General features: G+C 57.1%; 1 protein-coding gene across 2 annotated transcripts; it reads right to left on the bottom strand.

Moving 5' to 3' along the window:
- Positions 1-2533: 2533 nt before the first annotated feature.
- On the bottom strand, positions 2534-42815 carry VIPR1 (vasoactive intestinal peptide receptor 1). Of its 2 annotated transcripts, XM_055136256.1 has the most exons (14): positions 42696-42815; positions 31144-31252; positions 24619-24726; positions 18082-18182; positions 16975-17078; positions 16622-16751; positions 13350-13503; positions 12805-12865; positions 12571-12637; positions 12162-12253; positions 11545-11630; positions 9345-9580; positions 9070-9111; positions 2534-7649 (listed from the first exon to the last, which is right to left on the bottom strand). In XM_055136256.1, exons 1-14 carry the CDS (start codon positions 42771-42773, stop codon positions 7461-7463), a joined length of 1557 nt encoding a protein of 518 aa, XP_054992231.1. In that variant the 5' UTR covers positions 42774-42815; the 3' UTR covers positions 2534-7460. The 2 variants fall into 2 exon arrangements, with proteins under 2 accessions (XP_054992231.1, XP_054992232.1); XM_055136257.1 differs by lacking the exon at positions 11545-11630 and having other exon boundaries at positions 9345-9474.
- Between the last annotated feature and the right edge of the window lie 18133 nt (positions 42816-60948).

Genomic DNA, 60948 nt, shown 5'->3' with positions numbered 1-60948 from the left:
GTAGGAAGCTTGCCTTGCACGAGGCTGACCCAGGTTTAATCCTCGGCACCCCATATGGTCCCCTGGGGCACCACCAGGAGGGATCCCTGAGCTCAAAGCTAGAGGTAAGCCCTGAGCACCACTGGGTGTGCGGGGAAAAAAAAAAGAAGGCTGTTTTTCAGGGGGTGCTGAGTGTTTTATTTTATTTTTTTCTGAAAAGGAGGCAGTTGGTCAAAGAAGCTTGAGCACTGCTGCCCTCACCTCTCCCCTGCTCTCGGCCAGTACCTCCCCCCGAGTTAGCTGCTCCACGGGAGGTGGCCACTGCGGGCAGGACTCTGCCTGGCTCTGCCCGTGTCCTGACTGGACTTCACGGTCTCTGCCAGAGCCCCAAGTGCCCCGTCTCAGGAATTCATGCTGGGGGTAGTGCCTGGAGTTTGACAGTGATAGGATCAGCATGATCCCTCCCCCCTCCACGCCCCAGGGTGCTGGGCGCTGTATCCCCAGCAGGACAGGTGGGGCCTGGAGACCCTCTGGGGGAGGGAGGCTGCAGGGATGGGGAGAGGGAAGCACCCCTTCAGCTGGTGGGGTGGGGAGTAAGGGGGAGGAGAGGGGAGGAATCTCATCCTGTGAAGGAAACCTGGAGCGGAGGATGGCTTTGAGAGCCCAGACCAGGGCGGGCATGGTCCCGCCTCTCAGGCAGCCCGTGCCCCCAACATCTGGGTGAACACCCCCACAGTGAGTCTGGGCGGGGGGCGGGGGCTGGCCAGGAGGCCATGCATTGTCCAAGGGCCTGGGGAAGGGGGCTGTGTGGAAGCTAGGGGCCTGAGGCAAGGTGACCCACCTCAGAGGCAGAGGTGCAGGCCCCTCACACCAGGGCTGGTCTTTGAGAAAGTCTGAGAGGCCCCACCCAGACAACAGACTATCCCAGCTCCTGGCTTCGAGGCTCTGACCTGTGAGTGTCCCCAGAGACCTCAGCAGGGAAGGGGGCAGGAGCCTTTGGGTACCACTTTCCCCCCTGTCGCCAGGAGGCACGTGTGCTGGAGCCCCCGTGTGGGCCCTCCCTTGCCAACTCACCCATGTGGGCATCTGGAAGAGCCTCACTGGGTGGCAGGCACCGCAGTTTCCTCTGAAGCCCTTGTGTGGGTTTCCTGCAGGACCCCACTGACACTCACACTTGCCAAACCGCGAGGATGAGGGAGAGAAAGAACGTGGGCAGACGAAGGAAGCAGCAGTGATGGGGCCAGCAGTCAGCGCTCGCCTCTGCCTCGGGAGAAGAGTCCTCAGGCTGGTTTCTCCAGACCCTCGGAAGGTTCGGGGGCGGGGGGGAGGGGAGGGTGTGTGTGTATGAGTCTTTTCGGCCACAGCAGGGACACCTTGTCTTTGGTCTGTCCCCACTTGCTGTTTCGTGTCTCTGTTCCTGATTCCAATTTCCCGTTCGCAAATCCTTATCTCGGTCTGGGCCTGCAGGCCACTCAGGAGGCTTGCGGGCGAGCAGTGACTCATGGGCAGCTGGCATCCTGACCCGACCACTTCTCTGCAGGTCAGAGGGCTACTTGGTTCTGGTTCCCTTCCTGGAACCCCCTTCCTGATCTGGCTCTGCGGTAGGAAGACGGGGGCAGCAAATCCCAGTGCAGAGGAAGGTGGAGGCTGTTGTCCCAGCAGTGTGGTGGCCCGGGAGACAGGAGTCTACAATTGCTGGGCTTGGTGTTCCGTCCACTCTCCGGTTGCCGGCTTCACGGAGGCAGCCCGGGAACACTGGCAATAATCTGCCAGGGGGCCGCTGGCACTCCATGGCCATGAAAGGGGAGAGGAGAGCCCCAACTTCTACGCCTCCCCATCTTTCCACAGCTCATCCCACTCTGAACCCCAGAGTACCTTCCCTTTCCTGAACCGTGAGAGCTTCGGCTCCGTCACCACCACGGTGGGTCTCCTGCCCTACCAGGCTGCGGTGCAGGGAAGCGGGAGGGCCTCTGTCTACACAGAGACACAGCCCGAAGTAGACGGGGAATCCCATTCTGGTGGGATTTGCCTGCTCAGCAGCTGCCCCTTCCTCGTAGGGGGTGGGGCCTTCCAGGAAGGCTGGTGTGGAGGGAGCCGAGCCGCCCTGCTGCTGAAGGGGGCTGTGTGGGAAGGAAATACTGGCTGTGAGTGCAGGGTGGTCTGTGAGATCATATGCTTGGGGGCGGTGGTCGCTATCTTGCAATCACAAGGAGAGACGTCTCCGCTGACAAGATCCGACATCCCGAGGATGGCAGAGTGGACAGACTTAAAAGACGGAGGTATTTCAAGGTTGACATGGTTGAGCCCCTGAATGAAGCCTGGAGCTATCTACTTTTAGTTGGCCTGGGGAATCCCTTCCCTCAGAGCCACCCAGAAACGGGCCCAGGCAGAGCTCGTCAAATGTTTCTTGTGTATTGACCTACTGGGACTCAGCACTGCTGGCACCCCTGGCCAGCTTGGTCCTCCCCACACCCCTAGGCTGGGTCTCCGGGGAGGCAAGCGAGCTGCTTGTCTCATACACAAAACTGGAGGGGATTGCAAAGAGACCCGGCCGTCAGGAGATATGAATTTTAATGCAAGATTAAGTCAAAACAAATGCAGAAAAATACGTAATGAACACAACATCAAAACATTTATATAGATGAAAGCGTCAGCGTTGGGAGTCTCCATTCCTGGGTGTCACGTGCGCCTCAGTCTGAGATGGGTCTTGGGTTCTCTTTCCTCTGGACAAATCTATGTTTTTTTTTCTCTCTCCTGCCTCTAAATAAAACTATTTTTTTTATTTAGAGAATAACGCATTTCTTGTTTTGCGTCATAAAATTAGAGAAAGAGCAGACATTGTAGCTGTGCGTGCTCTTTTGTGTCCCCACGGGCCACTTCCAGTGACTCTCGCCTTTGCCGATACGTCCCAGGTAGCAGGACTCGGGGGTTTTGAGAAGTCAGGGCCAGCATGCCGATGACCTGCTGCACATTCTAGGCAAGTCCTTTCTCTTCTCTGGACTCTGATCGGCCCATCTGTCCTGGGCTGGAGCCGGGGCATTGTGGTCCTCCTCGTCCCCGTGGCCTGCTGAGGTCCTGTCCCTCTTGGAGGAAGTCTCCAAAGGCCATCAACTTGTGCCTATTAATATCCCTGCTGTGGCCTCTGCAGGGTGTTTAATGACTGCCAGCTGTGGGCCGCCCCCCCCCAGAAGGGAAAGCAGTTCCTGTTCCCCCTGGGGGGCCGGGCAGGCTCACTGCTCCCCTAGAGCAGACCGGGCGAGCGGTGGAAATGGAGGTCCCCCGCCGCCACTCCTTATGCCATCTGAGGCCGGCATGCCAGCAGGGGCCGCCTGGGTGCAGGGTCCCTGCTCAGCCCCCTGTGGGGTGGCCCTGGTCTCCCTGACCCCTTGCCTGGGCTTTACCACCTTCAATCCCACTTGCCCAGGAGCCTCGAGTGCCTCATGTTCAGCATGTCCCAAACGTGCTCCTCATCGCCTCAAAACTGCCTCTTCCCGTGCCTTCACCTGAGGGGTGGGCAGCAGCCAAGCCGAGCCTCTTCCTGGGGCCCCTCTAGGCCCCCAGCCTTCACCCTCTGCATGCCCTTGGTGTCATTTGAGACACCTCCCCCGGGCTTCTGGTGCCAGGGGTCCCTGCATCTCCTCACTTGGATTCGGGGCACCTTATGCTCCCTTGAGACCTGGACACCACATGTGGGCACTGCCGGAAAGGTAGTGCTATGCCCTGAGGTAGCAGGAATGGAGCCCCGGGGGCCTCTGCTAGGCGGAAACAGGCTGGGGTGGCATCTCTGTGCCAGGAGGGTCCTTGTCCTCGTGTCCCAGGATCTGCCCACCTGCGTCTTCTGGACTCCAGGATGGGAGTGAGCTTAGTGCATGGCTAGGGACAGTCCAACCCAGGGTCACAGCGGGGACCAGAACCAGGGTCGTGATGAGCCACAGGCTGTCGCTGGGGTTACCCTCTCCTGTCCCTTGTACTGGCCCTAAATGGAGCTGCGGACTGTCTGGTGTCTCGGCTACAATGCCTGAGGCCACCCTGCTGCAGTACTCCAATTGCCCACCAGGTGGCGAGAGCGATGAGTCACTCCGGCCTGCAAAGGGCTCTTAGGGGCGTCTTAGGGGCTGGAGGGAAGTGGGGAAGGGGAGAAATTCTTCTCCTGCTCATCTCCGCTCCTGCCCCACTCATTGGAGCCCCCCAGGGCAGCCCCAGGCCTCTGCCTTCCCATCATTATTGTGTCTTCTCCTCCTTCTGGAATGCCCACCACTTCCTTTTGCCCTCCTTCCACTTGGCAGGGCTGGTCCACTCTGCCCTCCCTTTCTGCAGCCCCGTCTTAGATCACTTTGTTACATTCAGTGCTCCTCTACCGGACTCTCCAACCCAGAAACCATGACTCACTCACGAGGGGTCGCAGGCCATGGCAGTGAGTGAACGGGCTGCCAAGCCCCCAGGAGTCTCTGAGCTGGGAGCCCCCAATTTCTGTTCCTCTCTCCCTCTTCTCTTCCTCCATAACCCTCCTGCATGCACCTCTCATCTCTCCGTTCTCTGAGCCCCAACTCCACACATCCTCCTTCTCTGCATGCCCTCCGGATGGCGCGGGGCTCCTTGCTCGCAGCTGCTCTGTCCTCTCCATGGCAGAGGACTCTGGGCAACCCGCTCATTAGCCACCCAAGCCCTTACTACGAGCTTCATCACCCAGATTGTGCAGGTGGGGAAACAGAGGCTCAGAGAGGGGCAGGGACCTCTTCATGACCTCGGAGAAAGGTAGAGAGATAGTGTGGTGGGTACGGTATTTGCCTTGTACATAACCGAAGTGGGTTAGATCCCTCACACTCCCTATGGTCCCCCCCACTGGGCTTTGCCAGGAGTGATACCCGAGTGCAGAGCCAGGAGCACTGCTGGGTGTGGCCAAAATCTCAGGAGGAGGGAAATGAGAGAGAAAGAGGGAGGGGGGGACGGAGAGGGAGGGAGAGAGGGAGAGGGAGAGGAGGGTAAGCGAGAGAAGAAAAGAAAGGGGGGAGAGAGAGAGATAGATAGAGAGGAGAGGAGAGGGAGAGGGCTGGCCTAATCCAGTGAGAAGGACACGGTCCCCCATCTCTCATCCCTCAAGTCTTGGAGTATCAGGGATGCCAGACTCAGAAAATGACAAAGCCCCTGCAACCTCACCCCCAGACCAGTTTCCACCCCTCTCTCAGGCAGACCTGGAATGCTCAAGGCCAGCTCTGGCTCACTGTGGACTTTCTCCTCCACTGACCAGGCCCGGGCTGCTGTGGGGCATGAACCAATGGAGAGTGGGCTCCTCCTGGGGGCGCTGGCCCCCCACCCAGGATCACATCTCCCTCTACTGTCCAGTCCACTCTGCACTGGGGCCTCTGCGGGCGCCAGGGTTGGCTGCCACTTGACTATAGGCTCGTTTGAGCCTGGCTACAGAGGGGACCTTCCCTGCTCGTCATCCCAGGCTGCTTCCGGCCAGCCTGGCAAACTCAAGTGGGCCCACAGCGTGTCCAATTTCTGAGTTTTCTGGCAGAGGAGCCCCAGAGCACCTCTGAGGGCTTGGGGCAACATCCCTGACCTCCTGAAGTCAGCTGTTTTGTCTTCCTGCCTCTGTGTCTAAAACCTTCTATTAGGCCTATTGTCTCCACTCACTTATTTTTGTAACATAAAGTCTCTGCCTCCCCCTCAGCTGAAGGCTGGGCAGTGCCAGCCAGCATAGCCACCTCACCCCCGTGGGCCCGTGTGGAGGAAGATGTGGGTCTGTGAGATACCTCCAGGGCCCTAGTCTGGGCACGCGTATGCACAGCGCCAGCAATGCCTTGTTCTGACCAGCGACCAGAACCGCCTGCTCCGGGCCAGTGTGGGCTGTGAGCACTCGCTGAGGATCTGGTGAAATCTAATTTGATTTTTTTTTCTCTTCTTGCTTGGGGCCTTACTCCTGGCTCTATGGTCGGAGCATAAGGCCAGAGCTTCACCCGCTGTCCTATCTGCAGAGCCCTGACCTGGTGTGGCTTTATGCCCCTCTATGGACAGGGCCAGTAGAAGACCCTGAGTACTCTATGTCCCTCAGTGCCGGACCCCCAGCTCATGCCGGAGGAACGGTCACAGCAACTTCACCTTGATGTTTCAGATCCTTCGATGGCCTTCCAGAAGGCGGAAGCTGGTCCCCATTGTAGGTCCCAGGGGAAGATGCACACCAGGGACACCAGCTCAGCCCAAACCAGCCCAAGCGTTTGTTTATTGTGGCGTGAGCCTGGAGGCGGTCCTGCAGGGGTGCGGTGGGGTGGTGAGGGTTGGGCTGGGGTGGTGGGGGTTGGGCTGGGGTGGGGACAAAGCCTCCAGGCTGCGGGGGCACTGGGCAGGCACCGGAAGCTGTGCCCACCAGGCTGGCGTCCAGGTGACAGGTGGGCTGGAGGCCTCCTCAGCCACACTCCAGGGGTGGGGTGGGGTGGGAGGGGGCGCACAGGGAGCAACAACAGTGTCAGCGGGGAGCAACCCCCTCCCTAAGGACCCATTGGTTAGGACATACAAAAGGTTCTGAGTCTGTGCTTCTTCTGCCCCCATCAGCCAGATGAGGGTTCACATCGTGTCTGTGTGCCAAGGCGAGGTTTATGCCCATTCTCTGCACGAGCACCTTGCTGGCTGCTGTGGGGGACCCATGGGTGAGTAGTCCAGGCCTGGCTCTCATAGCGGGTGGGCTGTGAGGAGACCCCTCCCCCCCAGCAGCTGGGCTGGTGGAGCTGGCGCAGTGTCTTCTAGGGCCTCCAGCCATCCTGGGAGCACTCCCCAGGATGTGCTCTCCGTCGGCGGGGACTGGAAGATGCCCAGTCACACCTGTGATCTGCAACGAGGGGGGGGGGCGGGGGGTGGAGGGGTGGTTCCGAGTGGGAGACTTGCCTCCAGCAAGGATTGCTCCGGGAGGAAGGGACACGCAGCGTGGAACCCTAGGCACTGTCATGGTGGCAGGGGGTGAGCTTTCGGGCAAGCCCTGGCCCCCTCGGATCACACTCTGCTCCTGCGCACAGTGCTTGGGTGGAGCGGCGGCCTCCTCCCTCGGGCTGGGACACACAGACGGAGGGGCAGAGTCCGGTCGGTGGTGCAGATTTCTCGCTCTCCACGGACGGAGGCCGGGCTCGGGGGCCCAAGCCCGATTTGTCCTGTGTTTGGGCCACAGCCAGTGGTGCTCAGGGGCTACTCCCGGCTTGGGGGTGCCTCCGCTCCACGCAGAGCCCAGGATCGAATCTGGGCCTCCCGCGTGCAAAGCCGGTCCATCAGCCTCGGAGCTAACTGACCAGCTTGTCCTGGCCTCGGGTAGGAGCGCTCAGCACTGGCCCACGTCTTCTCCACGCCTGTCCCCGCGCGGGCAGGCGCGAAGGCAGCGTCCTCCGGGACCCTCCGGACGGGGCCAGGGCCGCGGCTGACTGTGTTCCCGGACTGGGTGGGTAGCTGGGTGTGGGTGGACACGGGGCCGCGCTGGGCTCCTGCGCGCCTGGTGCTCAGACCACGGAGACCTCGGCCTGGAAGCTGGAGGAGCGCCGGGCGTCGGGGCTGACGCGGGTCAGCATGGACACCTGCGTGCTGCACGTGGCGTTGCTGCTGCTGCCCGCGTGCTGGTAGCGGGGGGCCAGTCCCAGGATGCCCTGCAGGTGCCAGCGCCGCCACTTCCTCCGCAGCTCCCCTTGCACCTGGGAGAAGGGAGCACCGTCGGGCCCGCCCCCGCAGGGCCGCCTCGGCCACTGATTGGGCTGCTCTCCGGTTAGCGTGAAGAGCCGTCCAATCATAGTCTATACCCAGAGCCTGCGCAGAGACCCGATGGGGGTGGGGGGGAGAGGAGGGAGAAGAGTGAGGGGTAGAGGGGAGGAAGAGGAGGGAAGGGGGGGCTAAGAGAGGGAGGGAGGGGGAGAGAGAGAGAGAGAGGCTCCTAGGGGGAGGGAGGGGGGAAGTGAGGGGAAGGAAAGAGAGAGAGGGGCAAGGAAGAAGAGTCTGGAGGGGAGGGAGGGGTGACAGAGGAGAGGAAGAGGGGGAAGAGAGAGGGACGGACAAAGGGAGAGGGAGAGAGGAGGGAGAGAAGGGACAGGGAGAGAGAAAGGGAGAGGGGCTCTGAGGGGAGGAAAGGAGGAGGCAAGGGGAAAGGAAGGAAGAGAGAAGGGCAGGGAGGAAGAGAAGGGAGGGGAGGGAGGGGTGACAGAGAGGCAGAGGAAGAGGGGGGAGAGTGAGGGAGGGAGCAGCGAGAAGAGGGAGAGTGAGGGTGAGGGAGGGGAGAGAGCGCAGGGGCAGGGAGAGAGAGGGAGAGGGAGAGCTAGAGGGAGAGAGAGAGCAAGAGCGAGAGCGCACAGAGCATCGAATGCAGCCTAGGGAGGGAGAGGGATGCTCCCTAGGGGTGTCTGTATCCCGGTTCTGAATCCTGCCTTCTGATTGGGTTTTCAAGCTTTGCTTTGTAACCAGTGCTCCCCAGTAACTCAGCCCTCACTGGCCGCCTCCACCCATGCACATGGCCACTAAATGCGTCACCTCAGACTCTGGGGGAGTCTTCTTAAAAACTAGGATTATAGCTTTTAGTTAAGAAAAGAATTTTCTTAAAATGATTCAACACTTTTGCGATGGACCCAGAAGTGATTTTTGGGAGGCGGGGGCGGGGAGTGGTGCTTAGTCCACGCTGGTGATGCTCGGGGCTTACTACTGGCTATGTGCGCAGGGATCACCGCTGACAGGCTCAGGGGACCCTATGTGGTGCCGTGGCTTTAACACTGGTCAGCCGCCTGCAAGTCAATACTATCTGGCTCTAAGAAGTGAATATTCTTTTTTTTTTTCTTTTTGGGTCACACCCAGCTGTGTACAGGGGTTACTCCTGACTCTGCACTCAGGAATCACCCCTGGCGGTGCTCGGGGGACCATATGGGATGCTGGGAATCGAACCTGGGTTGGCCGAGTGCAAGGCAAACGCCCTACCCGCTGTGCTATGACTCCAGCCCCTAGTGAATGTCCTTAAGATGGGAGGTGAGCTAAGCCACTGAGGCCACTCCCAGAGCAGCCAGCTCTGACCGGAGCACGATTCTGTTCCCCGGACCCCAGCTCTCTGGTGGTGTGTGCGGGGAAGAGACTTACCTCGCCGTTGAGGAAGCAGTAGAGGATGGCCACCACAAAGCCCTGGGGAGGAGGGAGCACGCGAGATGAGCTGGGCAGACCCCCTGAGCCCTCCGTCCACCCCAGCCTCACCCTGCCGCTCAGTTCCCCTGATTAAGCAACGGGTGAAACCCACAGCACGGCTTAATCAATATGGACTACAATGGGAAAACTGGAAGCTGGTGGCACCGGGCCAAGTTCCCACGGTGGAATTCCACCAGGGCCAGAGAACTCCGCCTTCCATCCCCGGTGCGTACCTGGAAGGACCCCATGACGAGCTCAAAGACCATTTTCACCTCGGGCTTAAAGTCGTCAGGGAAGAAGGCGAACATGATGTAGTGCACTCCAAACAGGGGGATGAGCAGAAGCGTGGACTTGGCCAGTCTCCTGGGGGCAGGGAAGAGCAGACGATGGGGGCGGGGCCCACAGATGTGGCTACCACAGGGCCCAGCCTGGGTTCTGGTGGGGGATACAGAAAATGGGACCCTGGGGGCTGGAGAGAGGATGCAGGGGTTAAGGTATGTGCTTTGTGTGCAGCCGGCCCCGTTCCACCCCCCAGCACCACAAGTTCTCCTCTGAGCCCCACCAGGAGTGAGCCCTCAGCACAGAGCCCGGAGTAAGCCCTGAGCACTGCCAAGTGTGAACCTCCCTAAACAAACAAGAAAAAAAAAGGGAAAAGTGGGATTCTGAATCAATCTGTTGTCAATCTGTTGGACGGGCTGTGACTTGGGTAAACAGCCCGCACCCCTGCACCCCTGCCTCCAGGCCTCCTACCTGCAGGGCAGCACAAGAAAGAAATCTCTTGGTTCTCACCCCCAGGAGGAGCGTGTAAAGGCCATTGCTGAACCCCAGGGAGGCTCCCCCTACTGGTATTTCAGGGGCAGTGGCAGCTGCTGGGGAGATGTTCTTGGGCAGCAGAAGATACTGGCGCCCCTCTCCTGGTCTCAGACACCCCCCGCCCCCCCCACAACCTGCTCAGTTAGGGAGCCGAGCCTTGCTGTGGACGCAGAAGGGTGCCGTGTGCCGCCAAGCGCAGCCATCTGCCAGAGACCAGTCTCCACCAGACGGAGGGGGTCTGGGAGGGAAGTCTCCGTAACTGGGCACTGACCTCAGCTGTCCAGGGCCGCCGGGGAGGATGGCAGGTGCTCGAGCTTCGAGACTGTGGCCCCCCTTTTCCAGGAGGTGCCACCTGTCCTGGGTCCCATCCCCCCTCCTCTGCCTCTCCACATCCACCCACACCCCCAGCACGGTCTGAGCACCCGCTGCCTGCCTCATCACCAGCACGTGCATGCGTGCCGTGCGTGCTTGCAAGCTACTCCCCCCTACCCCCATCATCCTAAGGGACTCCCCTCTTTCCCGGTCAGGCCCACTCTGGTGCTGGTCTCCCCAGTTATGTCTGCAGAGCAGGTCCAGGCAGTGTGAAACAGGGGTCCCTGGCTTGGGCAGGTCTGTGGGGCAGTGGGGTGGGGAGGGGTCTCTGCACCTGTGACTCTGGCTGTGGCATTGGGCATTCGGTCCAGGGGAGTCCTACCCCGGGCCTGAGGCCCTCCAGCCAACTAGGAGCAGAGAAGCCAGCCTCGCCCTGACCAATCCTTTCGGGTCCTGTTTCCCCCCCGCCCTGCCCCCATCCGGAGTGCAGCCCGCCCCTCCTGGGCTGCCAACCCATCCCCGGACAGATGGCGGCTTCCTTTCAGTCGGAGGCTTGTGGGGAGGTGGAGAGTGAGAACTGACAGTCCTTCCTGGGGGAGCTCCGTTTCCCAGCCCCTCTGCCCGCCGACAGCTGCTCGGGTTCCCACACAGACCCATGACCACCTCCCTCGGCCTCTGATTCTGGCTCCTCTGAGTGGCCCTTTTGAGCAGTGGCAGACAAGGTCGTGAGGGCCAGGGAGAGGGTGCCCGGGCCCTCCGGCAGCCCCCCGCGGGGCCTCCCCGCCTGCAACAGGGAGGAAAGCGCTGCTGCCCACACACACCCAGCGGGAGACAGCGCTGCCGCCCGGAACGTGAGTCTTAGTGGCATCAGGGAGCCTCGCTGGATCCAGAATAGAATCCTAAATCCAGCGCTCGTGACTTTCTCGCCAGGAACCCGAGACCCGCAGCACAGAAGACCCAAAGGGGAGCTAAGCCAGGGAGAAGAGTCTGGAATCTTAGGGGAGCCCTCCAGGGGAGCAGCTGAGGCTTCTCTGCAGCACTGGTAGCTGATGGGCACCCAGGGGTGGGCACGCACACCTGCTCCCTCACGGCCACTGTCTTTGGTCTCTTGGTGGCACTCATGAAAGTCGGCCTGTCTCTGTAAGCACAGGGCACAAACCGCCCACTTTTCTCTGTCCCATGGACACTGTCCCTTTTTTTCGGGGGGGGGGGCACATCCGGCTGTGCTCACTCCAGGTGGGGCTGGGGGACCACGTGCGATGCTGGCAGTCAAACCCAGGCTGGCCGCATGCAGAGCAAGTGGCCTACCCGCTGCATTATCGCTCTGGCCCCTGGACACTGTGTCTGGCCGTTTCTGTGGTGATGGGCTTCTGGTGGGCTTCCAGAGGGAGGCCCTGAGGAGGGAATGCAGGTGGAATCTGTCAGCGGGGGTCAGTTTATAGGAGATGGCGTGGGTGAAATGAGACGGCGCATGGATTCCCCTTAGATACGCCCAACATGTTAGACGCTAGCACCGCGGGGGACACCCGGGCTGCTATGTGGCTGCCTCCTTGGCAGACAGGGGGCTTCACTAGGGCATGTGTCTCCCGTGCACGTGTGCCCCTTGTCCGTGCCAGGCACATGTAAACAAGACCAGGCTTGGCTGCTCGCTCCTCCAGCTCCCCAGCTTGGCAGCTGACTCCTGACTGGGTCTGATCAACTTCTGGGTGCGGCCCAGTGGGAGACGGAGCAGGCACGCCTGGCAAGAGTGCGGGGGTGGTGGTGGTGGGGGGTGACACTCACATGCCGGTCCAGGGCACGGGGTGAAGGGTGAAGGGCAAGGTTACTTCTGGATGACTCTGGCAGTTTAAGGGGATGTGCAAGGGGGATGACTTGAGTACGAGGAGTGAGGGGTGTGTGTGGGGTGTCACGGAGCCCCTACTCACGAGTACGGGCTGCTGTTGCTCTTCATAACTTCTGGGGGCCGGAGTTTCTGAACTAGGATTCGGATGATGCAAATGAAGAGGATGAAGTTCACCTGGTGGGAAGGGCCGAGGTCAGCGGTCAGGGTGGCGAGAAGGGGGTGCCAGCGCCCTGGGCTGAGGCCCAAGGACCTCACGTCCTTCCCGCTCCCCTTGCTCTCCCCTGTGGGGGCTCCTGAATGGGAAACTCGCCTTCACACCCGCTCCGTGTCTCCTGATGGGGACGGGGGCAGGGAAGGGCGCGCTTCAGGGCTTGGGAAGTGTAGGGTTTAGTTCTGACAGAGACCCTGGTTTCCGGTGGGGCCCGAGGGCAGGCAGCTCCCCAACCCGGGCCTCAGTTTCCCCATTTTTCAGGGGTAGGAGGAGACCTTACCAAGATGGAGGCGAGGATGGGGGCCTTTATGATCCACCACAGTGGAGAGTCGATGGTGTCCCAGCATCTGGGCAGAGCAAAGGGGTGTGTGGGAGAGAGAGAGGCTTAGAAACCTTGGGAGCCCACGGGCCCCAACTCTGTTCTCTCAGTTCCCCTCCTCCCACCCAGAGGGCTTAACCCCGAGCGATGGAGGCCAGTGGGGGTGGGCGGTGGGGTGGGGGAGTGGCAGCTTACCCATAATTCTCAAAATGGATCCTGACGATGGTCCATATCATGGTGAATGTGCTGGGTACCCCTGGGAGGGCCAAAGGAGGAGGGCAGAGGGGCGGGAGGGGGAGATGTAGGAGAAAGAACCAGAAAGAGAGAGGGGGGGAGAGAAAAAGGTGGGTTTCCAGGGCCGCCACGTACAGCTGCATAGTTTGTTCACTGGGCGGAGATGCTCTGCTCAGAGAGGCCTGTGTTCACGGGACGGGAGAGGCTGGGGCTAATCTTGACAGGGGCACTTTCTAGCCCTGTCTCTGAGGGGCTGCGGGGTGGTGGTGGGAACGAAAGTCTGCACTTAAGAGCTTGTGCCGGTCACAGGTCAGCCCTAGGTGGGCAGAGCCATCAACCGGGCATACACGCCCTGGGGTGAGACATCTGGGGGACCTTCATCAACCCTTAGCCGGACAGGACCTGCAGAACCCCGGCAGCAGGCCGGGCGGGACCCCTCCCTCTAGTGAGCTCCTCAGGGCTTGTCCCCTCGGTCCCCCGCCTGGCAGCCCTCCCAGGCTCCATACCCCAGCCGATGAGTATGTACCCCCAGAAGTACTTCCGCTCGGAGAAGAAGGAGACGGCAAGCAGGGTGTACAGGTAGAGGCCCTCCACCAGCAGCCAGAAGTAGTTGGCCATGACACAGTACTGGAACAGGACCACGGCTGCTTTACAGCCCACCTGCGGGGGAGGAGCAGAGAGGGGGTCACCGCCCGCTCACATCCCCGAGTTGACAGACAGGGCTGCTGTGGTTCAGCTGACTTAATTTCCGTTGTTTTTTTTCCTCGCCCCTTAAAATAGTACTCAGTGGTCTTCACGTGGCTCCTGACTTTAGACCCTCTGCTGTTTTGTGATAAGTGCCTGTGATTTTAATGATCCGCCCATCAGTTTATTAACTGCCTGGCTTCCTGTCTCTATGTGTACCACCTACCCATCCAACCATCGTCCCAATCTGCCCATTTATCAGTTGATTTCCCCACTCCCTAGACAACCGCGAGGCACACTCATCTGTCATCTACTCATCTTCCCATCCATGCATCCACTCATTAGTCTTCTTGTGCATCTACCTACAGAGCCGCCACACGCACTGAAACCCTGCTTGGCCACCTACTCACCAATCTGCTCTTCTACCCACCAACCCCGGGACCACTACTTACCCCATCTTCCTACCTAATTCGTCTGTCTCCCACCGACCCGGTCATCCACACGCTCACTCATAACACCACCACCACCGGTCTACCGCCCCTACACCTCCTCATTCGTCTATTCCGATCACGACTAAGTGGGACGGGAAAGGTATGGGGGTACTCTTGCTTGAGCTTGCAGGAGTTCCCTGAACATGTTGGGATGTAGGTCGTGGGCTACGGAGTGGGGTCCAGAGGGAAGAGGAGAGAGAGGGACTGAGAAGACAGCAGAGAAGGGGGAAGTAGAAATGAGGAAAAAGACAATAGAGGATAGATGGCCACACCTCCTGGGGGCCAGAGGATGGCCACACCTCCTGGGGGGCCAGAGGATGGCCACACCTCCTGGGGGGTCAGAGGATGGTCAGGCCTCCTGGGGGGATCAGAGGATGGCCACACCTCCTGGGGGGTCAGAGGATGGCCATACCTCCTGGGGGGTCAGAGGATGGCCACACCTCCTGGGGTCAGAGGATGGCCACACCTCCTGGGGGGTCAGAGGATGGCCATTCCTCCTGGGGGTCAGAGGATGGCCACACTTCCTGGGAGGTCAGAGGATGGCCAGACTTTCTGGGGGTCAGAGGATGGCCACACTTCCTGGGGGTCAGAGGATGGCCATTCCTCCTGGGGGTCAGAGGAAAAGTGGTTGCCCAGATGGGTGAAGGCCACAGAGCCATGGAGACATCTAGGTAGGGCACCAGGCGCTCAGGGTTGGTGACCCACCTGCATGATTGGAAAGCCAGTGTTAGATGGAGCCCAGCTACTTCTGAGCCAGCATGATGCTACCTCCCTCCTCCAGGAAGTCCCCCAGTTCCCACTGTACCCAGAACCTGGGTTCCACCCTTCCTCCCCATGCGCATCACGCTTCGGATATCCTCAAAGATTTAAAGAACAGCCGACCCTCTTCTCCCCTTGGCAGGGAAGCCCTTCCTTGGGTTTCATGTCAATTCCCTCAGTGACAGGCTTCCACAACTCCCTCCACTCCCCCTTTGCTTTATCGCAAGAATAACTTGGCTCTTTAGCGGGACAATTATCAGTGCTTCTCTGGGCCAGAGACAGGCTTCACAGAGCTGCTAATGAATGGGGAAGCCTGTCTCCACAATTATCCTTAACAAATGAGCTGGAGGCGGCAGGCTGCTCTCCAGCTGTCGCTCACAGGACTGTCTGACTAGGGGTGTGTGTGTGTGTGTGTATCTGTACATGTCTGTGTGTATCTGTGTGTGTGTCTTTGTGTGTCTCTGTGTGTCTTTGTGTGCATGTGTGTCTTTGTGTGTCTGTGTGTGTATGTCTGTGTGTGTGAGTGTATGTGTCTCTGTGTGTGTGTCTGTATGTGTCTGTAAGTGCGTGTCTGTGTCTCTGTGTCTTTGTGTCTGTGTGTATGTGTGTGAGTGTATGTGTGTCTGTATGTGTCTGTAAGTTCGTGTCTGTGTGTCTGTGTCTTTGTGTCTGTGTGTATGTGTGTGAGTGTATGTGTCTCTGTGTGTTTGTATGTGTCTGTGCGTGTGTGTCTGTGTGTTTGTGTGTGTCTATGCATGAGTGTATGTGTCTCTGTGTGTGTCTGCATGTGTTTGTATGTGTGTGTCTGTGTGTTTGTGTGTCCATGTGTGTCCCTCTGTGTGTCTTTGTGTGTGTCTGTGTGTCTGTGTGTATATCTGTGTGTTAGTGTATGTGTCTCTGTGTGTGTCTGTATGTGTCTGTGTATGTCTGTGTGTGTCTTTGTGTGTGAGTCTGTGTGTATATCTGTGTGTCTCTGTGTCTTTGTCTGTGTGTGTGTCTCTATGTGTCTTTGTGTCTGTGTGTCCTCAGAGGGGCTCAGAAGGGCGAGAGGGGCTCCTGGGGCATGAGGGGTGGGGTCCCTCCCCCTGTCAAGATGCCTGACATTCCATCATGGCATGGCATGCTTTGGGGAGAAGGTCCTGCTGACCCCTGAAATAGGGCATTGCCTCTGGGGCCATGGAGAAAACCATGGGCCGCTGACCACAAGGAATGGTTGGGAACCAGCACTGGTTCTCAGCCCTCAGGCCAAGTTTGGGGGCGCTCAGTGAGGACCTCCCCCACCACACTCGCAGCCACATGACCAGCCCTTGGTGATGGGCAACAAATTCCTTCCACGCTTGCTCCCTCTCCCTCCCAGGGAAGGCGCAGAGCGCGCTGGAGGAGCAGCGGAGGGAAGTGGGCATGCTTCAACCGACTCCAGATGGCAGGGGCCAGGGGACGCGTGCAGGCCGGGCAGCCCTGGGGAACAGCCTGGGTAGACAGATGGCAGACAGTCCTTGTGCAGATGGGGAAATGGAGGCAGGGGCTCCCTTGGCTCACAAGGGCAGTCAGCAGCAGACACGGGCCGGGGCCTCTGGGTTCTGGCTCTGACCTGGAAGTAATCTCGATGCTACCAAGAAGCAGGGCTGTGACTGAGCAGGAGCAGGTCCACGAGGGCCCAAGTGGCCGGGCACCCGCTCCTGGGTGAGAGAGGAGGGGGTGGGGGTAGGAGGAGTTGCAGGGAGCACAGGAAAGGGTTTGTCCCTCCCTGGAAAGAGAGTGGGGTGTGAGCAGGAGAGAGCCAGGGGCTGCAGGAGAAGAAGAGGGAGCCCGCAGGGGAGAGAGGAGGGCCGGGACGTCCTCACCGAGCCCTCGCAGTGGTCCGTCTGGCCGCTGTCGAAGAGGGCGAAGTCTTTGATGAAGACGGCCACAGCCCTCAGGATGAAGGAGATGAAGAGGTGCATGTGGATGTAGTTCCGCGTGCAGTGCAGCTTCCTGCGGGAGGCGGGCGGGGCTGGGTGGGGGGCTGACAGGGGCTCTGCCTGTGCCCCAGTGACCCTTCTGCGCAAGGACAGCTGAGCTCTGGGTGTGGCCCCCTGAAGGGACCTGCCCCCCCACAACCTGGCTGCCCAGGGCCGGTGACCCGGAAGGGGACTCTCTGCTGATGCGGGTGGCAGTGGAGGGAGGCAGGGCTCTCCTGGGCAGGGCTGGACCTCACCTGAACAGGGTCAAGATGGTCATGGCGATCACGAGGGCGGCCAGGGACAGGCTGTAACCGACGGTGTAGCCGGTCTTCACCGAGCTGTAGAACACGGTCTGGTGCTGCTTAGACGGGGTGCAGGCTTGTGGGGACTCGCCTAGGAGGCGCTGGCAGGAGTGGGGTCCCCTGCACCCCCAGCCTCCCCACCGCTGCCTTGGCAGAAGAGGAGGCTGGCACCCAGGCTCCAGGAGTGGCCGCTTGGAGGGGTCACCACAGAGGGGGAAGGTCTGCACCCCAGGGGGGAAGGGGTTGGACTCAGACCCCCACCATCACCTGTGCCTTAATGAATGGGGGGTGCCAGCGGGGGAGAGACGCCCTCACACCCATCCCTTGGGGTGCCTCTGCATTCTCCACTGTGTGCCTGGCGCCCCCTTGGAGCCAACCCTGAGGGCTCAGACACCCTTGGGGGTCTGGACGCCCCTCAGCCCCTGCAGTGGGTCCTGGGGCACAGTGCAGGGAAGGCAGAAGCTCTGGGAATACAGCCCTGGATCTGGGGCAGCAGGATGAAGGTGGCCTGGCTCTGGGGCATGGACAGGACAAAGCTAGAAGCTGAGGGTTTCCTGCTGGGGCTCCCAAGTCCTCCTGCAAGCAGAGTCACATTCCCTGTGCAGAGCAGGGGACAAGGGGGAGGAAGGGGCACCGGGACACCCCGCTGGGGGCCAAAGGACTCCGAGGGCCTCTGGGGAAATGAGGTCTTTTGGGGAGGGGCCCAAGAGGGCCTCTGGGGTAGGACACCTACAGGACACCTCCCAGATGCATCTACAAGCCCAGACCCTGCCCCCCCGCCCCCCGCACCCCTCCTGGCTCCTGGACCCATATCTGACAGTGGCAGCCCAGTGCAGCCTGCTGGAGCGGCAGACACCTGTCCCGGGCACAGGGACCCCAGCGGGGAGTCCTCAGGAACGCCCCTCCTGTACCTGGATAACCCCCCCAGAAGTATAGGCCTAGAGAGGAAGGCGGGCTGGGGAGGGCAGACCCCGGCCAGGCGGCTCCCCCCGACTGTGGAGGGAGAGAGGGGGAGCAGCCATGGCACTGTGGGAAGGGGCAAGGGAAACCAAGGCCCACCTCGTCCAGATCCCTGTCCTCCAAGCCACAGGCCTCGGGGTAGGGACCGGGCTCCAGGTCCGCCCAGCCCTTGTCGGTACAGGTGCGGCTCACGTTGCGGCCTGGGTGGGGTTGGGGTGGGGGCAGAGAGAAGAAAGGTTGAGTCTGGGGGTAGACCCGGGGCTCGGCCGCCCTAAGGCTCAGTTAGTTCTACTCCCATCACCAGGCTTTGGTCTCAGCACCCGGCCATCATGGGGGAACCTGGGGCAAGCAGAGCCCCCCTCCAGGGGACCCCTGATACAAATGGCAGAGCAGCCACTCCTGGGCCCTGGTCTGAGTCTGACAGCCCAGTGCAATCTGAACCCAGATCCCTGCCACCCACAGCTGAGCACAGAACTATCTGACCCAGGCAGGAACCAGCTGCGGACCCTGGTCCCAGGCACAGGAGCTGGTGTGCCGACGGGTGCAGCCACGCCCTGTAGCAGGGCTGAGGGTCCAGGCCAGCTCTGCCCTCCCTGTGGGCCTCACCGCATCTGCTGGTATGGTGGAGGGGCTCAGGTGTGCTGCTGAAGGGACTAAAGAGGCAGCAGCAGAGACAGAGAGAGTTCAAAGGGCTACAGCGCACGGCCCCATGTTCAGTCCCCGGCACCACTGCCAGGTCCCGAGCACTGAGCCTTAAAGCCCTCACAGACAGGTCATATATTGCTGGGTGGGACCCCCAGATTCTCCAAGCATTGCTTGGCATCCCCCTCAACCCTCACCATGACACAAAAATGACAGGTAGATAGGTAGGGTTGGGATTGGAGGTCGCTGATAAGGATGCAGATCCGAAACCCCCATGAGTGCAGAAGCCGGGGACAGCGGGGTGGAGGGGGGTGGGCAGGGGATCCTCGCAGGGGAGCCTGGAAAAGCATCTAAGTTGAGCTGCAGATACCTCAGACATTCACTGCCTCTAGGAGTCTCAAACAAAAGGACAGATCACTGGGGGGTGAGTGTGAGGTGAGAGATCTCCCCAGCCACTGGATCCTGGGGACTGTTTCCAGGAGGAAGGAGGGCCTAGAGGGGAAACGGGGAGGCAGCCCTCCCAATCCCAGGACGGTCTGGAGAAAGCCAGCCCGCAGGGTGGGGAGAGGGAGCAGGACCGGAAGGGACGGCAGAGGAAGCGAGCGGGGGAGAGAGGAGCACAGCCGGGAGGGGAAGGGAAAGACAGGGAGGAAGATGGGGGCTGGGTGGGGGCTGGGGAGGGAAGCAGGAAAAGAGACAAGGAAGGAGATGAGGAAGAGGTGAGAAAGGAGATGGGTCCTGAAACCCCCCCGTCCCAGCATCTGCCGTCCGGCACCACCACCCTCTTCCCTGTCACTGCGTCCCCATCCCCATTATTATCACCAGCACTGCCATCCATGTCATCTCTGTCACCACCTGCTCACCACCACCACGGCCACAAGCTCCATGGAATCTATCCCCACCAGCACTACCAGCAGCACCGTCATCACCAGTTTCACCACTGTCAACTCTGTCACCACCATCACCAGGACCCCCACTGTCACCAGCTCCACCATCACTGTCAGCGTTGTCACCAGCACCAACCAGTACATCTCTATCATCACCATCACCAACCATCATTGTAACCAGCACAATCTCTGTGTGTGTGTGTGTGTGTGTGTGTGTGTGTGTGTGTTTTAGTACCAATAAGGACTGGAGCGACAGCACAGAGGGTAGCAGGTAGGGCGTTTGCCTTGCACACGGCCAACCCGGGTTCAATTTCTCCGTCCCTCTCAGAGAGTCTGGCAAGCTACTGAGAGTATCCCGCCTGCACGGCAGAGCCTGGCAAGCTACCCGGGGCGTATTCAATATGCCAAAAACAGTAACAACAAATCTCACAATGGAGACGTTATTGATGCCCGCTTGAGCAAATCGATGAACAATGGGACGACAGTGCTACAGTACCAGAAAGTTTTTATTTATTTATTGTATTTCCCCAAGGTACAGAAAGGGAATGGGAAAAGAATCAGCATGTATGTGGCAAAATGATTGCAACGGAGAAAGGAAATCGATACAGCAAAATTAATTATCATATAAACATTCCCCAAGGATGGGGTCGCCAAAGCCCATGGGCTCCAGTCTCCTGCAGTTCAGGGACAAGAAAAGGGGGTCAGGGAATGAGCAGACAGGTCCGTGCTTCCCCACTCTCCCGACCTCCCTCCCCATAAACTCAAGATCTCACAGGAGGCTTTGTCTTTCAGCAGTCCACATGGAGTCACATTCGTCTGGCTGCTATTAAGCAAGCCTGTGGCCACTCTGTTGTCACCAGCACTACCATCATCACCATCACGGTAACCAGCATCACTGTAATCATCGCCAGCACGGCCAGCACCAGTACCACCTTATCACCATCAGACCACCCGTCCGTCTAGCATCACCATCGCTAGCTTCATCACAGCCAGACGTGTGAAGGCCCTTTCATGGGATGGTGCTCACAGCCGGCGCTGTCATGGAAGTCCCTTCACCCACACAATGGCAAGGGTGTCCCACGTCCCTGTAGAGAAGTGGGGTTCCAAGAGGGAGGCCACTTGCCTGGGATCACACAGAGAGAGCAAGTCTAGAGCGGGGAGGTGCCCTGAGTCTCCCCGGCTAACCTAGGCTCCCCTGTGCACTGAGGTCACCCGGAACTAGTTGAAGTATCCAGGGTCAGAACCACAGAGGGCCAAGCTGCCCTGAGCTCCAACAGGGTCCCTGTGCGTGGGTGTTTCCTAGGTGCCACCACTGCCGTGTGCTTGGAACGTAGTGGGGGATTTCCCTACTTGTTCTCTCTAAATCCTCCTGCCACCCTTTGAGAGAGGTTCGTATCACCCTACTTTGGTGAAGAATCGAGGGGCAGTTAGGGTAGGAGGAAGGAATAGTTTGGGGCTGATTTATTTTTTTTTGTGTTTTGGATCTTGAGCCACACCCAGCGGCACCCATGGCTTGCTTCTGGCTCTGCATTTGGGGATCACTCCTGGTGGGGCTCAGGACCCTGTGGGCTGCCAGGGATCAAAGCCAGCAAACCCAGGCCTGCCCTGGCCAAGGCAGGGGCCCTACCTGCTGTACTATCTCTCCGCAGGGGGACTGACCTCTGTCCTGCGCTGGGCAGAATGGAGCACGGGCTGGCCACTTCGCTGCCTTGGCAGCCCTTTTCTGCATAGTTTCAGCTGTGCAGCTGCCCGGGGGCCCCAGGACGGAGAAAGGGTCTCCTCACTGCCCCAGCTCAACCCATTCTCATTTCTCTACTGCAGCAGGTGCCACCAGCCCCTCCCAAACTTCAAGCCCACTTCAGGCCCGACCTAAGGAGCTCCCCAGGCCAAGTCCCTTCCTCTCCCTAGATGCTGCGGGACCAGCCCCCCCCCCAGGCTGGGCAAGCAGGGAGAGAAGACGAACTAAACCCATTGTCCAGAGGCGGACACTCAGGCTTGCCTCGCCTTGCTCCAGGGCTGCAGGGGCCACGTCCACAGCTGCGTCTCACAGCGTCAGCCTGAGCTGAGTGCGGGAGCCGTGTTCACAGCCTGCCCAGGTGTAGACGCCAGGGTATAAGCGCTGCAAGGCTTGGCTGCGATCAGGACCTATCAGCCGTCTCGCTGCAGCGTGAGGCGTGGAGGGCGGCATGCCCGTGGTCAGAGCGACGAGGCGGTGGGCTGGGGTGCAGACACGCGGCCCCTTGATTCCAGATCTCCCAGGGCTCCCAGCACTGACTAATGGGGCCCCCCTGCCCCCCCAGGGCCCTGGATGCCCTGTTAATTCCCACTTGTCTCTGCCAGTTGCCCAGGAAAAGACACTCCTGTTCCTTTCCAGTTTCTGCCCTTTACCCAGGCTCTATTTTCGCACCCTCATTATTCAGAGCTGAGGCCGCTGGGCAGTGAGTAAACAGCGCAGTGGAGGCTGTCTCTGGCCGGGCACTGACCTCCCGGGCAGTGTGTGGGGAGGTGGGCGCTGGGGAGAAGCGGCCTGCTCCCCGCCCCCCTCTATACCCCCTCCCCCTCCCCCCGGGAGAAGGCTGCCTCTCGTTCATCTATCTGCACCAAGGCACCCAGCGGGTCCCGACGAGCCTGGCAGCCTCGGGTGAGGCAGATGGTGGGTTGGAATCCAGGTTCTCAAGTAAAGATGACGACGACGCTGCCTTGACAATCCCAGAGCAGGGGCAGAGGGATGAGGCAGCGGGGGAAGGCAATTAGCAGAGTTAAGGAGGAGGAGCTCAATTAGCAGGCTTGGGGTGGGGGCGGGGCAGGAAGCTCTGAGCTGTGGGAGGAGGGCCACCCGGCCCATCCACCAGGTTCTGGGTCCCCCAATCCAGAAGGGTTGGGCTAGCCTGTGACTGCATACCACCCCCTCCCCCCACCCCCTCGTTACCACGCTGAGTAACCAAATAGTCAACCCTGGGGAGCAAAACTGGCTTAAATCAAAAGACCACTGGCGCCTCCCCTTCTTGGATCCAATTTACGAACAGAGAAACTGGGCCAGAGAGGGAAAAAGGCCGCCTGGAGTGAGACCCCAGAGAGTCCTGCTGCTTCCTCTCTGAATCCTGTCTGGTGTTTGGGCCTCACCCGGTGGTGCTCAGGCAGGGCTTACTCCCGGCTCTGTGCTCAGGAGTGACCCCTGGCGGTGCTGGGCGGACCACGTGTGCCGAGGATGGGATTACTTACTGCATGTGTGGGAGGGAGATATTTTAAGAATTATTAGTAGTATAATAATCTGTGACATTCTTCTTGTTGGAGAGCGTTGGCAAGAAATAAAAATAATAACAGGTTTAGGTTTAACAGGGACCAGGGGGGTTGTTTGGGGCAATTCTTTCCATCAGGAGCTGTGTGTAGAGCCTGCTGTGTCCGCAGGTGGGTCCCTCACCTCGTGTCTGGCTCTCCAGGCCTCCCCTGTGAATCCTTGTCTCCATCCTCCATCCCACCTGGCCCTGACCCCTCTTCCCTGGCGCCTCTGTCGTCCTGACTCTGCCTGCTTTCCCCTTCCTCAGCCCACACCCGCTCTTTCCTCCTCGCAGGTCGTCACACCTAGACCTGAGGGGTGTGTGGGGCATACCTCATTCCTCCCCTTCCCCCAAGCATGCACCCCCTCACCTCCCCTCCGCCGTGCTCTCTGCCTTCATCCCCTCTCACCTGCCTGAGAATGGGGCCTGCCTGTTTGCAGACTCCAGACCAGAGCCCTCCATCAGGGACGGGGTCACCCTGCTGACGAGGGGTAGAGGGGGTTCACGTGGCCCCTCTTCAGCAAACTGAGAACAGCTGACAGCTGTCACCCCTCTTCCTCCCCCCAAGACTTCTTTTTTTTTTTTTTTTGCTTTTTGGGTCACACTCAGCGATGCACAGGGGTTACTCTGGCTCTGCACTCAGGAATTACCCCTGGCGGTGCTCAGGGGACCATATGGGATGCTGGGAATTGAACCCAAATCAGCTGCGTGCAAGGCAAATGCCCTCCCCGCTGTGCTATTGCTCCAGCCCCAGCCTCCCAAGACTTCTTGGTGCGAAAAGATGCCAAGCTTTCAGGACCCCAGTGAGCTCTGGTCCCCACCCACCCAGGGCTGCTCGTCCCCACGCTGCCTATGTGCCAGCCACTCTGGTCCCCATGGACTTTCTTCCTTTTCCCCATTTTTCTCCTTTACAGGAACCACCCCGGCAGTGCTCGAGGGCCCAGGACACTCCTGGGAGATGGAACTTGGGGCCTTGCATGTGCCCACTCTGTGGTGGTCCCCCCAGCCGCCAGCCCCCACACACTGAGTGTCGTTGCATGCTCATCCCATCTCTCAAGGGGACCCTCTCTGGGGTGCTCGCCTTAACCCCCAGGGGCCTTATGAGCACGCTCCAGAAGCATCACCCTCCTGCCCCCCAGGAGCCATCTGCTTTAGGTGTACCCCACTCCCTCTGGGCCCTTCCAGCACGCCTCACCAGTCCTGATGCTTCCTGGCTGAGTCTCGCCCACTCATGTCAGCTCGCCAGGGCAGGCCGGAGGTTGGCTTCCGCTCCCTGCCTCCTCTCTGCCTTTGTCATGAGGGTGCCTCTCACTCCCAAACATCTTCACTGTGTGCGTGCACTCTCTCTCTCTCTCTCTCTTTCTCTCTCACACACGGTACCTATTGAAGGACTCCGCAGTTACAGGCCCACTCCTTTTCTACCCCAGATGGGGACATGTGTGCCTTCAAGCAGAACCGGACAAGGAGGGCAGTGATTTGGTGACAGCCCAAGAGGTCAGTGTCTCCAGGCAGTGAAAGGCTCAATCAAGAACATCTCAGGACAACAGGAACACACGGCAGCCATAATTTCATCCATTTATCTTTCAGTCAATCAGTTATCATTTGCTGAGCAAATATTTGGCGAGTCCTTCCCACACACTTATCTTTACGTGAAAAGAGAATCAAATCCCCTGAGTGCTTCCCAGACCCAGCACCCATACGTGCACTCCCTCAGGAAGCTCCCCGGGATTGCTTCCACCCCTTTTACCACTTTCTCCCGCTTCCCTCTCTAGCGTCCCCACTCCAGCCAGGCCCTCCGGCTCCCCACGTCTTTGGCCCAGGACTCTTACCTTCAATGGAGGAGAAGATTTTAAAGATGGGGGGGCAGGGCAAGACAACCACTTGGCTCCGGGGGGTGGCTGGCCAGCAGGTGAGATTGTCCCACATCTTGCCGCAGCCTAGAAGTAAAATCAGAGGGCCCTGGGTTAGCAAGGGCCAGGGGTCCACAGACACTCTCCCCCTCCCTCCCCAGGGTCTGCTCCGAGGGTGCCGGGAGGAAGGAAGGAGACAGGAAGCTCCCTGCCTTTTTTTTTTTTCCTTTGCCCGCTTTCTGGATCACACCCAGCAATGCTCAGGGGTTACTCCTGGTTCTGCAGTTAGGAATTACTCCTGGCGGTGCTGGGGGACCATATGGGATGCCGGGGATTGAACCCGGGTCAGCCACATGCAAGGCAAAAGCCCTACCCACTGTACTATCGCTCCAGCCCTGCTCCCTGCTTCTTAGGAGAGTAGTGCAGGGGAAGGTTTTGTTTGTTTCAGGGATGGGGGCGGGGCGGTCCTCACCCTGACCTGTAGGACTTCAGAGGAGCCTGTGGGTCTCCATGAGGGGGACCTTTGGCCATGACCAGAACCTAGACAGAACTGTTTTCCAAACAGGAGGGACGCATGGTGCAGCTGTGTCAGACACAGAGTTTCCAGGAATGCCGCCACTCCACACCAAGGAAGGGATGTGTTTCCTGGTGCCCTGGAGCTTCTGAAGAGTTGGCAGGACCAGAGATACTGTGTGCTTGACCCGATTGATCCCTGGCACCCCCTGGCATCCTGAGCATCACTGGGTGTGATCCTGGAAGCCTTTTGGGCACTGCTGGGGTGACCCTGGTGAACCCCAATACCTCAGAACCCCAACACCACATCCTCATGCGCTAAGACTGAACTACCATCCGGCTGGCTGAGTATTGGAGCAGCCCTGGATGAACTGGTTAGTATCACAGAAAACTCCCATGTTCTACCTGAGTCTGGGGTTCCACCTGCCCGTATCACCGACACTCAGACTTCTCTGATGTCCAGAATATAACACACACACACACACACACACACACACACACACACACACAGTTGGGCTGGGGTTATCCCTGGCTCTGTGCTCAGGTGTCACTCCTGGCAGGCTTAGGGGACGCTGGGATGCTAGGGATAGAAACCCGGGTTCACTCAGTGTCAGGCAGGTGCCTTACCTGCTGTACTATCTCTCTGGCCCCTGACGCTCAGGATTTTTAAGCACAACTGCTGGCTCCATCTTACCTCTTAGTATGGTCACACCTACCTGTATAACTAGTCTTTGATTCTGGGGAGAAAAAGACTTCCCTTTTATCTATTTTATGTTATAGCTGGAATATCATTAAAAAAATAAAGGGACATGGGGCTAAGTGCAAGGTCTGCATGGCTCTGACCTTGGCTTGACCCCTGGAACTTCATGGTCTCCGGAGCACTACAGGTGCGGTCCTGGAGACCCCCAAGCACTGCTGGGGCACCCAGGTAATGTCTGGCACTACAGGGCCAAGCAGCATTGTAGCGTCCAGCCCTTGCATTGAACTGCTGGTCCAGTTGATGAGAACGACCAGGAGGGACCCCTGGACATTTTGAACAATGCTTTAGAGATCCCCTCACCTTGAAAAAAACACCAATGTGTCCAAAATTTCATTTAAAAATAGGCTAGGAGGTATCAGAAAGGGCTGCAAATTATAATGCAGTGACACAGAGATGCCCTGGAGCGTCCCTTTGTGGCTCCCCTCCCCCCTCCCCCATCCCTCCGCATCCTCAGATTAAAATGAGAATCATGATTGGGTGGTAGCCTGGGAACCCCCAACTGCAGGCTGTGTTTCCCACTCGGGGTCTTTATCAACAGGCAGATAGAAATGTCACGACTGATGGTACAGCGGGTGACTCTGAGGGAGGTTTCACGGTCCCTGGGCCATGCTGCCAGTCCCATAGACCTGCGCAGGAAACCCAACCCTTGAACCCAAGTCAGTGCCAAGCTGCGCCCAGCCCAGCCCAGCCCGAGTCCGAAGGTCCCCGTGTTCCCAGGAGAGGGCCTGGGGAAGGGGAGCAGAGGGCTGACCCCGCCAGGTGAGATCCTGGGGCCGCTGAGTACCGGGGTGGTGAGAGCCAGGGGGCCACTTCCAGGGCGGTGGCAGCCCAGTGGCACCCCAAGGCCTGACTTTAGAGCACAGCCTCCCTTCCTTGGCGCCCCCAACCACTTGTGGGGTCCTGTCTCTACATCCAGTGTTTTGTTCTGAATGGCTTGAGGCGTGTGGGGGCTCTCTCCTGTCCCCCTCCCACTCCTGGGGAAGTCTCTCTGGAGGTCCGGAGGTGCCCTTCATGCCAGGCAAATCTGTGCAAGGCTCAGGACTCTGCTCACACCAACAGATGCTCGTGCTCCCTTAGTGGGGACCAGGCACTGCGCTGCCCTCTGTCACTTAGAGATCTGTTTCTTGGGCCCATTTTTTTCAAGCCCATTTTTTCTGGGCTTGGTACCCAGAGCACCTTGCCGGCATGTGGAACTGAGGTCAGTTCACAGGTTCCCTCTTGAGCAGGACCCCATCTCCGGGTCTGAGACGCCGTGTGTGCTTTCTCTGAGAGTTCTGCCTGGTCTCACCCTCTCGGCCAGTAACTGGGCACACCCTGCTGTGGAGGCCGGCTATGGTCACCCTTGGTCAGATTTGGTGCCCTTTGAGTCTCCAACTGTCCCTGCAGGGTGTGTGTGTGTGTGTGTGTGTGTGTGTGTGTGTGTGTGTGTGTGTGTGTGTGTGTGTGGTGGTGGTGGCGGAGGAGGCAAGAAGCTGGGGTTTCAGCTCTCAATTCAGATCACCAAAGCAGGCACAGAAAAGCAGAGATGCTCCGGGCTGAGTGTGGGTCCTTGAGCCCCGTGGACATTGCTTGGGGGACCCCCTCCAACAAGAAAAAAGAAAGCAAAGAGGAGGGCCAGGTCCTCCCCTGGGGGAGGCCATGCTTGGCTTCCAGGAATCTCAGCAGCATCAAGCGGGCCTGGACAGTGAGCTGGAGCTGGGGTGTAGGTGACGGTCAGGGCAGGGGGCCCGGGGTGGGGGGGAGGACTCGTGGCTGGAGAGGTTTCCTGCAGAGTCAGCGGGATGGAGTAGCTAAGGGCAGGGCAGGCGGCAGCTCAGCAAACGTGGGGCATACGGAGGGCCCGTTGACCGGAGCTGGGCTCAGAGCCTAAGGACCCTCTGTGTGCCACCCCCGGAGGCCCATGAGTCCCGAGTCACGTGTCACCAGACCCAGGGCTGGCCGGCTACATGTGCCCATTCCTAGAGATGCGGAGCCTGGGGTGGTGGGAAGGGAGCTAGCTAGGGAGGGCGCTCTGGTGTGTCATTTTAAAATGTATTTATTGACTGACTGATTGATTAGGGGGCTACACTCAGCGATGCTCAGGGGCCACTCCTGGCAGGCCCGGGGGGCCATATGTGATGCCTGGGAGTGAAGCTGGGTTGGCCACTGCTAGGCAAGTGCCTTACCTTCTGTACTCTCTCTCTCTCTCTCTCCCTCCCTCCCTCCCTCCCTCCCTCTCTCTCTCTCTCTCTCTCTCTCTCTCTCTCTCTCTCTCTCTCTCTCTCTCTCTCTCCCCCCTCTCTCCCTCTATCAGTTTTGATGCCCCTAGGGCCCACTCCTGGTTCTGTGTTCTGGTGGTGTTTTGGGAACATATGTGGTGTTGGGATTTGAACCAGTGTCACAGCTGCAGATACACACCAGGCAAGTGCCTTGACTTTTATTTTATTTATTTATTTATTTATTTGCTTTTTTGGTCACACCCAGTGATGCTCAGGGGTTACAAGTGCCTTGACTTTTATACTATTTCTCTAACCTTTGCTGAGTCACTTTAGAAACTGTGAGCCTAGACAGACACGTGGGGGAGACTCCCAGACACACATGCAAACACACATACATGGATATTAATTCTGACATGAAGGCACCAGAGATACCAGCAGAGCCAGGTGCACCAATATACATATACACACCTATACATACATACCCAGACACACACAGAGACCCCAGATATACACATTACATACACATATATACACACATGCATATATATATACACACAGAGAGACACACACAGAGATTCCCAAACACACACACATACACATATATACACACATGCATATATATATATATATATATATACATACACACACAGGGAGAGACACACAGAGCCACCCAGACACATATATACACACCCATACATACATATATATGTCACTGTCACTGTCATCCCATTGCTCATCTATTTGCTCTAGCGGTCACCAGTAATGTCTCCATTGTGAAACTTGTTACTGTTTTTGGCATATCAAATACATATGTATATATATTTATATATATACAGAGAACCCCAATACACATATTGCATACATATGCACACAATGCACACACATACATATATATACACACAGACACACACTGAGACCCCCAGACACACACATACATACACAAACTACATACACAAACACACACACATATATATATGTATACACATACAGGAAGAGACACACAGAGACCCCTAGAACACACATATATACACACATGCATATATATATACATACAGGGAGACACACACACAGACACCCAGACACACATATACACACCCATATATATATATACACATCCACACACATATATATACACACACAGACTCCCGGTACACACATACACACACATACATACACACATACATATACTCCCGATACACACATACACACACATACATACACACAGAGAGACACACAGAAACAGTCAGACACACATGTGTACACATATATACACATACACACAGAGCGTACTGGACGACACATTCAGTCATGCCCGGACTTGCACAGACTCATGCCTGTGGCACAGAGGCACAATCATGACTTCAGACAGACGCGGGCCAGGAGCGCACAGCTAGATGTGCAAGAACCTGCCAGAACCCCAGAATGGCAGCCCCGCTGCCCGCAGCCGTGTACCTGCCTCCCTTGGGCCCGAGGCTGACGGCCTGCTGACGGAACGTTGGCACCTGGCCGTCACCCTCCGCCAGCAGTGACCTCATTCGGGATCACGAGGGTGGCCGGCCTGCCGTGGGGCTGGGAGGTGGCACAGTGGGACCCAGAGTCTGGGGCCCAGAGTCTGGGGCCCAGGGCTCTCGGGGGTCCTATCCCCTCCCCTGAGGCCCACCTGCCAGTCCTGCTCCTCCTGCTCAGGTCGGTGGCGCACAGAGGCAGGGGGTGGGGGCAGCCACCCCTTGGCCTAGCCATCCGGCTGGGGCCCCGGGAAACAGGGCTCCCCTCCTCAAGAGCCGGGGAAGGCAGAGTCGTCTGCACGGCAACAGCTGCACTGTGGAGTTGGGGGCAGAGGGGCCTGGCAGCAGGGCCAAGGCTGGACTTGGGGCGGGGGTGTTCCTGGATTGTCAGCCTCTTTGGGGTACAGGGGAACTGAATGACGCTCTTCGCTCCTGAGTGAGCTGTATCGTGGTTAGCTCAGCCCCAGGAAGGTGCCCAAGGCGGGGCACAGCTTCCCTCCTGCTGCCCGCCCAGCCCCAAGCAGGGTGCTCACTCCCTCCCAGCCCGGCTGCTTCTCCAAGGCTGCTCCCCTCTCCCCGTCAGCTCCAGCAGCTTCTTTCCCAGACGGCACCTAAGTCAGTGTGGTGCTACGGAGCGGCTGAGGTGCTGCCCCCTGAGCTGGTGGCCCTGCTGGGGCTGGGCCTCTGTAGCTGTCCCAGGCACAGTTTTGAGGGATGGTGGGGAGCAGTGGACTCCCTGGCCTCTCTGAGACTGACCTTGACTTCCTGGCCATCAGCAAGACCTCTGGAGGGTGGGTGGGAGTGGGGAGTCCAAGTATGGGGCCATGTGTGGTGTCCCCTCTGAAGGCCGCACTGGGGGGCAGGGGCCAGACCCAGTCTCCACCCCCAGATGACAAATCCAGACTTGTGTGGATGAGCCAGGTCATCCTTTCCCTTCTTCTTCTTCTCTCTGTCTCTGTCTCTGTCTGTCTCTGTCTCTCTCTCTCTCCTCTCTCACCCCTGCCCCCATGGGCCTTAGCTTTCGTGTGGCCCTCTTGGTCACTTACTGCCACACAATGTCCTCTGCTCCCTCTGCATGGCTGACCAGCACAATGGCCAATCCTGGAGGTGACCAGGGCCAGGGCCCCCATCTCAGCTCTCCCAGCACCTCATCATCGTCCAAAGACACCCCCTCCACCCCCACGGGGCCCTGGGACTCCCATTCTGGGAGGCTGGCTGCCACGCACGTCACTTCCACTTTCCCTGGAGAGGGCACAGGGCCTCCCCGAGGCAGTGTTGACTCCACTCACTTTTCAGAGCCCCGACTTTGTTTCTCCTCCTCTGCTCACACTAGGGTCCCTCCGGGACCTGGGCAGTGTGGTGGGCGCGTGGAGGCCCATTGGCGTCCTGCTTCTTCGGTCTTCACCCCGACCGCCCCCCTCCTCCAGCCCCCTCTCCCCAGGGGCCTGGGCTCTGGGTATGGGATCGCCCTGTGAGGAGAAACGGGGCTCTGGGCTTGAGGCCCCCAGCCCTCCCCGTCGGGGCTCACCTTCCGTCTCGTTCTCCAGCTTGGCCTCCTCCAGGCACTGCTGGTGCTGCTCCTCGATGGTCTTCAGGTAGATGCACTCCTCCCGCTGCAGCCCCGCGGCCAGGCCGCCCTGCGGACAGACACGGGGAGGCATCAGCGGGCCCACGCTGGCCCCCGGCCCTGACCTGGGGAGCACGGGCCCCCCTGGGTTCCAGACCCAGAACGGATCCGAATTCCAGACTGAACCCAAAGTCAGGTCCTCAACTGAACCCCAATCCCAGTCCAGCCTGAACCCCGACCTCAGGCCCCAGGCTGAGTCCCAGTATTAGCCCCAGAGAACATTCCAGTCCTAATCTCGGCCTGAACCCAATCCTAATCCCAGACTGAGTACAATCCCAGGTCCCAGACTGGACCCCAATGTTAGACCCCAGAGCGAATTCCAATCCTGATCCCAGTTGAACCCCAGTTCTTATCCCAGACGGGAACCCTATCCTAGATCTGAAATTTAACCAATCTTAATCCAGACTGGACCCCAATTCTAATCCCAGATGGAATGCAATCCTACAGCCCCGAGCGAATTCCAATCCTGACCCCAGTTGAATCCCAGTTCCGATCCCAGGCTGAACCCTAATCCTCGCTGCAGACTGAACCTGGACCCTGACTTAGTGAGGACCCTGAACTCATCTGCTGTCTCTAAAACCTGGTCTGCCTCGAGGGCTTTCTCGTGGCTTCTTGGCAGCTTCCCCATCAGTGTCGCAGCTAATGAGGCTTTTGTTTCTGGGTTGCGGGACTGGACTCTGATGTCCTTCCCCGTTCCCTCCTCACTCCCTTGCCCGCCCCAGGTTGGTACAAATCTACTGCTATAGGGAGTTGGGTCCTGGCCTCTGGCAGTTCTGGCCAGGCCCAGGAGGAATCTGGGACCCGGACCGTTTTTCCTCATTCTAGGATCTTGTGCATAGACCCCAGTGCCACCAGCCGAAGACGACACTGGGCCTCCTTGTACAAACCCCACCTGCCTCCTTCTTAGCTGCGGAGATGCATGAAGCTGAGAAGCCCATTTAGGGGGTACCATTCCCGCGGGCTTTCCCAGGCTCTCCCTCTCCCTGCACCCCGCCCAGGATCGGGGTGGCAGGATCTGTAGCAGGGGCCAGGGTGTGAGGAGTGGCGATGATGGGCAGGAACAGCTGGGAAAAGCCTGATCCTGGGAGCACTGCGGGGAGGAGCCAGGCAAAGGCCTCCAAGAAGGACCTCCTGGACTGCTCACAGCTTCTCCCAATCTCTTTGTTTCTGTTTTTGGGTCACAATCAGGCAGTGCTCAGGGATCATTCCTGGCTCTGTGCTCAGGGATCCCTCCTAGCAGGACCTCCAAGGGACCGTGTGGGGTGCTGGGGATCGACCCTGCAAGGCAAGCGCCTGATCTGCTGTCCTATGGCTCTGGCCTCTCGGGCCGGAGGGAAGTGGCCCTCACCACCACGGCCCCACACCCACACCAGCTTCCTGGGGTCTGCCCAGGGAGGCGGAAGTCACAGCTCTAAGGGGCTGTGGGGACCATCCAGCAGGACTGTCCCAGCCGGAGATGCTAACTAAGTGTCCTTCAGGCCCTGCGGGGAGACCCTCTCCTCCAGCGCCTCCCCCACCTTCCCAGCTGACCCCGGGGTTTCTCCCCATGGGGCTGTGGAGAGGACAGTGAGGGGCTGCCCCCTCACCACCTTCCTTCCCCCTTCTGGGCCTGCAGACACCAGAGGCGTGACCCGGACCTTTGTTCTAAGTCAGTGACCCCCACTGCGGGGAGAGTCTTAGGCGCTGGGGTTCCAAGTTGAAGAAGCTACAACTCAATTCTCCAGGGGCCGCCCTGCTGTGTCCCTCCCGCCCCAATGGTCCCCCTGCCCTTGCTGAGCTTCGGGAGGACGTCACTGTCCCATGTTGCCCCAAGCAGCTGAACCCCACATCCCCGGGAAGGCCTCCTGGGCCAGGTGCCTTCCTCGGGTTGTTGTCTTTAGCAGCCACTGGGCAGAGACACTACAGGTGGGGGTTGGGATACTCAAAGCAACACAGGCTGCGGAGCTAGCAAGAAGGGGTCGAGCACAAGCCGTGGAGGCATGAGGCCGTGAGTTTTTTTCCCCTGTCCCCTGCAAGGCTCTATGCTCCCAAGTACCACTAAGTCTTGCCCGAGTGATGCAGTGATACCAGCATCACTAGGAGTGGCCCTAGGCCCCCTCCTAGCCCTGCTGGGGAAGCCCCTATAGATATAAATTAATATGCTATGAATAAAAGTGGGCCAGAAAGATTGATTGCACGAGAGGTAAGGTGCTTGCTTTGCATGCAGCTAACCCGGGGTCACATCTCTGGCACCCCCTATCAGCCCTCCCCACCAGCCCCACCAGGGGTGATCCCTGAGCCACGAATACGCCTTGAGCACTGCTGTGATCCGCAAATAAAAAAAAAACTACAACAATAATGATATAAGTAACATGTCTAGATGATGGAGAAGGACGGAGCTATTTGAATGAGCATTGAACGGAAATGCTACATTGTGCTCTCTTTGGGGTCACAGGCTTCCCCTCTTTTGATAAAGGTCAATCAGGCTGAAATTAAAGCCTTGTCTTCGGGAGCTGTGCGGACTCCCTCTGCACCGGCAGGAGAAGAGGGGTGGCCAGAGGGATGCCAAGGAGCCTCTAGAAGGGAAGACTGGGAACTGGCCATGGGGCTTGTAGACCCCACCCCCCCTCCCCTGCACCCCCCGCACAGAGGTCTGTTGGTCTGGCTTGGACCCAGTTCCTTCCAAACCCTACCGCCCTACAGCAAAAGCATGTGCTGCCTGTCTGCCCTCCTCTCTTGCTCAGGCCCCGCTCCTCATGGTCCCAGGGAGACCAGCTCCTTCCCCATGCAGAGCTCCCGGGCTCCTGATGACCCCTCTCCCAGGGCACTGCCAGGTGACCTGGCTTGGCCGAGTCAGAGCGGCCCTGGCAACCGGCCCTGGCCCCGGGCCCAAGGCAGTGGCCTTAGAGCCAGGAGGCTCACATTTGGGGCTTGGGATTGAGCAACGAGGCAAGTGGACTTGTTCTTTCCCACTGGACTGGAAACCTCAGAGGATGCAGGGGCTCAGCGACTGCCACCATCTTGCTGCCAAGAGGAACACCACGATAAGTCAGGCAGGGGAGAGAAAGGGAGAGGAACCGGGCTCTCTTGAGCTGGGCTTGCCTGAGCGCTGGAACTCAGCGAGGCCTGAAGCCAACCCTGCTCCCTGCCGCAGGGGTCTATAGCTTTCGTCCTGGCTTGAACTGGGCGAGGGAGAGTTCGTCCCTGTCCCCCAGAGAGTTCAGACTCGGGTGCTCTGAAGGCAGGACGGTGTCCACGCTGTTTGTCGGGGATCTTGTGTAATCACCCAGGGCATCACGGGATTCCTGGCTCCTTCTGCGTGCCACCCTCTGAGGGCAGGAAGGCCCTCCGCCCGCTCTGCCAGCTGACTGTGCCCCCCTCCCTGCCCCCAGCGGCACAGTCCCAGAACAGAGACTGGACACAGAGGGGCGGTGTGCAGTGCTCAGGGCCCCTGGGGCCCCGGGGAGCTAGGGCTACTTCAAATAAAGCGGGAGGTGGTCTGGAAGGACTACCGTGGGTCCATCTGTCATCACCGACTAGTGAAGGACTGGGTCCTTTCTGGAGAAGGGTAGGGGAAAGAGGGCCCTGAAACAGGCCCGGAGGTCACCCGGCGAACGTCCATTCTCAGAGGGGACCAAAGCCTTGAGCACGGGTCTGGACTGCGTCAGCCATCTGGCCAACCCGTGCCCTTTGGGAGACAAGGCCAGGGCAGCTCCCTCTAGCCCTTATCACGGAGGAATTCAGGCAGACTTTGGACTTCCTCTTCCACTTATTTCCGTATTCTAAACATCCTCATTATCCCTCCGCGCTCCAGAGCACAGGGCTGGACAAGTCCCAGCTGGACCCGGTCACACCACCGACGACTAATCGCACGGCGGGGCTCCGGGGAAGGAGTGAGTGGGGTGTGGGGCTCACGGAGGACGGGTACCAGAGGTGAGCCTCCGAGCACGTGTGCGAGCTTGACAAATGAGAGACGGGCAGAGTAAGAACATTCCAGAAAGCAGGAGCGGAATGTGCTTGTTCACATGCCTTGCGCGTGAAGATCCCCAGGAAGCCCACGGGGGGCTGCGGCTTATGCTGGCACCAGGGGCCTGATGAGATGGACACTGCCAGGGGCGGGGGGTCCAGAGCCGCCTCAGGTCCTGCCTGATGGGCACTGTGGCTGCCAGTAGCAGCCCCTTCAGGCTGAACCGTGTCTCCCCAACCTCGTTCTCCCACGCCACACCTCTGCTGGCCCACGAGACCCAAGCCCAGGCATGATGACCAGTGTTTAAGGCCCCTGTCCACTCACAGCGCCGGCGACATCTCCCGATGCATTCCGCACGGAGAAGAGAAAACGGGGCTGGCACCCAAAGCCCTCCCCGCATCCTTGGCTGGGCTGAGCGCCAAGCGAGCTTCAAGGCAGCCTGGTAGTGAAGGTGGGTTGAAGCGACAGCTTCAGGACAGACTGCTCCCCACCTCCTACTCAGGGACGCTGCTCCCGAGCCCAGAAGGGACCCAGTGCGAGGAGGTGGGGAGCTTCTTTCCCACCTGGGCTCCCTGGCAGCCCCTTCTGTTGGCTGGCTGGGGAGTCGGGAGAGAATTCCCCGTCTGCCACTGGGGGCAGCAATGAATTGAGTCTTGTTAGTGCCACTTCCACGGTGGGGCCTCTGTTTATTCTCCTCCCCACGTGGGGCTCCCTGAGATCTGGGGTTACGCCTGCATTTGGGACTCTTAGCTGCAGGGGCCTGGAATGATGTGGTAGGACTGCTGCAGGTATTGGGAAGGGGTCCTCAGTCCTTACTGGGGCATCCTGCACCCTGGAATCCAACCCCCAACCTCAGGCCAAGAACAGAGGATGATGGTGAGTGGGAGAGAGAGAGTAGGGCGGTGGGGAGGGAGAGGGCCAGCCAGACCCTTCCAGAGCCGGACCCGAAAGGCTACAACAGCCTGGGCGAGATGAGACAGGAGAGAACCATTCTCGCCTCCAAGTGAGTGAGTGAGTGCCAGGGGCCACAGCGTGTGGCTTGGCTCCGGAAATTTCTCAACGGAGGCCAGTTCTTCTGCGGGTACAGAAAAAGGGAGAAATGGAGCAGGGGGGTGGACAAGGGGCTCAGGAGTGCCCCCCCCGCCCTTGTGAATCTCCTCACCATCACCTCCTATCCCACCATCCACTTAAGTCCCTTTCCCCCATGAAATGACAGGATCACGGGAGACCGGGAAACCGAGGACCCAGAGTGAATGTGAAGGACCACAGTTCCGTGTTCGAATGGGCAGAGGAGCTGGAGGTCTACCTGGAGAGGCCGAGGGGAGAGGCTAGAGGGAGAAAGGATGAGGGAGTGGGATGGGCACAGAGGGAGGCAGGGAACCATGGAATCCAGATGTTGTTGGGAAGAGGAGAAACATGTGCCTGGCTTGGCAGAGGGCACTGAAAGGAATGGAGGAAAATACCATGGTGGGGCCCCGGGAGTGGATCAAAGGGATGAGCACCTGTTTCGCATGCAGGAGGCCTTGCTTTGATCCCCGACACTGAGCCGGGAGTAGCCCCATGCGCCGCAGGGTATGGCTGTCCCCCAAGAAAACCTCAACTTCCTGTGCAGGAGCACAGGGGAGGGGATGCACAATGGTTTGATCCAGGTGGTGGCTACACAGGTGTGCCCCAGTGCGACCGTCAGCTGGGTGCCAACTAAGACACGAGAGCCAGAGGGATGGTACAGTGGGCAGGGCTCTTGCCTTGCATGTGATGACACGGGTACGATCCCCAGCACCCCCTGGGGGTCCCTGAGCATCACCTGGAGTGATCCCTGAGTACAGAGCCAGGAGTCAGCCCTGAGCACAACTGGATGTGCCTCTCCCCAATAAAACCCCAAACAAACAACAACAACGAAGACAGGCGCAAGTGGCTAAGAACTCCCTGCAGCTGGGGGTGTGAGGTGGCCTGCCGCAGCTCCACCAGAAGCCAAAGCCCTTCCTCGAGGGGAACCAGACTCCAGGGTCAGTTCCCTGTTGCACAGCTTCCATCGGGTTTCCCCACCTCACCTGTAAAGTGGGGACAACAGCACCCTTGCTGCCAGGGAAGCTGAGGGTGCTGGGTCAGAAGCACCAGAGGACTGGCAGGAGGAGCTGGCAGCAAGGGCCCAAGCCCAGCCTGACCCGTGATGCCAGGCAGGCCTGTGTGGCAGAGGTGGACCTGGCTCTAGCCACTGCCTCATGCCCTGCATGGCCACAGGCTGTCTGAGCACCTTTAACCGCCCCCTCCCACACCTCTCACGGTCAGCTGTGTATAGCTCTGGCAGTTGGCACTGCCCTGGTCCCCACAACAGTCATTCCTGGCCCCCCTCCACGCTCTTTCACCAAGTCTGGGCAAATGTGGATTCTGCCAGCCACCCCACCTCCGGAGGCAAGGCTGTGCTCTGGGCAGCAGGAGGCTGGAGTGAGAACTGACCGTGTTGTGGCGTGTGTGTTTGCTGAGCTGGAGGGGGAGAGAGGGATGCGGGCTTGGGCGCCGGGCAAGAGAGAACGCTCCACAGTGTGCAGTGGGACCCAGAGGAGGGCCCTGGCTGGTGGGAGACTGTGGTGGACACTCAGCCTCCCGTGACCCCACACCCATCCCGAGGCTCTCCCCGGAAGGCTGACTTAAACGAGTGATGAAACCCTGCGCTTTCCCTGCAAGGGATCCTGGGCAAGGAGAGAAAAGCCGGGGCAAGGGGGCAGCCGGGGATTTAGGCTGACCATTTGGTGAGCATCCTCTGCCTCTCGAAAGTCATCCTGGGCACCCCTGGGGGAAGAGAACTTGTCTGGGAGCATGGGGTGATGCTGGCAGGGGGGCCACCTGCAGAGGGGGTGTGTCTTTGAAATGCAGGATTAGTTGGTGCTCACTTTTCCTTGGCTGGTGCCCCGCTGTGCTAGTAGAACTTGGTGTGAGGAGAGCAGGAGACACTTCTGGAGAGAGTCAGACCCTCCCCTCCACACACACAGCTGTGGGGGACCTAGAAGGACGGGGTGCTGACCCCCAAGCCTTGCTCCATGTCTACCCACCTGGCCAACTCTCTGCTTAGCCTCCCTAAGGACACAGACAGAAAAAAAAAATCCCTTGCAGCTCTACCAACTCCGACCCTCAATTCTAGAATATTCTAGAATATTCCAGGTGAAGGTGTCCTGGTTGATTGTTTGGTGTAATGACGGTATCCTATTTAGACAGGAACAGATCCTCTGGTTTCAGAAAGACATCTTAAAATAATGTGGGGTGAAAGGCCAGAAGCGCTATAATTTTTCTGAAAATATTCCAGCCAAAAAGGCCAATCATACAAATGTTAATGTTAAAGGTTAATAGTGGTCAAACCGAGGAACAGGGAGGAAATGAGCCAGAAATCCCTACACCGCCTTTCTGCCAACACTACCCCAGCATTCTCCAACTGTTTCCACTTGCAACCCCTTTTCTCCTGAGAAGCATTTACGCAAACAGGTACATGAAATGGGTCTATAAATCAAACAGTCACTGATAATGCACCATAAAGAAATTCATTCTAAAACAGGTTTGGTAAAAGTGACACCCCACCATTAAAGCAGTCCGACTCAGGGATGGATTATTTCCACGTTGTTGTATGATTCTCTACTTTTTGTTGCTGTTGTGTGTGTGTGTTGGGGGGTGTTAACACTCACTGGTGCTTGGGTGGGGCAGGGGCCACACCTGACTGTGCTGGGGATGGAAGCCAGGACTTTGCACATGTAAGGCGTGTGCTCTACTACTTGGCACACCCCCCCATACCTCGCTGTGCTTTAAAAAATTCATTTGACTGGGCTGGAGCCATAGTACAACAGGGAGAATGCTTGCCTTGCACACAACTAACTTGGGTTCAGTTCCTGGCACCCCGTGTAGTTCCCCTAAGCGCTGCCAGGAGTGATCCCTAAGTGCAGAGTCGAGAGCGAACCCTGAGCACCACCAGGTGTGGCCCAGCCACAGAAAGAAAAAAGAAAATTCGTTCGGCAAGTTTCATAATGTAGTTCCACAACAGCAACAGCACCCATCGTAAGGTGTGGGGATGGGACTGTGTTTCTTCTCTCCTGACCTCCATGGAGGGGTGGAAGAAGGTGGACAGATTGCCCCCCTGTTCCTGGGTGCAGCGAGAGCTGCTCTGTGTTGGGAAGTCAGGCGGGAGTGTGGGTTCTGGGACGCCAAGCAGAAGGGACTGGGGTCGAGGAATGAGGCTTTGTTTGGTCCCCCGCCCCACCCCTGCACCCACAGCAGAGAAGGAGCCCAGGCTGGTGACAGGCTTCACCGAGGTTGCTTTGCCATGGCAACTGCCACCCTCTGAGGAGGTTCAGTCCTCACCACTCATCCTTCCCTGCCCAGCCCGTCACCTCCTTGGACCTGGAGCCACCTCCCTACCAGCCACCTGGCCATGCCAACTCCTCCCTGCCCCCAGGACTCCTGCCTGCTTTGGGGACCCCCTGGGTATGCACGGCTCCTGAGCTGGGGATAAGGGGTAGAACCTCTAGGTCCCTGTCGCCACAGACTCTGCCCCACAGAACCCCGAATCCCAGCCTGGCTTCTCGTTGAGACGAAGGCGGAAGATCTTGGCCAGTCTCTCGCCCAGGCCCCTGCTCTCCTCCTCCTTTCCCGCGGGGAGGGACGGATGTGGTCCCACAGAGACCAGGGAGATGCACAAGGGCAACTGGCCGTTGCTACGGGGAGGCAAGACCCGGCGCAGAGCCCAGGGCAGAGATCCCCTCAAGGAAGGTGGAGCCTCGGGACGCCAGGACGGGAGGGCGGCCATCTCGGGGACAACTCACACTTCCAGCACTGGCCCCAGGGGGCAGGCCCTGGTGGGCTACTGAAGAGGGAGCCTGGAGCCTCACGCAGTCACGCTCCCTCATGGCCCGGATGTGGTGGCCTGTGGGGGAACGCTGCAGAGGCTGCACCTCCGCCGCCAGGCAGGATGCTGACAGCACGCGGGTCTTCAGGAGGGGGCGGTACAGCCGCCTCAGAGAGGAGGGAGAGGAGCCCAGCCCCTCCAGCTTCTGGGGGGACACTGGGGGCCCATGGTTCCGCCAACCGACCAACCAACAGCTTTATGGCTGGGGTGGAAGTGGAAGATGAGTCCGTTTGGCCAAACTCTTCAGGGCATTGGTCTGCCTCCTCCAGGAGCCTTCCCTGATGACAACCCTAGCCCTAGTCCTGGGAGGCTGTAACATCCCCTCTCTCCCCTCAAAGATGCTCTCCCGGGCCTGGGCTTTTCCTTCTTGGTCACCCCCATCAGCTTGAGACTCTTCCCAGGGCAGAGCTCTGAAAACTGGGGGCAGGGGGGTGAAGAGGTGGTGAAGGTGCCCCTATCTTCACAGTTCCTGGGCCGAGCACTGCCCTGAGGGTTCTGCAGGCAGCTTTACTGTGGGAGGTGCAGGGGACGGCCCGCCTGCCAGCGGCTTGCAAGCAGACTTCCTCCTCCATTGCAACACTGGTGGTTTTTTCTTTTCTTTTTTTTTTTTTTTCGTTTTTTCTCTGCTTCCCCATTCAGAGATTTCCCTTCCTTGGTGGAGGTCAGGGCCCCATAAGTAGGAGTGATAAAGCCTGGGCCCTTCAAACTGGACTTTGCAGCTTCTGTTTTTATGACTCTGGTTCTATCAGTCACCCCTTCCCCAGTCCCCCCACATGCACACACCTCGGTCCTGCTGCAGAGGCTGCCTGGAAGGAGCAGGTGGGGCCTGCTGGGGAGGCCAGGAGGGAAGTGGGGCCTCCCGCTCCAGCTGGCCTTCGCCCAGTCCTGACCCGGGGGTCCAGTAGGCTTAGAGACATGGGAGCTGAGAGACCTTGGTCCTCAGCCCCAGAGATGGGCAGTGAAGAGAGCTGAAGGGTGAGAACAGACAGGTCGGGGCTGAGTAGGCTGGATGGAGCAATCAGGGAAGACTGTCTGGAGGAGGAGGAGCTGGAGTCAGGTAGAAAATAAAAGAGGATCTAGAAAGACAAAGGAGCACTTAAGAAGGCAGGCGTGCTTGTGTCAGGAAGTGGGGCCAGATGTGACCCAGCGTGAGAAACTGAGCCCCGCATGCGCAGAGAAACCTCCAGGGAGGAGGGAACCGGGTGCCAGGGATTGGTTCTGAGATCCCCGATTCGTTCAAGGAACATATGAGTGGTCAAGGCCCAAGTGCTGGCGGTGGGTGCAGGGGCCAAGGGGTTTGTGGGTGAGGCCAGGAGGCTCAGGGACAGAACTTGGGGAGACTCTGACTATGCAGGATGTGGGGGTTCCTGACCACAGTCTGCTCTGGGCACAGGTAACAAAGCTCCCCGCTCACAGTCGGGTGGACAGGAGCGAGGTGCAAGTGCAGGGGCTTTCTCTCCTGGCAGAGGCAAAGGTTGGGTGCCGGGTGCCGGGTCCCCTAGCCCGGGCTGCAGGTGTGCGTGGTGGGAGCAGGCGGGAGGTCGAGGGAGACTGGGTGGGTGGGTGGGAGGGAAGCTGATGACCCACTCATGTCAGTGGGTCATCCTGGGAGGAAAGGTACTGACCGGTCAGGGCACTCACTCTGCTCTGCCAGCTGCTAGCCGGGAGCTGGAGGCAGGCTGGAACCCACTGGGGCTTTACACCCAGATTCCTCATATCTGGGTAGGGAGAGAATCGGCCTCTGTTTTCGGCTGTCGAGAGAGGTGAGGGAGGTGTGTGTACTTGTGTGTGTGTGTGTGTGTGTGTGTGTGTGTGTGTGTGTGTGTGTGTATTTGGAGCTTCACAAGGCCCATCTGTAAAATGGGCTTGGGGAACCTCCAAGAATCTTGAGGTCTCCCCTGCTCTCCGAGATGGCTCGTGCATCTCCTGCCTGTATGGGGACCTGCCCAGGTGAGTCCTCCACAGACAAGCGCAGGAGCACCCTGGACCTGGGCGGCTGCCACATTGAGTTAGGAGCACACAGCAACCCTTGCGGGGTAGAAGCCGAAAGTGCGAGGGAGGAAGGCTGAGGTCCCTGCTTGGTGGCGGGCGGCTCCCGGCCCGCCTTTTCGCAGTCATAAGTGAGGTTGTTATCGCCCGACCCTCCCCTGCCCCGCCGCGGTCCACCTCGGCGGCCCGTGCGCAGGAAGGGCCGGCCAGCTGCTCTCTCCCGGGCTCCCCGAAGCCCCTGCCTTCCCGGCTCCCGGCACCCGCCCAGCCCTGCGTGCTGCTCGCCGAGCCTTCACCCCCGCACTGGAGTACACACACCCGGCACCCGGCCCGGCACCCGCACAGCCTCCCACCCACGCACCCACCCAGTCTCCCGCGACCTCCCGCCTGCTCCCGGGGCTCCCGCCACGCGCACCTGCAGCCCGCGCGCCTCGCAGGCTGCCCGGGCTAGGGGACCCGGCACCGGGGCGCCCGCACTCCTCCGCGCTCCCAATCTGCTCGGGAGCGGAGGCGGGGAGCCGGCGCTGCTCCCTGCGTCCCCCGTGCACAGACGTGCGCCCCAGACGGCGGGGCTCCCGCCGCCCCCCGCACCGCCCCGCGCCGCCCCGACCCCGCGGGGCGGACACTCACCGAGGGCCCGCGGGCGCAGGCCAGGGCGCCGAACAGCACGCAGAGCCAGGGGGCCGGCGGCGGGCGCGGCGGGCGCATGGCTGGCCCCGAGCCCGCGGCGGGCGGCCCCGCGCGGGTCCAGGGCGGGCGCGCGGCTCGGCCGACGTGGGAGAGGCCGCCCGAGAGCTGCGGCGGCCGCCGGGGCCCCGCCGCTAAGAGGCGCCTCTCGGGGCCGGGCCCCGGGGGCTCGCCTGACGGGCGGCGGGCCCAGCCAATGGGCCTGCAGGGGCGGGGCTGCGGCGCAGGTGTGGGCGGGGCCGGGGACGCCCTTGCCGCTCCGAGTCCCGGCGGCGTCCCCCGCGGGTGCCGCGGCGCGACGCGCGGACGGACCTTCCCCGCCGGGCTCCAGACCCCCGAGAGTTTCGAGACCCCCGCCCTCGCCGCCGTCCTTTCCTGCTCGCTCCCTCAGCACGTTGCCCGGCGTCTGATTGCGCCCTCCCATCCCCGCACGCTGCCCCCACACGCGGTCCCCATCCCCTTGTCACCTTCACCTTCCGAGTCGGATGCCCTCGACGTCCGCGCCCCAAAGGGTCACCTCGGACACCTCCCGCGTCTGCCGTCTTGCGCCCGACGCGGGGTCGCGGGCCACCGGGTACAGGAGGGGCTCATTGTTGAGTTAGTTCATTTTTTCTTTTTTCTTTTTGTTTTTTTTGTGCCACACCCGGCCGTGCTCAGGGCTCACTTCTAGACTCTGCGCAGGTCTCACTCCTGGGGGTGGGGGTGGGGGGAGTGGAGGTTGGGGAATCCTATGGTACCTGATACCTCCCGTGGCTGCCTTCGGTGCCGGGTCCGGGGTCTCGGGCCAGAAGCCACCGGGTACAAGGAGGGGTTCATTGGTCAATTGGTTCATTTTTTCTTTTTTTCTTTTTGGTTTTTGGGCTACACCCGACTGTGCTCAAGGCTTACTCCTGGGGGATCGGGGGATCCTATGGGGTGCCGAGCCCGGGTCGGCCTTGCGCAAAGCAGGAGCCCTCCCCGCCGTGCTCCCGCTCCAGCCCCCGGCACAGACCGCGCTCAAGGCGCAGCTCCGGGTTTCTCGGGGCCGCCCCATGCGCGCCCGGGTGTGCGGGGCGCCGGCTGGGTTCCTGGGCTCCGGCGGAGTGCAGGGTCCGCTGCGGCGGGAAAGGCGTGTCCGCGCCCTCGAGTCTCGGGCTGGGGCCCACGCAGGAAGGAGGCCGGGCCGGAGCTCCAGCGCCCCCACGCGGGGAGGGAACCCGCGCGCGTCCGAACCGGCCCCAACCGAACCGCCACCTCCTTCTGCTTCTCTTTTGCAGCCCGCGCCGCGTGCCTCTGGGGTCTCCTCGCTCGCAGCCTCGCGTCTCGGGCCCTGGGTGACATCGGGCCAACTTGTCTGCACCGCCCGTGGTTGGGGGTGGATTTAGGGGGCTCAAATGTGACGCGGGTTCACAGGTAGCACAGGGCTCACTTGGTCTTGTGGACCACCAGGCGAGCACTCTGCCTTCCCTCCAAGCGCTGGAGTGGCGATGCTGGCCCCGCGGATGGCGTTGGGGATGGGTGGGTCGGATAGGGTCTGGGGTAGGGAGGGGTTCGGCGGTGGAGAGGCTCAGAGGGCCCGCCCTGGGCGTGTAGCAAGATGTGCAGCTGCACGAAGGAGGTCCACCTTGGGCTAGCTCAAGGCAGGTGTGTCAGAATTTAGAGCGGACACAAAGGACTGACCCCAACAGCGCTGGAAACTCAGGAGCGTGCCTGTGGGTGCTGGGGGTGGGTGCAGTTAGGAAAAAGCATGCTAAGACAAGCGCCCAGCTTCTCAATTTCAACTTTTTGGGGATGTACGCTCTTCCTTCTTTACTCCCTCCTTCCCTCCCTCCCTCCCTCCCACCTTTCTTCCCTCCCCTCCCCTTCCTTCCCTTTCTCCTTTCTTCCTTTGTCCTTTCTTTCATTTCTCCTTCCCTTCCCTTCCCTTCCCTTCCCTTCCCTTCCCTTCCCTTCCCTTCCCTTCCCTTCCCTCCCTACTTCCTTCCTTAAATATATATCAATATTTTTCTGTGTGCCAAGCTCAGAGCTGTACCCTGTGGCTTTTCTTGCCAGAGGAGGACCCAGGAGCTGTCAAGCACAATTTCTGCTTCTGTCTAGATATGATCTGAACAATCTTTGGTGTGGTGGCTGTGGGAGGTCACTGTCCTGGCCATGCTGAGGTTCACCCCCATTCCCCCAGGGGAGGAAGTATTTGAAAAATCACCAGTCTCCTCAGTCACCCCCACTTCTGAGGGTTCTTGCGTGACTCTGTTAGCAATCCTCTGAGTGGGAGAGAGTCAGAGGAGAGGGGGCTTGACTGGTATGCAGCTAGACCCCAGTCCAATCCCTAGCACCCTTGTATGGCCCCCCAAGCCTTGCCAGGAGTAACCCCTGAGCACTGTGGGGTGTGGCCCAACCTTCTCTCCAGTACCCTTTCAGGTCTCATCTTTGCAGGGACTCAGAGATTCTGTGCTCCCAGGGGTGACCTCTGCAGGCAGTTAGGAGCCCTCCAAGTGCATGACATGATGCACCCAGAGGGTTTTTTTTTTTTTTCGGTCACACCCGGCTATGCTCAGGGGTTACTTCTGGCTCTGCACTCAGAAATTACTCCTGGTGGTGCTCGGGGGACCATATGGGATGCTGGGAATCAAACCCAGGTCAGCCTCGTGCAAGGCAAATGCCCTACTTGTTGTGCTATTGCTCTAGCCCCACACCCAGAGGTTTTGACTTTGGTGGTCTTAGTGAGCTGCTGCCTGTTCTAGCCCCTGCCAGCGAGAGCATGACTACATTCTACCCTGTGCTTCCCCCCTGGCCCGTGGCAGTTCTGTTCTCTCTGGGCACGAGGCTCTGGGGCACTTGTGAGAGCCCCAAGGCAAGTGGACTGGGTGCAGGAGAAACCCACGGCCCACTTTGCCGTGATTCTGGTGCCTGGGCCAGCAGTGGCTATGGCAGGGAGAACAGGGAGTGATCCTAAGGCAAGGGTGTGGGGACTCAGGTGACCCCTGCCCACAAGACACCTGTCCTGAGCCCGAGACCCACTGGGCAAGTCTGCGGGCAGTGACCATGGCTGGAAGGGACTGGAAGGAAGGTGGCGGCTAAGGTGGTTCTCATGCAACCACCCTGCTGCAAACATCGCTTCTTTAGCTCTTTCCAGACTGTTCCCCGGTGAGCTCCCTCTCACCCCATTTCCTTATTTATCACAGAACATCCAGCCACACTGAAGCCCTCTAACCAGAAGATTCAACCCAGGGTAAACGTGATTAAGTTTCAACCGATGACTCCTGCATATCCGGCCATGGGTTCTGAGGCTCTGGGAAACTTTCCATGGGCCACTCTTGGGCAAGGGGTGTCCCAAGAGGGCATGTGAGGAGCTCACCATCGGAAGCAGCAGGTGTGTGTGTGTGTGTGTGTGTGTTGAGGGGATAGACTCAAGACTGTTTTCTATCCCCACACCCTGTCCAGAGCCCCCTAGGAGCTGGTCTTTGTCTCACCCTCCAGCCACCCCTGTATCCTGCCCCCGCCCCATGCAATGATTCAGAAAAAATTTTGTTTTAAGTCTCTCCTGCTTCCCAGGTACATCTCCCGGTCTCTGGCCCAAGTCCCATCTCCCTTCAAGTGCCAGGAATCACTGGGGTGCAGAAAGAAAGTGGTGGGGGGGAAGAGCGGGTGGAAGCGCCACTGGCACCCCTGTGATGACAGACACGGGGGCAGGGAGAGAAGCCGCAGCTCCTCACTCAGAGCCTGCTGGCTTCCTGTCTCCCTGCTGTGGGGGCTGCCGCCCTGGTCTCCCCTCACCCCCCAAGTCGTGCACCCCAGGTTTCAAAGCTCCCAGCTCTGGAGCTCAGTGGTGGGAGGCTCTATTCCTGGCTTGGTTTCTGGACCGTAGCCAGCAGTGCTCAGGGCTTCCCTCTGGCTCTGTTCAGGGATCACTCCTGGAGGGGCTCAGGTATGTGGTGTCTGCATTGGCCCCTGGGGGGAGGCTCCCAGGGAGGCAGGAGGCCGGCGGGGTGGGGGGCTGGGTCTTGGGCTGCCAGTGGGGACCCTGACTGGGCTGGAGTAGGGAGTGACTGTTCTAGTAGCCCCTTCTGGACTCATCCACTGCACTGTGAGCTCACCCCAGTGTCCTCGCTGGGCTTCTGAGTCAGTTGAGAGGTCTCAATTTAGGGTTTTATTTACCCCAATGAGTTTGGGCAATAGCTCCCTCAGCCTAAAGTGCTCAGGCTGCATTTCTTTCTTTTCTTAAATTTAATTTCATTTTTATAAAGTTGTTTACAATAATTTATTACATTTAATATTCCAACACTAATCCCACCAACATTACACCTTACCACCACCATGTTATGAATGTTTTTACCCCGACCCCCAAAGTCTGCCCCCAAAGCAGGAATACTTTATTTTATATTACTCATTATGAATAAACTGCCTAAAAATGATCCAAATAAGTTTCCTTAAAGAAAAGTGTGTGGAGATTGTTGCATTTCATTCTGGAGCCTAATCATTAAGCCCTTCTCTTGGCACATCCATGATGTAGAGTATGAGATGTCTACAGGGATTCTAAAATTTTAAATATGGTGACACAGCTGAGGTTAGTTGTTCTTGTGTTGCTCTCTCCTGAGAGATTTGTTTGTGAGTCTCTGGGTCATGGCCATTAATGAGCTTGGATGGTACCAGAGGCAGTTCCTAGGTGTGACTGCCAGGCTCCTGGCATCAAAGGGAGATGGGAGGAGGTCACCTATTCCCGATTCCATGTGAGCCTGGAGATTTCGGTCACAAGTCCTGCATATCTGAGTTTTTTTTAAAGCAGATTCACTCATGGATAAGGCTCGTCTGAGCCTGTGGAAATCATCTATGAGCATGGCAGCCATTGAGTTCTGAAGGTTTTTGGCTGCTGGGGCTCTGTTGGGGTGGGGGTGAGGAGGGACTCACCTGCCCCCCCCTCTCGGGTTGCCCCAGATGAGATAGTAAGGCTGCATTTCTTTGGGTTCCATTTCCCACATTCCTCCTGGGAAGAAAGGCATCTTGACTCCAAGTGAAGGTTTTGAAGTGCTGAGGAATGATGCTCCAACCTCTCTGTGAAACGCACGGAGTCACGTCATTTCCTTCTCTACTCCGGTCCCATCCCTACTCTTGTCTGGCCGTGCTGGGTGCTGGGAATGTCACAGTGATGTTAATATGTTCCAGCTCCTCCAGGGGAACCTAGTGCTCTGAAGGAGGGCACTGGGGCAAGGGGAATCTTCTGGTGGTACCACACGGGAGGCAGGAGATGGAGGGAGAATCCTGACTTGACAGATGGGCTACACTGTTCCTGGCCCTGGGCCAGGGCCCGGGCAGCAGGGGCAGGGAGGGCAGGCTGCCAGCTCCAGGTGTGCAGTTCAGACCCTCAAGGGAGCAGGGGCTGAGATGAGGTAGGGTGGCAGAGTTCCCAGGACTGTGGGGGTCCGGGGAGAGACAAAGGAGGAGGGTGGGTGGCAGGGGTGGAGGGAGGGTGTGTCTGTTCGTCTCTGAAGTTTGTTGAGGAAAGCACAGACTCAGCTCAGAGGCTGTGTGTGGGCCAAGGGTTCCCTAGGTGCTGTCCCTAGAGGCTGGCAGCTCACTGCACCCTCCCTCTCATCCCCCTCCCTCCCTCCCTCCCTCCCTCCCTCCCTCCCTCCCTCCCTCCCTTCCTTCCTTCCTTCCTTCCTTCCTTCCTTCCTTCCTTCCTTCCTTCCTTCCTTCCTTCCTTCCTTCCTTCCTTCCTTCCTTCCCCTTCCCTTCCCTCCTCTTCTCTTCCCCTCTCCCCTCCCCTCTCCTTTTCTCTTTCCCCCTCCCTTCCCCTCCCCTTCCATTTCCTTTCCTTCCCTTCCCCTTTCCTCTCTTCCCCTCCCCTTTCCTAACCCTTCCTTCTCCTCCCCTCCTTTTCTCCTTTCTTTTCCCCTCCTTTTCCCTTCCCATTCCCCTTCTCCTCCCCTCCCCTTCCCTTCCTCTTCACTTCTTCATCCCCTTTCTCTTTCCTTCCCTTCCTCTCCCCTCTCCCCCTCTCCTTCCCTCATCCCCTGCCTTTCCTTCTTCCCCTCCTCTCCCCTTCCCTCCCCATCCCTCTTTTCCCATCTCCACTTCTCTCTTGTCTTTCAGGTAAGTTCTTACTGAGGGGAGATTCAAATAATGAAAGGCTTGAGAAATGAAGGGAATGGGAGGGATCCTGCTCTAGGGGAGAGAGGGGGAGGAGACTTAGTCCCTGCCCCCCCACCCCGTGTCCATTCAGGGCACAGAAGGTTGAGTTGGGAAGGCACTCAGCACCGAGTTTGTCCTGCATGGGGCTCAGCTGTCTGTGGTGGAGATGCAGCTTGGCACGGGAGTCTGGGAGCAGTCACGGGGGAAGGGCTACTCCCCTGTGTGTGCTCCTGTTGTTGGATTATGGGCTTGTGGTGGCATCTCTATGTGTGCGGCTGTGTTTATGGGTGTGTGTACAAGCTGGTGAGGGTGTGTCCTTGTGTATGGGTATGAGTCTCTGCAGACCCATCTGCTCCCAGCTGCTGTCTGACAGCAGTGCTTGGCCCGAGTGTGTGGGAAGGCGAGGTCAGGAGCAAGTTTCTGAGGTAACTGGCAGAGAAGGCATGAGTCTCTGAGATGGTGCCCAGGGCCTTGCACAGGCCTCCTGACAGTTCCGTGGGGAGTGCTGTGGGGGTTGTGGGAACACTCAGACCTACTCCATAGTACATCTCCATTCTCAGGCTCACCTCCTCCACTTCCACCCCTGTGTTCCTGTGACTCTGTAGGGGCCTACTCTTGGACAAAGATTCTGGAAAAGGTTAGAGTTAGATGTGACCAAACAGACATGTGATCTGATTAACATGTATTAAAACCTCAAGGGTATAAGTTGAAAACTATGGGTGTTTCTGTGCCACTCCTAAATAACTAATAGAAATAAAAAACACTAGTAAAAAACACACACACACTGATGCAATAAAAGATTTGTGTGTATTTCAATGATAAAGTGCAACATAAGATGGAATATCAGGAATAATTACAACATTACTCATCATGGGCAATGTAAATGGAAGGTAATTTAAAATGGAAAGTCTAAGAGGAATCATTCAGATATTGGGACTTAATATTAGGACATTCAGTCCTAGGAAGAAGAAATAACCCCAACATCCATGCCTCTAATGATACAGTGCCAAGCTTGATCAAAAGGTTAAATAAAGAAAAAGGAGGAATTGTGAAACCTGCAGTCAGAGTGAAGACCTGAATCCCCACTTCTTGAGAATTCTCTTCAGTCACTGAAATCAACGAACTAGAATCACATCTCCCAGCTGGGATCATTATCTTGTTCTATGGTGTAGGGCAACCAAAGCTGGTGGAACGTACGGTTCCTTGCACAGAACGTAAAATCTGAAAAAACAAAACAAAACAAAACAAACAAAACCACTCTAACCTTGACAGATGCACAAATCTATAAGAATGTAAAAACTGTCCAGGAAGAATAAACAATCTGAAAATCTTTCACCTTTGCAGAGAGGGGTGGGGTGGAATGAAAACAGAATGTGGGCTTGTTTTCTATTGTGCAACAAATTACCACAGACTTTAGGGCGTAAAATGATGCATATTTATTATCTCATATTTTCTCACACGCCCAGATACGGGTTATCTGTATCCCTGCAGAATCTAAGGTTCTGGCCAGAGCTGTCCTCTCTCAGGATCCTCTTCCAAGTATGCTCAGTTTTTTTTTCTTTCTGTTTTTTCTTTTTTCTTTTTGGGTCACACCCGGCGATGCACAGGGGTTACTCCTGGCTCTGTACTCAGGAATCACTTCTGGTGGTGCTTAGGGGACTATATAGGATGCTGGTAATTGAACTCAGGTCGACAAACGCCTTACCTGCTGTGCTATTACTCCAGCTCTAAGTATGCTCAAGTTTTGAGCAGAGTTCAGGTCTTTCAGCGGTTGTACTGGGAGTCCCGGTTTTTCTGCCCTTCAGGCAGTTGATTAGAGTCCTGAGAGCTATGTTAGGTCTAGGGTCCTACATTTCTCTATAGGAACATCCCTGCATTGATGCTTGCTTTTTTCTCAAGGGACCAGCCAAAGTATATCTACTGCCACTCTCATTTTCTCTGGCTTTGGTTTCTGAACCCCAGACCCTCTTTTTTTTTAAATGTGGGGTGGATTGAGCCCCACCTGACTGTGCTCAGGGCTTACCCTTGGCTCTGTGCTCAGAGATCACGCCTGGAGGGGCTAGGATTGACCTGTTGTCCAGGATTGAACTGGGCTTGTAAGGAGAGTGAGTGCCTACTCCTCTGCGGTCTCTCTGCAGCCCTAGACCCTGTCTGAAGGGCTCACCTGCTGGTGGGAGAGATAGCACAAAGGTGAAGAGGCTTGCCTTGTCTGCAGCTGACCCTCGTTCCATCCCCAGCACCACAGATACTTCCCTGGGCACAGATCCAGGAAGAGAGGACGAGCACTGCTGGGTGTGGCCTCAAAACAAAATAAATAAAAGGGCCCAACTAGCACAGTGCTGCCTGGCAGGCATGAGGCCCAGAGTTTCATTCTGAGCACTACCCTGTGTTTGGTCCTCTCTCCTGCAGGCAACTTAACTGTGGGAGCATCACAACCAACTGACATGCAACACTCAGTCATCACACCCGTGTGGGTGTGGCGGGGATGGAGGGTGTGATGGATGCAGGAAAATGAGAAATAAAGGGAGTTTGCCTTAGGACCCCAGAGAATAACTGAAACCAAAGGGAAAACTAGAGAACATATGGCTACTTTCCCTAGGGAAAAAAATTAAATAAAGGACTTTACCCTAAGTCTGGCACATGTACAAGAGAGGGGTAATATGGCAAGAACACGGGGAAAGGGTGAGGCAGAGGAGGGATCTTGAGGCCATTTTGGGTCCATTTCAGAATTCTGCCAAGTCTAAGAGGGATCAACAGGGAGTCTTGAACTCAATTGCACAGAGATTTCAATATTTTCAAATCCATCTATAGTAACTATATCATTTATGCTAAGGTCTAATAAAATTGAGTGATGGCCACAGTTTTGGGGTTTAGTTTTCCATCTTCTTTTCCCTTATATACTTGAAAAATATTTCACACACAAACACACATACACAATGAAAACAATCCCCTAATCACTTTTAAATAACTCTTGTATTAGAAATATCACAACTAAAGTAATTATTTAGAAGTGTACAATAAAGGATATAGATGAATATCAGGGTTATTAGGTTAAAAAAACATTTTAGATTTAGTTACATGTGTTACAAATAAGAAAGACTAAAATTAAATATGTTTACAACTAAATGGGCTGGAGTGATAGCACAGCGGGTAGGTCATTTGCCTTTCACATGGCTGACCCAGGTTTGATTCCTCCATTCCTCTCAGAGAGCCCAGCAAGCTATCGAGAGTATCCCGTCTACACGGCAGAGCCTGGCAAGCTACCCGTGGCGTATTTGATATGCCAAAAACAATAACAACAAGTCTCACAATGGAGATGTTACTGGTGCCCAGTTGTGCAAATTGATGAATGGGATGACAGTGCTACAACTAAATATACTAGAAAGCAACAAGATAAATATAAAGAAGGAATCATTAAAGAAAAAACCATAAAGCAATAAAATAGAAATAAGATAATGAATGAAATCAATGTACTTGCCCATCAAACTATAAATGGTCAACAGTTTAACAAGCTTGATCAAGAACAACAGTGGAAAGGTAAACAGATTAATAGTAAAAACATGCAAGAAAAGATGCATGATTTCAGACATTTCGATACTTTAAGCAAATATCTTCATGCCAATCTATTTGAACTCTAAGAAAAAGGGATACTTTTCTAAAGGAGAAGAAAAGCAATTAAATTTACCCCCTGCCATGAGATAAAATGCTCAGATGGTTTCCTTGAAGAATTCTGTGAGCCTTAAAGACCAGATCATGCCTATGTAATCAGACTGCAGGAGAACAACAAGAAAGACAGGTTGTACAGGAGCACAGTTTGTGAGAGATGAGAAATGATAGCGCTGAAAGTGTTGATGCTGAAAAAAGACAAACGGAGATGGCTCAAGAGGGAGGGCACAGGCCTAGCATGTACGAGGTCCTGAGTTTGATCCCCAGCACTGCCTGGCCTCCTGTCTACTCCCAGCACCACGGGGCCAAACTATCAGGCCCACGTTGCCTGGCCAGGCAGTATTGCACCACCCCATGCTCCACTGTGGGTAACACATGCACACACACACACACACACACACACACACACACACACACACACATTTAAAGGCAAGGCTAGAACAAGTAGAGAAAACATTTTTTTTTTCCTCTTTGGGTCACATCCGGCGATGCACAAGAGTTACTCCTGGCTCTGCACTCAGAAATTACTCCTGGCAGTGCTCAGGGGACCATATGGGATGCTGGGAATCGAATCTAGGTTGGCCTCTTGCAAAGCAAATGCCCTACCTGCTGTGCTATCTCTCCAGCCCCGAGAAAACTATTTTATACTTAATAATGTAATGGATAGGAATAGATTATTTTTTCAAATAAATTTAATGTAATGTTATATTTATATCCATAAAGATACATAGAAGCAAAAATGACACCATCACAGCAAGGCCAATGAACTAGCCAGTCATCACATGTCCTGAGCTGAGACAAGGGACACAGGAGGTCCCTGTGGGAAGGGTGGGGACGGGCTGGAGGTGCTGCAGACAGGATGCCTCCAGCCATTTTCTCGGGAGGGGTGTCTGCAGAGATAGGCCTCACCATCCCTGCAGCTGAGCCGGAGGTGAGGGCGCTAGCAGGCAACATGGAAGCAACTCTTTCTTTTTTGGCTTTTTGGATCACACCCGGGGCAATGCTCAGGGGTCACTCCTGGCTCTGCACTCAGGAATTACTCCCAGCAGTGCTCGGGGTAGCATATGGGATGCCAGGGATTGAACCCAGGTCAGACACGTGCAAGGCAAATGCCCTACCCACTATAATAGCTCTGGCCCCGTGGATGCAACTCTTGATAAATTAGGTGTTCCCAGAAAGCGCCTGGCCTGGAGTCTGAGCTTCTGTGGGCGAGACGGTGGAGTCCAGCCAGTGCTGTGCCCAGCCTTGCAGAAATGCACATTCTTTCGGTCCTCCCGGCCTTGGCCTGGGCTCTTCTGTCAGAAATGCCTTCTGTAGAGCGTTCTCACTTTGCTCTGCCTCAGGGCCAAAACCCTCCTCTGGGAAGCTTTCCTGGGCTTCTGCTGGGGAAGATAGGGGGGATGTCAGAGAAGGTCACCTCAACGAGAGAAAGAGAGACCTGTCTGTTCTCGCTGGTCTCTAGTGTCAGAAAGTCTGAATACTGGGTCACATTTGGTGTCTAGTTGTGATCCTGGGCCACCACCCAGAGTGACTCATGGGTCTGGCCTAGTGCTGACTCCAGCCTGACCCTTAACCCTACTCAGGGGCAGGCTGAGGTCAGGAATAGTCTACCTGGGCATGGGGTGGGGAGCTGACTGTTTATTTATTTATTTTTTCCTGAAAAGGCTGCTGTCAGCCAGATAAGTCTGGGAACCTTTGACCCTGGCCTGGCCCCCAGCCCTACTCAGGTCTCGATCTAGGACTAAACTCGGGTCATGATCAGGGGCCTCAGCCCAGAGTGACCCATGTTCCCAGGAGGTCATCCACAGCAGAGCCTGCCTGTCCCTTGGTCCCAGCCCGTTCTGCACAGCTGGAAGCCGGAGACTGAGCCGGCTCTGGGTGAGTCTCAGAGCCCGAGGCCGCTCTCACCTCTGCCCTTCCTCTACCCACCTGTCCCTCTGGTTCCCAACTCCCGGGTACTGTCAACCAGGAGGCACAGCGTCCTGAAGGCCAGGCACGGGGAGGGGGAGGGGAGGAACTGGCCAGACCAGCCCACACCTCTGTTTGCTTAGGTCTAGGTAAAAATAGCCTCAGCTACCGCAAACCTCTTACTTCCTCCCTCTCCTGGATCCTGCCCAGACCTGAGTCACTTGCCAGCTGTTCCTGCCCCGAGGCCCCTTCTTGTTTGAGATGGGACAGGGTCCAGCACAATGGGGCAGAGGCCTTGGCACCTTGGTGGCTCGGCTCTTGCCCCAGTGAAACCCGACACCTGCTCCTTCCCCTGGGAAGCCATGGTGGTTTGGCAGGAGGGAGGAATTCGAGAATTCTTGGGGTACTAGACCCCAGCCGTGGTTTTTTTGGACTCGTGTCCGTGGATGGTTTGGGGCTGTCTTACCATGGCCCAGCCAATCCAGCCTGGCACATACTGGCTGTTTAGCTCTTAGAGTCACTTGCTTAGTCGTCCTGATGTTCATGTGAAAAACACATCCGCTAGCAAATATCTGCCCCGGTGTCCTTCTGGTAGCACCTGCTGGATGGTGAGGCTCCTCCGCTCCTGCCGTGTGGGTCCGTGGTCGGATGGGGCCCGTCCAGCGCTGAGATGTAGTCTTGGGTACTCGCTGCAGGTCTGACCAATGAGAGCCCTGCTGATGGTCACGTGCCCAGCAGCTAAGCCAATGAGCACCAGCCCTGAAACTTGTGCAGGAACTGTGGGAGAGACACCTGCTTTTCTAGCATGGGCGGGGAATATGGAATCCTGACTCTGGGGAGGCCCTATTTGCCCTACCGCGACTTGAGCCATCACACTGGAAATCCTGTCCGACATGGGAGAGACAGATTTCCCAGGAGATGGATGGTCTGAGCCCCTAGACGCAGCCGCAGCTCAGGCCTGGCTGTTGGTGGACTTCTCCGTGCCTGATGCCTGGACCCCTTTGCTCAGGCCCAGGTGTGCTGAGGCAGGAGCCCTCATACTTCCGCATGCCCTGGCTTTCCCCAGTCCCCAGGGGTCATGGGGAGCACCTTGAGGAAGGGAAATGTCTTGGTCAGGCTCTGACGCAGGGAGACACATTTCTCCCCAGCTTCATGTCGGCCCGAGCGCCTCGCCTGGGCACTCTCTCCCATCTCTGGTTCTTTCTCTTTGCCTCCGCGCCAGCTCCACAGTGGGGTGTGCAGATGCAGCCCCGCAGGACAGTCCTGTCAGTAGTGCTGCTCTTTCAGGGGGGCCAGAGTGGGGGAGCTGACTCCGGGGGGCGGGGGTCTCTCTCATCGGAACCCTCCTCCTTGCCATAGGGAAGAAATACAGAGCGCCTGTGCGCACAAGCTCTTAGCCTTCACCACATGGAGCACGATGTGGGGTTCTATTTGCTCCTTGCTGGGGGCTTTGATCCCAGGTGCCCGCTGCCCGGAGAGGACAGGTGGGAGGAAGCTTCCGGGGAGCAGCAGGAGCTGCATGTGACAGAGATCAAAAGGATCGTGGCTTGGGCCGGGAGGACTGGTCAATGGTGGGAAGCTTGCCACAAGTGTGTGTGGGGCAAAGGGCAGTTAGGCTAGAGAAAGGACCAGTATGACGATGATAGTTGGAAACGATCCCTCTGAACAAGAGCTGAGTGACTGAGTCTTGAAAGTAGGTAAGGGGAAATAAATAACAACCTGTCAGTATCTGTATTGCAAACCATGATACACGAAAGGAGAGAGAGAGAGAGAGAGAGAGAGAGAGAGAGAGAGAGAGAGAGAGAGAGAGAGAGAGAGAGAGAGAGAGAGAGAGAGAGAGAGAGACAGGCGACAGGCGGGTGGGGGTGGGTGAGAAGGAAACTGGGACATTGGTGGAGGGAAATGTACACTGGTGCAAGAACGAGTGTTAGAACATTATATAACTGAAACCCAATCATGAACAACCTTGTAACTGTGTATCTCACTGTGATTCAATAAAAATATTTAAAAAAAGAACAGTGGCTTCATCAGACAGCAGTCTAGTTCTCCAGAACTCAGAGCCGATGTGGAGATGCTCCCTTGGCCATTACCCACATCAGCAGTGGCACAGGCATACTGGCTCTTGCTGTGCTTCATAGCCCACTTCCGTTACAGAGGAGGTCACGGGCAACCCTGCCGGGAGCAGGTCTATTGGCACCATCTTCCCAGCAGCACATGCCTGCCCGTCATGTTTATGTACACTGTGTTTTTAAAGACATAGTGTTTTTTAAAGACATCAAACATTAAATGACAGCAGAGTATAAACATAAGTTGTTTTCTTTCTATTAGTTTTTATTTAAAAAAAAATAGGGGCCCTTTCCTGAAATGCTCAGGCCTGGCAGTGCTCAGTGCCTGTAAGGGTCACACCCAGTGGTGCTGGGTGGATCCATGTGATGTTGGAGCTGGAACTCAGGGCCTGGCACGAGCTAGGAATGTGTTTTGCCACTTACGTTATCTCCCTGGCCCTGTAAACATGACTTAATATGCAGAGGGAAATACGCTTGTGGCTCTCCATGACAGGGTAGGCACTTAACTGTGGTGGGCTGGAACCGAACCCTCAATGCCTGCTTTGGTTTGCCAGGGCTACTCAGACAGCACCACTGTGGTTAAAACAGGAGAAAAGGATTATCCTAGTCCTGGAGTCAGGGAGTTTGAGAGTGAGCTCTGTGTGTGTGTGTGTGTGTGTGTGTGTGTGTGGGAGTGTGGTACATGTGTGTGATGTGTGTATATACAGGAGTGTGTGTGGGGTGTGATTGTGTGGTATGTGTGTGTGGGGTGTGTGTGAGGTGTATATGTTGTGTGTATATTCATCGTGTATGTATGTGTGGTGTGTGTGTGGTATGTGGGGTGTGTGTGTGGTGGGGTGTGTGTGTGTGTGTGTACGTGGCGGTGTGTATGCATGTGTGTGTGGGAGGGGGGCTCCTCCTGTCCATGGCCTATGAGGAGACTCAGTTGGAGCCTCTCACTGGCTGCTGGGGTTTTGCCTGCAAACTGGGTCGTGCTCGCGGGAGAAGCAGCACCTCAATTTATGCTTTCATCTTCATGTGTTGTTCTTTGCTTGGGGTCTTCAAGGCTGACCTCAGGTGCATCCCCTATTCTAAAGCCCACCACTCATATCCTATTACGATCCACAAGACGCAATTGGCAATATGGGATTGGAGACATTGGGGGTTAAGACTTTTATGAATTTCAGGGGACAGAATCCACCTGATAAGAATCGTTAATGTATGAGAAATGATCCTTCAACTTAATGGCTGAAATACACACACACACACACACACACACACACACACACACACACACACACACACAAAACCCCCTTGTGGTTTCTGTGGGTCAGGAATTTGGAAGTCACTGCCTGAGATTGCTTGCAGTCAGGTGTGTGTGGTCTGTGGCCTGGCAAGGCTTGGACTTGTCCAGAGCTGGAGGATGGAGTGAGTGGCCACTGGAAGGAGGCCTCGCTTCCTCTCCACAGGCCACTCGAGGGGCCTGGTGGCCCAGTGACAGCTTCCCCCTCATGGGAGAGGTCTGCGAGACCGAGATGTGAGTTATCTTATCTTTTATGACTGGACTGTCACTTGTTTCCTGTTTCTGTTAGTCACACTGACCACTCCTGAATCAGTGTGGGAGGGGCCTCACAGGGTGCTCATGCCAGGATGCAAAGCTCCTTGCCCACAAGGCTCACATGAACTCATGGCTACCTGTGCTGTCCCTTCAGTGGGAAGGGGTGAGGACCACATTCCTTCCTCTCCTGTGACAGCAGCACAGTTCCCTCCTTTCCTCATTTGTTGTCCCATCTTAGTCACACACACACACACAGACACAGACACAGACACACACACAGGGCCCAAAAGACAGCCTTTATTTACCAGAGTCCATCATGGGCCAACTTAAAAACTCAATTGCTAATACCACTGCTGGGAATATATCCCAGAGAGGCAAAAAAGTACAATCGAAACAACATCTGCACATGTATTTTCATCGCAGCACTGTTTACAATAGCCAGAATCTGGAAAAAACCCGAATGCCCCAAAACGGATGACTGGTTGAGGAAACTTTGGTACATCTATACAATGGAATACTATGCAGCTGTTAGAAAAAAGGAAGTCAAGAATTTTGTAGTTAAGTGGATGGGCATGAAAAGTTTCATGCTGAGTGAAATGAGTCAGAAAGAGAGAGACAGACATAGAAAGACTGCACTCATCTATGGTATATAGAATATCAGAGTGGGAGACTAATACCCAAGAACTGTAGAAATAAGTACCAGGAGGTTGACCCCATGGCTTCGAGGCTGGCCTCACGTTCCGGGGAAAGGGCAACTCAGAGAAGCGATCACCAACTACATTGTAGTCGAAGGCCATGTGGGGGAAGGGAGTTGCGGGCTGAATGAGGGCTAGAGACTGAGCACAGCGGCCACTCAACACCTTTTTTGCAAACCACAACAGCTAATTAGAGAGAGAGAACAGAAGGGAATGCCCTGCCACAGTGGCAGGGTGGGGTGGGGGGGAGATGGGATTGGGGAGGGTGGGAGGGACACTGGGTTTACGGGTGGTGGAGAATGGGCACTGGTGAAGGAATGGGTTCCCGAACTTTGTATGAGGGAAGTATAAGCACAAAAGTGTATAAATCTATAACTGTACCCTCACGGTGATTCTCTAATTAAAAATAAATAAATTATTAAAAAAAAAACTCAATTGCTATGAGTTTGTCGTTCCCAAGGCTGCCTAGAAAAGAGGGACTTAGTTGGAAGGAAAACAACTAAGGTTGGGAGGACTGGGGTACCATAACAGCTTATCCACATTGTACTTTTTCAGGAAATCTTGCCTAGCCATGATATGGGGTAAGGGTGTGTGCAGTTGAGGAACACACAATAGCCACACATCACTTGCAGAAAATGGCCCTGGAGTGTTTTGAATGTGATAATGAAAAAGATGACTGGAGATAGAGGAGGGCTCCCCTGCGCGGTTTCCTGAGACTGGTACTGGCCAGCCAAGGCCTTAAGTTTCAGTCTTGGCCCGATAAGAGGCATGAGGATGGGATGCGATGGTGTCTCCCAGGGAGAGGTCTTACACTCTCTAAACTTCAGGTGTCCATTTGTGCTCTAGCTTTTCCTAAGCCTGAAGAGTGGGTCTAAGTTTCAGAAGTGGGGTGGGAGAGAAGAAGAGGCCAAGTTGTACAACACTTTCACCGTTTTGCTCTCTGTCTGACTTTGGGTCTCCCTGAAAACAGAATCTGGAACAGAGAATAGAACAGCCTGGACTTTTCTTTCTGCAAAAAAAAAATAAAACCAGCTTGTGGGTCTTCTTTTTTTTTTTTTTTTTTTTAAATTTTTATTAAATCACCATGTGGAAAGTTACAAAGTTCTCAGGTTTATATGTCAGTTATACAATATTCAAACACCCATCCCTTCACCAGTGCCCAAATTCCACCACCAGAAACCCCAGTTTACCCCCCGCCCCCACCCCCTACCCCCTACTGTATAACTAATGAATTTCACTTCATTTTTTCTTTACCTTGATTACATTCCATAATTCAACACAAAACTCACTATAGTTGACATAACTCTCTCTCTCTTTTTTTTCTATTTTTCCTTTTCCTTTTTTTTTTTTTAATTTTTCCCCCTCATCCCCCTTCCTGCGCCTCATAGTATGGTGTACTCCACGCCACGTTGGCCAGCGTGGGGCTTTTGCTTAGCTCATAGTCCAGAGGTGGCTGTTACATTAAGAACCTTCAATATTTCAACAAAAACTTACTGTTATTATTTGGAGTTTCCCCCCCAAGTCTGACCTGTTCAAATGGAACCCTTTCACATTGATGACAATTATAAATGTTAAGTCGCACGGACGCGGCAGCGTCCGCGCGGTTTTGGATTTCTGTATAAAGTCCTGGGAAAATTCTGCCAGAAATTACATATTTCCTCCGTTAGCCGGCGTGGGGCAAAGGCTTAATTCACAGTCTCCATACATGGGTGCAGGCACTTGCTGGAACCCCAATTCCTAAAGCTGTCTCTGGTTCCCGCTTGTTCCACATCCACCGGCTCTGCAGGGGCATGGGCGCCCGGGCCGAAAACCCGGCCGGCCGGAGCCGAGCACCGGCCCGACTAGGGCTGGCTCTGTATCCTGCGGCTGTTTCAAGTTCAAAGCACACATTTTTTTTTTTTTTTCCGCGCCACCAAGTTCGTACCTTCTCAACGGACCTTGTGGGTCTTCTTGACCACAAATAACTCTTCAGTTCTGAAAGTAGAGGGTTTCTCCCAGCCAGGCAAATCAGGAGCCCCTACTGGGTGTCCTCCCTGGAATCCAGCTGAATTTAAGCCTGATGCTGCCTTCCGGAAACAGATATTCGATCCCGCCAGAGAAAGAGCTCAGCACTGGAAGGCAGCGCCCCACGTCAGAAGTAAGTCTCAAGTTCAGGCTTCTGATGATGAGCGGCCCAGCCGAGGTCCCCACTGCTCCTGCCTTGGGGTTGAAGAGTT

This window comes from Sorex araneus, chromosome 4 (assembly GCF_027595985.1).
Source record: "Sorex araneus isolate mSorAra2 chromosome 4, mSorAra2.pri, whole genome shotgun sequence".
Lineage (NCBI taxonomy): Eukaryota > Metazoa > Chordata > Mammalia > Eulipotyphla > Soricidae > Sorex > Sorex araneus.
The sequence above is the reverse complement of the archived record's forward strand: the minus strand, read 5'-3'. Positions and strand labels throughout refer to the sequence as shown.

Excerpts from the sequence above, each read along its gene's own strand:
- VIPR1 (XM_055136256.1), bottom strand. The coding sequence starts at position 42,773 with ATGCGCCCGCCGCGCCCGCCGCCGGCCCCCTGGCTCTGCGTGCTGTTC. Across the intron at positions 12,254-12,570 it reads CCATCCTCGCCTCCATCTTG|GTGAACTTCATCCTCTTCAT; the intron begins GTAAGGTCTCCT and ends CCTTCCCACCAG. Across the intron at positions 9,112-9,344 it reads TCGTCATGGGGTCCTTCCAG|GGCTTTGTGGTGGCCATCCT; the intron begins GTACGCACCGGG and ends CCTCCTCCCCAG.